The sequence below is a fragment of the Camellia sinensis genome, chromosome 2, assembly GCF_055761805.1.
Source record: "Camellia sinensis isolate YWXY chromosome 2, ASM5576180v1, whole genome shotgun sequence".
Classification (NCBI taxonomy): Eukaryota; Viridiplantae; Streptophyta; class Magnoliopsida; order Ericales; family Theaceae; genus Camellia; species Camellia sinensis.
This window is the reverse complement of record NC_138962.1, coordinates 71,068,693-71,140,781: the sequence shown is the minus strand read 5'-3', so window position 1 is coordinate 71,140,781 and position 72,089 is coordinate 71,068,693. Positions and strand designations below refer to the sequence as shown.

General features: G+C 38.4%; 2 long non-coding RNA genes across 3 annotated transcripts; one reads left to right on the top strand and one right to left on the bottom strand.

Annotated features, from left to right (window-relative positions):
• The first annotated feature begins 42,975 nt into the window (after nt 1-42,975).
• On the top strand, nt 42,976-43,454 carry LOC145820111 (uncharacterized). Its single transcript, XR_014361081.1, has 2 exons — nt 42,976-43,014; nt 43,102-43,454. It is a non-coding gene; the product is annotated as an uncharacterized LOC145820111 (long non-coding RNA).
• A 706-nt stretch (nt 43,455-44,160) lies between these two features.
• Nucleotides 44,161-52,224, bottom strand: LOC145820110 (uncharacterized). 2 transcript variants are annotated; one of them, XR_014361079.1, is made up of 4 exons: nt 51,944-52,224; nt 45,664-45,781; nt 44,852-44,906; nt 44,161-44,765 (listed from the first exon to the last, which is right to left on the bottom strand). It is a non-coding gene; the product is annotated as an uncharacterized LOC145820110 (long non-coding RNA). The 2 variants fall into 2 exon arrangements; XR_014361080.1 differs by lacking the exons at nt 45,664-45,781; nt 51,944-52,224 and adding an exon at nt 44,963-45,082.
• Between the last annotated feature and the right edge of the window lie 19,865 nt (nt 52,225-72,089).

The following is a 72,089-nucleotide window of genomic DNA, read 5'->3' as shown; positions in this document are numbered from 1 at the left end:
GAGTGCCCCCGGGTGGAAGAACCACCGCCGGAGCCTTCTCTTTCTGTGCAGGACAGTAAGGTGCCATCTATTCTGCCTGTGTTCAACAGCTGAATTACTAAGGAGGGCAGTGTGATCAGAAAATCACTCACACAGTTACGCTTTTCAAACGTTGACAGACTCTTAAACATCATCTCATGGAAACACGATAGAGAAAACACAAGAAATAAAAGAATTGGTTTTGTCAAGAAAGGAAGTTGCCAAAATATAAACTTATAGGTTCTGTACATAATTTCCCATACTCTATCTTTGATGTACTAAAAAAAATATTAATAATACAAATAGAATACAACCAAAGAAGTTAGGTCGGTTGGTCAGAACTCTCAGTAGTCCAGAAGTTCAAATCTCCCTATATGCGTGTGGAGATGGTTTGGCCAAATGAGGCCTTCCTTTTACATAGGCACTGTAGCTTTTAAGGATTATTCTAGATCGAGGCTTCCACATCCTTTTTAGAATTATCCTTCCCTTTATATAGGCACCCTTCTTAGAACTATCTAAAAAATATAGAACTATATATAACATTCTTGCGTTCTCTCAAACCTTCCGAGAGTTTCCGGAATCTTTTATTCTAGATAGAGACTTTGACATCATTCTTAGAACTATCCTCCACTTTATATAGGCACCCTCCTTAGAACTATCTAAAAAATATAAAATTATATATAATGTTCTTGCGTTCTCTCAAACCTTCTAGGAGTTTCTGGAATCTTTCACTAGCCTCTAATGTTTCAGCCATCCCCTAATGGAGATTTTGTGTAACCAACTCAGTGGGTCATGACATATGTGTAATTAATCCTTTATCTCTCTCCAGCCAAGCTCTATTAAGTGGGCTCAATCCCAAATCAATTATTATGGTTCAAATTATTCATCTTTTAGGACACATTGAGTTTATTATTAGCGTAAAAAATTAGATTGATCAAATATCGATAGTCACATGATCTAGTTATATTTGACTTTAAAAATTTCCAATTTATTTCCAAAATCACATTCATTTTGTTTAAATGAAAATATGATTGGATCATGTGGTTACTAATATTATGAATGATTTACTCAACCATTTCCAAAAAATGAACAATTTAATCATGATAATGGATCCGGGTCGGACCCAATTGATGGCACAACAACTCTTACTATGAGGCCCATCAACCACCCTTGTAGTATGTAAACCAAACACACTACTTGATTAGTTTAAGAGCAACATTTACTTTATGCTGCTTCTATTTCAGAACACTTTACCTTCTTATGATTTAAATATAAACAAAGAAACCTCTTGACTGAGGATTAAAAAGCAAAGTTATGATTTAAATATAAACAAAGAAACCTCTTGACTTAGGATTAAAAAGCAAAGTTAACTCTATTAACAGTTGGGTCGGGAGGGGGGGGGGAATTACTTGAATGTCATAATTTCCTATCTTAATCACATATATAACAAACTAAACCATAAATTGTACTAAACACCATATTTATTATTAACATAGAAATTAGCTCAATCTATTTTTTAATTTTTAACCCAATTTCTTATTCAATAATATTTTAAAGTAAACATATATATATATATATATATTACAAAAGAAATCAAAAATAGGGTTAGGGTTTGGTTAGGATTATGGTTTAATTTGAAGAAGAAGATGAAGATAATGGTAAGTAAATTTTAAAAGGTGTATTTGTAATTTATCCTAATTCACGACAACCATTAGTTTGATTGAGATATTAGTCTATTAGAAAAATATTATTCCATAATACAATTTTGTTCAATAAAATGATTAAGAGATTGATAACATATAAAATGGTTGTGTTTGGTTTAGTTTTGGAATTGTGATTCTTTTTTTGATGTTGTGATTTGAGTGTGAAATTGTGAATTGAGTTTTGAAAAGAGAAAATTTATTTGGTTATGAGTTTTGAAAGGAATTTTTGAATTTTAAATTTTGAAAAGAGCGGATTGGGTCTACCCGGTCGTCCTCCCGAACGTCCGGCTGATTGACCGGAACAGTGCAAATTATTATTATTTTTTATTTTTTATTTTTTGCAATTGCAACCTATTATTTGAAATATATATATATATATATATATATTTGTTTTAAATATTTTTAAATGTAGATTATTTTCAATTTTTTTATTAAAATTAATTTAATAATCACATCATTAGTCATCTTCAATATTATATCATCAAAAGAGTTTTTAAAAGAGTTTTGAATTGAATTTTAAATTGTATGTTTGGTTATGAGTTTTGAAATTAATTTTTGAATAGAATTTTGAATAATTTTGAGTTGTGTGTTTAGGTATAAATTTTAAAAAGTGATTTGAAAATTTTACTTTTAGAATCTTGATTCCAAAAACAAGCCAAATGCAGCCAAAGAATTATCCTGTAAGATTGAGGGGCATCAATTTCAAGATATAATTCCAGTGCTCAGAATCTTTCTCGTCCAGTGTTCACGTAAAAGTACATAAAATATACAAAGACAGCTACTTAAAAAATTCGCACTCTTTCACTTGGGTTGACATGTAAAATCTCTGTATCTTTCTTCTCGAACTCATATATTAGTGTGTGTCTATATAGGTGAGAAACTTATGGGAAATAATACATAACAATTATATATATTAATCACTAAATATTTAAAATAATAAAATTTGATAATAATTTTGTAACTGAAATGAATAATGGTCATGAACCGATTAAATATTGAATTAATTTTTAATATTTAAATACATTTATTTTAGTAATAAAATTTGTAACAACCAAAATATTGAAAGAATTAAATATGAGTTTTATTTTTATTTGTAGCAGCCACTGTTGTGCTGTGATATGGGCCCATTTCGGAATTCGTTTCAATAATCAAAACCATTCATATTTTAGAATATATCGAGTAAAATATACCTGCAAAAAATTAACTTGATTAGATATTGTTAACCATTTCATCTAATTGCATTTGTATCTAGAAAAATAAATAACAGTTGTGATTTGAAGTATAAAATTGAATACAAATGTGAGTGAATGAATAAGTTAACAAAATCCAATCAACTTGATTTTTACAAGTATATTTTACTCGATATATTCTAAAATGTAACGGTTTGAATTATCGAAACAGATCTAGAAATGGGCTCATATGACCACACAACAGTAGTTGCTGTGCCCCAGCCCATCTCCAAAATGTTATTACATAAACCTACAATACACATTAATTCACCATAATTGCACAACAAATTACACTATGAGGCTAGTCACTTGAATTTTGAATTTTGTATCAATTCACCGTAATTGATAATGATATCAAAGAACACTATCAAAAAACAAAAAATTGATAGGATCACCCATAAAAGTTTATGTTAAAAACTTTTGTAATGGATATTCAAGTTTTTATTCTTAATATTCCCTCAAAAATTATTATTATCTTATTTTAAGAAAATTCTCCAAGATTGAAAGGAGGCAGAGGGAGGAGGGGTGATCAAAATTACAAGTTGCTTAAAAGATACATAATTAGAGTTCAATTTGTTTGTTTCACTCATTGTCATCATTTCTCACATGTCTTCTCTTGTTGTACGTTGAAGTATTAAGATTTATAAGAGACATGTGACAAAAAATGAGACAAATAAGAGACAAGTAATACAAAATCGTGTGATTATTATAAATCACCTAACTTTTCTGTTGCAACCATTGACTTTTACTTTAAATTCATTGAAACATGATTATCACAAGAATTTGAGTAAATAAAAATTTCCCACCATCAAAAACTTCATATACTTTCATATAAAAAATGCATCATACAGTTAGTTCCTTGGGTGGTCCCTACAAGGAAAAGAAAAATTCTAGACGAATTTTTGATACATTTTATTCACTGCGGCCAAAATTTCCTTGCTTCATTGTAAAATCCATCATTTAGGGAATATGCATGATCCATGAGCTGCATCAACATTAAACACAAAGGGTGAATGAGTGAGTGAGATAGTGAGAGAAATTTGTTTATGGTACAAAATTCTCTATGTTAAAAATTATTGTTTTCTTGTCTCAATGCACTCTTAGGGCGTGTTTGGTTTGCCGGATTAGAGGGGGGCAATTCACTATTTGGATCGTAATCCATTGATAGCTCCTTATCCGCCGTTTTTTTTTTTTTTTTTTTCTTTCAAGATTTCGACCACATTGTATGATTGAAAATGCATTGAAGACAGAGATATAAAGATTTTAATAACCAACTTACAAGGATCAGTAAAGACGATGTTGCCAATACGTGACGGGCAGAGAGCGCCTGTCTTATAGTAGAGATTAAAGACTACTGATGCATGATCATGCACAGTGTTAGGCAAAAAACATGGGCCTCCAGGCTTTATCACACTACAATCAACCCCTGGTTTGGTGCAGAAAAAGTCTATGTTATTTTGCAACAGAAGATTTGACGCCGAAGGGTTTGCCACACACCAATTATCTGACTGCATCATCATCGTATTTATATGATACAATTGGGAGTAATTAGTGACAAGAATTTTCATGATCAATCAAAAACATTTTTTTGTTATAAAGTGAAAAATTTTAAGCTTACTATATCATTCTAAATAATTTTTTTATTTATATAACACTATACATACCAGCTGCTTGTTCTGCTCAGCCCATGTGTTGGAGTCCATAGAGCAAGTGCAAGCAACAATGCAGAGCAAGAAACTAATAAAACAAAATGGAAAATTTGCCTTGTCCATGATTTTCTGTTTAGTCTTTGCCAATGCACTACTTGTCAAGTATTGTAATCCTCATTGGAGCTTAAATAGTAATCAAGGGGTTGGCCTAGTGGGTGCAGTTTAGGGTCTGGCGTGTGCTTCTTTTTAAGTTTTAGGTTTAACTTTGATTAGGTGTTATTAATTTTTTGGGACCACACCTGTGAGATCTACTCTCAGATTTGCCAAATCCACTTGAAGCGGGCGTACGTTGACCAAGACATATAAAGGGAAAAAAAATTGTGCCTTAAAAAGTGTGTTCAATTCGAAATGAAGAGGCAGTTAATGTATTTAATTATTGCTTACCAAAATGCTTACTGTATTTAATTATTGCTTACCAAAATGTTTACTGGAATCATCATTATTTCATTTATTCCTATTTCATTCATTTTATCTTTCCATTAAATTGGGATGAATAAAGCTATATGTACTAATTTATATAGTTAAAACATGATTTGGATAAAAAAAAAATATTTATTTGGTCAACAAACTTTTAAAATACTAGGCAAAATTCAATTTTCTCTCTCCTCTCTCCTTCTCTTTTTTTATTATTAATAAATCAATCAATCGTTTTTGCTCTCTCCTCTCTCATCTCTCATTTTCTCACATTCTAAAATCATTTTTTTTTTCACACCTATCTATTTAACTATAAAAAAATAAAAAATAAAAATAATTACAAATCATTCCAAAACTATTTTTAAAACTCATAACCAAATAAATTTTTAACTTTTAAAACTCTTTTCGACAACTTATCATTCAAAATACAATTCAAAGCTAATTTCAAAAACTAAGCTAAACAGGGCTAATTTTTACAAATTAAAAAAGAAAGTACAATAATATATATTGTAAAATGGATTTTGTTTTCCTTCATAATTATATCCATAATGGCATGACAGATAAAAAATAAATTAGGAAAAATTATTAAAAAAAAATCCCAAGTTTGAGTCTTATAACAAAATGTTTTTTTATTTTTTATTTTATCAATTTAAATTCTAAACTTTTGATTTGTTTTCAATTTAAATCATTTTTTATTTCCATTAAGTAAAATCGATGGGAAAATATGTATTTTAATCATTAAACTCAATAAAAAGTATATTTTAGACATTTCATGAGTTTAATGACTAAAATACTATTTTTTATCAGTTTTATTTAATGAAAATAGATGAATGATTTGAATTGCAAAATAAATAAATAAAATTTAAATTTAAATTGATAAAATTAAAAACTCGTTACTTTTTTGTTACAAGGCTCATTTTTTTTTTAATTATCCCAATAAATTATAAACTCAATTTGGTAGATACTAATCAATACAAATAAACATTTTCTAACCCAAAAAAAAAAAAAATTCATAAAAAGTAGATGCTATTGATATCCGATCAATGTGATTTCTTATAGGAATAAAATAATCGACGAGTTCTCCACATTGAACGGTTCGGATTATCGAAACAGAACCCGTACTGAGCCTCCATGGGTCCAACAGCACATTCTGGTCCAATCTCGGACTGGAAAGAAGCCTAGGGCCCTTTTAGTTATACCTTGTGTGGTGTTTGGTTATGAACCTTCTTTTTTTTTTTTGGGTGGTAATTATGATCATAGTATTACCTCACAATTTCTTTATCACTATATATATATACAATAATATCAGGTTTCATGAAATAAATATTATGAAAAATTTCATAAAGATTCTTTACCTTACATTAGTTTGTAATATTTTATTGTATGTTATGCAATCATCTTTTGATTAGTTTGTAATATTTTATTGTACGTTATGCAATCGCCCTTTGATTAGTTTCATGAAACTTTTCATGATATTTATTTCAAAAAGTGTAGCACTACTCATATATATATATATATATATATTAGTTTAATGAACTCAATCACTCATCTTCGTTAAATGAAAGAGTTTGGTGAAGTGGGTTAAAAGTTTGGTAAGCAAAATATAATAGAAAAATATAGTCATCATAGTATTATTTTTCTAAAATTTGGTGAAGTGGGTTAAAAGTTTTTATACAAACAAATTGGATATGGGGTCACTATTGTGCAATGGGCACAATAGTTATTTTTGTATGCCCCGTGGGGCCCGTTGTGAATCTTATTTTGATAATCTGAATTATTCATTTAAAAAAATAGAGTACAATATATTTATAAAAAATAAATTCATCGGATATCAATAGCAACTTTATCAAGTCACATTTGTAAATAAAAAAATGAATTGTAAATATGATTACAAATATAATTAAATGAAAGAATTATCAATATCCAATCAGCTTATTTTTTATAAATGTGTTCTACTTAATATTTTCTAAAAAATAAATGGTTTGATTATCAAAATAAGACTCAAAACAAACCCCATGAGACTATATCGCCCCCAAATTAATACTTTAAACATTAACCAAGCATAATTAATAATCACACCAATCTGAGTAAATAATCCCTTTCATTACATGAAGTCAATGATACAAAAGATTTTAACAGAAATAAATGCCCTAATGACTTGCACATTTCCAAGCTTTAACTTGGTTACAAGTTACAACAAAAGTGAGCTTCGCTCATTACATCTTAAGCCCTAGGCTATACAAAATAAACAAAACATGAAGCTTTAGCTTCTCAAAGGTCCCTTCAATGCTACTGCTTTGGTGGAGGCATACCATCGTTACCTGAAAATATCATTCCCGAATAAGGTAAGCCACAGCTCAGTAGAAATCATCTAGCACAATATATGAAATTTAGCAAAAATATAAGTACAAGAAGTGTAAGCAATGCTTATGATAAAATATCCAAGATTATCATTCTCAAAAGATATCAAATCTCAAATTACAATCTAGTTTCCTCCAATTCATTTCCAATCCATTTCTGATTTGTTTACTTATCCCAATTCATAAATCAATTTCATAGTTTTCTTAACAATCCAAATGAGATTACAACTTGATAACTTTCAAATTATATAACACATATGCATGAGCACTTCAAGCTTTCATTTCACAGAAATTTCGTCCGCGGGCAACCGTCAAACGAGACCCATGTAAACGCGCCCACGCGCATACTTCCACCATTGAACTGCGTCTTCCTTCAGCTGGAAAGACGCCAAGGTCACTCTCAAACCTCCATCTTCGATACCAAGCATCTCAAATGTTTTCACCATTTGTTCAAGCGACTCGTCTGCCTTCAGTGGTTCCTTGGGATCACCAAAAATCCGGATTCAACCGAAAGAACTCCTTCTTCAGAAAAGAAGGCCCTGCCTTAGCTGTTTAGGCCTGGACTTAATTATCAGCCCTGAGAATGTCCATGGATTCCCTCAACGCTCTGACCATTTCGCTGGCTAAGGCGTCCTTGGCCTGCTGACCTATTGGCTCAATCACGTTGGCCTGACCAACTCCCTTTTCCTGCGCCGGAATGTCATCCGGTATAGGCACCTTGTGCCTCCTAAGCTTATCATGCCTGCCACCACGACCACGTCTTGACATCCTAATAAAGGTAACAAGGATAATTAGCACATTTACAATGTGCAGAAGCTAATTCACTCGCGTCCTAATACATTGGACAACAGTAATTCACTCCACATAAGCACATAACCACGTAAACACATACGAATTTCATCTCTGGATAATGACTGTCCCACGGTATTGCTGGAGTTCCAATTAGAAATAGAAAGTGATCAAGTGTCTTTCTAACAGGACTCCTACAAACCCGTAGACCTAATCAACATCCAAGAAATTCAATCCCAAACCCAAATAATCACATAAGCATGTTGTCGTATAAGCACATATTATTTGTACTTAAGTCTCTAGCAAGCAAGACAAACCCATTGTGGTACTAAATTATAACGCCCCCAAATTAATACTTAAACATTAACCAAGCATAATTAATAATCACACCAATCTGAGTAAATAATCCCTTTCATTACATGAAGTCAATGATACAAAAGATTTTAACAGAAATAGATGCCCTAATGACTTGCACCTTTCCAAGCTTTAACTTGGTTACAAGTTACAACAAAAGTGAGCTTCGCTCATTACATCTTAAGCCCTAGGCTATATAAAAAAGACAAAACATGAAACTTTAGCTTCTCAAAGGTTCCTTCAATGCTACTGCCTTGGTGGAGGCATACCATCGTTACCTGAAAATGTCATTCCCAAATAGGGTAAGCCACAGCTTAGTAGAAATCATCTAGCACAATATATGAAATTTAGCAAAAATATAAGTACAAGGAGTGTAAACAGTGCTTATGATAAAACATCCAAGATTATCATTCTCAAAAGATATCAAATCTCAAATTACAATCCGGTTTCCTCCAATTCATTTCCAATCCATTTCCGATTCGTTTACTTATCCCAATTCGTAAATCAATTTCATAGTTTCCTTAACAATCCAAATGAGATTACAACTCGATAACTTTCAAATTATATAACACATATGCATGAGCACTCCAAGATTTCATTTCACGGAAATTTCGTCCGCGGGCAACCGTCAAACGGGACCCATGTAAAAGTAGGCTATATAAGCACTACAACTGCCATTTTATAGATATTTCGTCCGCGGGCTAGGTACCATGTAAAATTCGGGACTTTCACCCAAGAACACTCCGGCCAACTTAATTATCATGGAATCCATCCCCCATCTCTCCTTCCAAACAACTATCCATACATATGCAATGTATTTAAATACGATCATATTCAATGACAAACATCAAAGGATTCGTTCCAATTTATCTAATCCATATGCAATTTCTACAATAATCAAAACTATCCTCCACCGATAGCCCAATACAGTTATCTCTAGACAGATATTCAATCTCAAACAAATAGTTTATTCAAAACTTTCAAAGGTGTGAAATAATACATATTCAATTTCACCATTTATATCAAGGATCATCCAATTTCATATTTTCAATGACAATTTCAATTATTTATACAAATAATAATTTGATCGAATTAGGGCAAACTTTTCCCTTTTTCTCAAACATTAACCAAGTGCCAAAATCATCAAATTAAATACATCACAACATCATTTTTAAACCCCACAATCATTTTTATTTTATTCACCAAAAGGCCCTCTTTTCCTTTATACCCAAACCCTAGGTTTGTTCCAAACTAACCCAAATAACACCATTGTTACACAAATGACAAATATCCAAGCTAAATAACATATGAAGGTATAGAAAAATCCCTACCTCAAAGGAAGAAGGTGAGCCAAGCAAGAGTGAGACTCCAAGAATGACGAAACCCACTTTTAATCGGATCAAAAGGAAGATCTTGATGCACTCTACCTTTTTCTTAAAGGCACTAGGGTAAGTAGATTGGCGGATCTAGACAAAATCTTAGAGAGAAGGTGAATTCTAGAGAGAGAGGCTCAAGAACTAGCTTTTTGGAAAGTTATAGAGAGAGAAAAAAGAAAAAATGATTCAAAATGTCATCTCCTCGGATTGAAATACACGCAGTCCGCTCGAGCGTGGAAAGCCCCACTCGAGCGTCAGACACAAGGTTCCGCTCGAGCGTGAAAAGCGTCGCTCGAGCATGGAATGCACATTTCCAGAAATTCTGTAGACGAAGATCCCCGCTCGAGCGTGGGACTGGACGCTCAAGCATTCGATGCACATTTCCAGTATTTCAGACCTGCAAAAAGAAATACTAAGACTTGACGATTCCCGCTCGAGCGCAAGAATGGCCGCTCAAGCGAAGGAGTGAAATTGAGAAGTCCGCTCGAGCGAGGAACGCTTGGTCGAGCGGAGAAGCCAAAATCTGGGTAACACAAGTTTTGAAAAGTAAGCAACCAACCTATCCCAAACGCACAATTACAACCCAATAACAAAAAATAGAGGGGAGACAAGGGAAAAAGATATGAACAACTACTCAAAACCATACTAACCCGAGTTCGGAATACAATAAGTAATGGGTCAAAACCGGAATCGCTATAATCTCCCCCCTTTAAAGAATTTTGTCCCCATGTAGACGTCCCCGAATGCCCCCGGGAGGAACGAGTCCCCCGTTCCGTTCGATATTGGGCTCACTACAGTTCAGGACTCTCAAATTGTCACGGTTCTTAATCCGAACCAAAGAGTCCAAATCCGGCAAATCGTTTTGAGAAAACAGATTTTTAGAAAAGAAGTGCCAAACATGGACTGCTTTGCCAGATACAGAGTCGCCACCTAAATATTTTATTTTGGGAAATTTAGGAAACCCTGACTCGTTGCCTAAGGCCACGTGTCCGTCATCACCAAAGTTGCCTCGGCTCGGGAACTTGGGTACGATTGGGGAAGGTCACTTCGTGAGCACCCCCGCTCGCCCGATCAAATATCGGCCTCTACTAACCATGATATCTATTTTTGAAAACATTATGCGTTCTTATTCCGGTTATTAGCCTAGATTTACTATGTGATGCGCACAACATACAAGTATAGACTGGGTTGTCTGAATTGGAACAAAACATTTCATGTTTGTTTATTTTGAAAATAGTTTGATGGTGCTACCCGCAAGTAGGCTAAGACGTGGATTTGCCACCCTCGGGTGGGCTTAGAAAACATGATTTTGCCACTATCTAGTGGGCTTTAAAACACATGGTGAATGAATTATTCCAATTTAAATAACCCAACCTTCACCAACAGGCATTCAGGCAGTTATATCACATAAGCACATAACCTCATGGTAAGCATGCTATTCATGGCAGTCACTCACACGCATGCAAGGATGCTAAAGCATAAAACTTACCGAGTACTTCAAGCCAAAACAGAAGCTAATTAGAAATCCATGCATGATCCTAATTATACAGAAATGCCTAATGCAACACATGCAAAAGTGCAACTATAGCAGGCTCGGCTATTCTAAACATGGCATATGAGGTGCAACAGCTAACAAGTATTCAATCTTGGAATTGAAATACAAATGCAGTTAGTATGATGCGCCGAGCCTGGTGCATGCAAAATAGATGAATGAATGCAACATGCTATCATACTGTATGCTAATTGAAACATGCCCTAATCTAACCATCATAAGCGGGTAAATAAAAGGGAGAAAGACGTGGGGTTGGAAGACATACATCACACACACGCACACTTATTACAACATTGCCCTCGCGCAGAGGGTCTGAAAGAATAATACAGTCCCGAATAAATATTACAGTCCAAATAATTGCAAAATCCTAATTAAATTAAAAATTTAACTAAGAAAGCTGTAAACTAGCATGCAAGCTAGGGACTGCCTCGACTCTGCTCCGGATGATGAATGATGCATGCTCGGGTTGCTTGGCGCGGAAATCCACTGCGGTGCCCCAATTAGCCTCTGTTTGCGATCGATGCCGGAATGCTGTGCAAAGCTTTTGAAAGGCTACTGATTCTTGATTTGCTGCAACAGAGAGCAGGAAAAGGGCATGGCAATGTATTTTCACAAATGTATGCATGCCTTGATCCTCGTGCCACCAATCACGCATATCGATGTATAATGGCCGAGGAGTCGATTTGCACGACTCAATATGAAATGAATGCACACATAAACACAACAGGGCCTAGACTCCATCATGGATAATCCGGAGTGTCGGCGACAGGGAATTGAGACACATTTTGTCACTCGAAGTACGAAATGTCCCTCGTTTCCCGTGCTCAGGCTAACTTCTATCCCAAGCACGATGCAATATGCATGAAATGCAACTAAGATACAACCTAACATACACAATGCTATGAAATTGCATACACAATGCACGAGATAACATGGCATACACAATGCGCTAACATACAACCTAGCATACGCAATGCTATGAAATGAAATGGCATACACAATGCATAATGGACTTACACCAACATGAGTGGACCTCAGCCACACTCACATAAGAGGCCATTAGATGAAAATGAGACACTCGAGATGCGTGCATGCATGCACGCAAACCGAGGACCGATCCTAAGGCACGAATGCCATTCTACCAAAGCATGGCAAGGCATGGAATATGGCATACTAGCATGCAAAATTTAGTGGCAAAACATGATGCGAAACAGCCCCGAAACATGGCAATATGGTACCCGATGCATGAAATGAGACCCGAAATGCAAAACTAGGCACCCGCAATGGCCTATAGCTATACAAATCATGCATTATTTGAACATGAAGTATGAAGACAGACTCAAGAAAGTCCCAAAATAAGCATATTTACAGTTTTAAGCAAGGCCAAACAGTGAACACAAATAGGGCTAAACCAATATGCAAAAATGGCCCTAAATGTGAGATAAAGAAGCAAGTCATGGTTTCTGGCCTCAAACAAGAGAGGGCCCTTCAAAAATGTTGAAGAGGGACCCAAAAAATGGCATTTTACAGTTTATGATCAAACCCAAAACAGTGCACATGAAAGCCTAAAATACTATGCAAAATAAGGCCTAAAAAGAGGTTTAAACACAAAGAGCAAGAAGGGAACCTCAAACAGCAAAAGACCCTTGATAAAAAATGAAGAGGGGGTCAAAATAAGGCTATTTACAGTTTGGACTAGAGCCCAAAAATATAATCACAAAGGGGTAACAAAACATGCAAATATGAGGCCAAAAGAGGGATATAAAGGCAAGTGGAAAATGGAAGCCTCAAACAGTGATGAGCCCTTCAAAAATGTTTAATAAGGGATGAAAATAAGCCACTTTACAGTTTATGACAGAGCTCAAAACAGTTTACACGTAGGCCAAAAATACTACACAAGAAATAGGCATACAAGAGAGGTAAAGAAGCAAGTGCAAAAAGCAAGCCTCAAACAGTGAGAGGCCCTTAAACAAACATGAAAAAGAGCTCAAAAAAATGCTATTTTCATTTAAGGTCGGAGCCCAAAAATGTAAGCAAGTATAGCTAATATATTGAGCAAAATAAAGCACAAAAGAGGGAGAATAGGGACTCACCCTTGTAGACTATGTCTTCAACAATTCTTGGACCAAGTTTTGTGGCTTTCAACCTCTGGAAGTGGCCTTGAAGCTGCTGGAATGGATGATGGAGGCCTTGTGCTAAGGGGTGTAGGGTAAATGGTGTAGGGTTTGGAGAGGTTTTGGTGTTTGGAAGAGAAGGAGAGGGAGATACAATATAGGAGGCTAAGGGTAATTTTTTGTAACCCTCAACACAGAGCTGGAGGGTCTGATATATAGGCCAAAGAAGGGAAGAAAAGGAGGGAAAAATGAGGGGGAAAGAATTCAAGTTTCCCCCCAAAAATGCAGCCCCCCGGATACAAATTCTAGGGGGAAACAGAATACACTTCTGTAAAGTGCCTGGAGAGAGGATCATGGCCGGCTGGTTATTGAGGTTACAGGTGGCCGGCCGGCCAAGGGTCAAAAGGGTCAATCATGATTAGTGGCCGGCCACCCCAGAAAGAGGGCCTCTCATGTGTGCACAATACAACCACGTAGTCAAAAACTGGAGAAAGTGAACCAGGAGAGAGAAAAGGCCACTTTTAAGAGGGGTTCAAAAGGGTCAGAAAGAATTACTGGCCGGCCATGTGATATTGGTGGCCTCCCAGGTGTGTACAACACAAATATGTGGTTTAGGACAAGAAAAAGTGACCTTAGGGTGGTCAATTTTGGCTTTCAAGTGAGGAAAACGGGCGACGGAGGGCGATGGAGGAATAAAACTGATTGTCAAAACAATTACTGGCCTCCCACCCTTCTACGACCTTCCTAACAATGAAACAGAGGTCCCTGCCAAAAATGAACTCAAACCGATGCAAAATGAAGGTTCGGGGGCTGAAACGCGCAGCCCGAGGCCCCGAAAACTGACTGTTAGGCACCAGAAGTGGTGTTCGACCACGAAGTTGGTCTCTCGAACCATAGTGTCCCTCGAAAGGGAGCAAACAAGATGTATGCCAAAAACCGGGGCAAACGGAGGTGGTTAAGCAGTCCCGAACCAAGGCACATGGCCAACGGCTCCGAAAAATCGGAAACTGGGCTCCAAACGGGTAAAATGGCCTACGACCACGAAACGTAGCCCACGGCCACTGAGAGATGATCTACAAGACCTCTCCCTCCCTTCATGAAGAAAAAAAAATAGAGAAAACAGAGCTTGGTTCGCAAATCGAGGCAAAGCATGAAAGAGTCCGGAAGTTTGGAGGCAAGGCTCGCAGCCGAGACTCTGAAACCTCAGAACGAGGACAATATGCAACATCACCAGGCGCTCAGTCGGTGACGTCCGAGTCTTAAGGTCGGTCAAAAATGGGGTGTCTACAGTTGCCCCTCTTTGACAGAACTCGAAAGTCATAAGTGACGGGAGTGAATGTCAAAGCCCAGAGATGACCCATTTTTGACAAGGCCGAAGACTTAGACAAACAGAAGAGATAAACAGAGATGCGCCCGCAGGCGTGCCCTCAGGCAAGGGCAAAATGCAACCGAAAATGCAAGAAGCCGAAGGTAACTTAATGATCATGCAAATGCAGCAAGCTGTAATGAAGCACATATTCACAATAGATGCAACAGTTTTAAGCAAGAATGCAAAGCAACAACTACATTTCATGCAGTTAGGAATGCAGAGAATTATTCAATTCTCGTCGCGTCTCACACGGAGAAGATACGATACTTGCGCGATTCATCTGGTCGCACCAGCTTCAAATGAACCGTACATACAATATCGTTCCTGCAAAAGAAAGAAACTTAACAAGCACAACACGTCTAACAACATATGTTCAACGTGATATCGAATGCAGACAATCGCGGTGTTGATGGAAAAGTGCATCGCAATACAGGAAGAAACGCGCGTGACAACACAGGTTCAAGCACGGAGGCTCAGTGATGTCAAAGAGACGTGCATAACAATGCAAGTATGTGCATGAGAATGCAAGTTATGTGCATGATAATGCAGAACAAGCGCAAACCAGGATGTATGTTTGTCACAAAACAACGAGCAAGGAAATGCGTGTTTCGGCGAGGGCGACCCGATCGCGACCTCCGGTTCACCTCCCGGAGAGGTTACAACATGTTCAAAAGGATATATCTCACTTTCAATTAGTAATGATGAGACACGCATCGGAAGTTGAAGCTGAGGTTCCGGCAGAGCGATTTCGCGACAGGAAGTGCACTTCTCTTGTACTTTTTCAGGTCCCGGGGACTCCAATCCTCCTCAAAATTTACAGGGACCTTGGGGGGCATGTGGGGAACACCACCGGCCAGTTTTATTGGGAGAGGGAGGCCACCGGCTAGTTTTTGAAAAGTGAATGGCCGGCCTGCCAGAAAAAGTGGCCGGCCGGCCACTTTGCCAAATCCGGGGGCAGTTTTGTTTTTTCAGCCTCTTTTCTTTAAATACACTTATCCAAACACTTTGTGCTCACAAGTGCAGCTCCAAAATCCTCTTCTCTAGCTTCCCAAACCATTTTCTCCCTCAGATCTGTGCTCTATACGCGTTTTCCAACGTCCCACGCAAGTTATTTTCGCGAAATCTTTCTGTTTTAAGCACTTTGAACCGATTAAATTTTGGTTTTGGGGCTTCTTTTCTCATTTTCGCCACTTGAGGTGAGTTTGTCTCAATATTTGGAAGATTTTCTCGGGAGTTGACTTTTGTTGACTTTTTCATTTCCCGAGAGTTGACTTTTGTTGACTTTTTCCAATTTTGGCTCATTTTTGCTCATTTTTGCCCCTTTTGCAGATTTCTTGAAATGGCGGGTCAATTTCCCCACGGCGGAGGTTCTCCAGGCGCCGGAGGCGAGCCTGACATCATGTCTTTGCCTCCGAGGGTTCGCCCCTTCATACCCGAAAGGTATGACCCACCAGTACACATTCTTCCGCGGGCTATTTTTCATCATTTCACCGATTTCGACGAGCGAGCACCCGGGGATCTCCTTTTGCGGGAGCCAGAGTATCATCTCTCCCATGAGGCACGAGAGGTATTTACTTCGTTTTTACCTTTTCTGTGACGTTTTATGAATTTTTCTTGCATTCTGTTTGCACTCTGAAGACACGGTCCAATCACTTGAATTCCTGAACACTCAGCCCATAAATTGATTGCGAACACACGGCACACATCGGTTGAGGTTTGAACACGCAGCCCACACACTGATTTTCTGAATACATAGTCCGATTTGAAGGTGAACACTCAGCACACACTGATTGAGAGTTGAACACGCAGCCCAAAACACTGATTTTCTGAACACACAGCCCGAATTGAAGGTGAACACGTAGCACACACTGATTGAGAGTTGAACACGCAGCCCAACACACTGATTTTCTGAACACACAGCCCAAATTGAAGGTGAACACACAGCACACACTGATTGAGAGTTGAACACGCAGCCCAAAACACTGATTTTCTGAACACACAGCCCAAATTGAAGGTGAACACGCAGTACACACTGATTAAGAGTTGAACACGCAGCCCAAAACACTGATTTTCTGAACACACAGCCCAAATTGATTTTCTAAACACACAGCCCAAAATACTAATTTTCTGAACACATGGCTCGAATTGAAGGTGAACACACAGCACACACTGATTGAGAGTTGAGCACGCAACCCAAAACACTGATTTTTTGAACACACAGCCCAAATTGAAGGTGAACACGCAGCACGCATTGATTGAGAATTGAACACGCAGCCCAAAACACTGATTTTCTAAACACACAGTCCAAATTGAAGGTGAACACGCAGTACACACTGATTGAGAGTTGAACACGCAGCCCAACACACTGATTTTTTGAACACACAGTCCAAATTGATTTTCTGAACACACAGCCCAAAATACTGATTTTCTGAACACACGGCTCGAATTGAAGGTGAACACACAGCACACACTTATTGAGAGTTGAACACGCAACCCAAAACACTAATTTTCTGAACACACAGCCCAAATTAAAGGTGAACACGCAGCACACACTGATTGAGCGTTGAACACGCAGCCCAAAACACTGATTTTCTGGTCACACAGCCCAATTTGAAGGTGAACCCTCAGCACACACTGATTGAGAGTTGAACACGCAGCCCAAAACACTGATTTTCTGAACACACAGCCCAAAATACTGATTTTTTGAACACACGGCTCACTTACTTTACTTTGCACGCAGCCTATTCATTTTATGCTGAAACATGTATTCATTCTGAATGTAGGTGACTTCTCGCACTGTGCGGGGATATGGCTCTACCGCGGCGAGAGATTGGTATGCTGAGCTCCCGGAGGCTGTTCGAGATTTGGTTGACTTGACGGGGTTTGGGCCCTTCTGTACTGGGCTATCTCGTTGTCTTGCCAGGAGGACGTTGATGGCTGCCTTGGTGGAGAGATGGTGGGACACCACCAACTCCTTCTATTTTTCCGCCACGGGGGACTTGACTATGACCCCCTTTGACTTTGCCGTACTGACTGGCCTTGACGTGGGAGGTTGGCCTATCCCTTACGACGAGGACATGGGCCAGTGGGAGGCTGCCTGGATATATTTGTTGGGGGCTCGCCCGCCTGTTGATAGAGCTTCGGGGAGAGTCCGATACACCTGGTTCTCTTCCCATTTTCGGCGGGTGGAGATGGAGCCCGGGACTCCTGATGAGGCAGCACAGTATGCCTGCGGCTTTTTGATGTTCCTCTTCAGGACCACTTTGCTTGCCGACGGGGGGAACACAGTTGGGCTTTATCTGTTGAGTGCTTTGGTGGACCTGTCACAGGTCAGACGGTATGACTGGGGTGGCGCTGGCTTGGCTACCCTTTATTGCTACAATAGCGCGACCTCCCGCGGACGAGGGGACTTACTTGGCGGCTATTAGAGAGCCTGGGAGGTACTTTCTGCCCTCTTGATTTACATTTCTGCTCCTCATTACTTGCACATTGCACACACGGCGCACTATATATTCTGTATCGTGCACTTTGCCCTCAGCACTTCGTATTCTGCTTTGTTTTCCACAATTGTGGGTCTATGTGTATTTCCCGACGTTGGCCCCGGAGTTGGTGGTAGAGGGACCTCTCATGACCCCGTACTCACTGGTATTTGAAGGCCAACACCAGCCAAGACCTCGAGAGTCTCTCCTTTATCTGCGGCAGTATTTCGACACGGTGCAGTCGACGGAGGTATTTCAGAACTCTCAGTTCTTTCTATTTTTATCTTTGATTTGTCCTGTACATTTTCGATTTCTGCTTGGTTTATGCATCTATTATCCGTAGATTACATGGCAGCCGTGGCCGCCTTTAGGTGAAGGTCTCTGATTCCAGTTTGCCGGAGGGTGGGGTGCATCCCGGTACAGGATTCTATTCGAAGGGTCAGTTGGTAGGGCCTGGTTTTTGGGAGACCGCTTCTTGCGTTAGGTCTGGGGGTACACTTCTCCGAACCCTCCCTCAGCACCCCCAGTTGATATGCGGATTGCTGATATGCTCTTTTCCCGGGATGTTGTTAGCGCTATGTTGGGTACTGTTGCTTTGCTACATCTCGAGGAGGGGGATTACGCTACATACCGTCACATATACCTGATGCCTCCATTGACGGGAGTTCGTACTCCGACGATAAGGCCTGCTAGCATGCCATCTTCGAGCCAGGCCCAGGCTCGGGCTGCAGACGCCCCTTCCACCAGCAGGGCTGGTACATCTAGAGGTGGGAGTGGATTGGTTCCCCCGATTCCTCCGACTTATCCTCATCCTGGATGGCCGGACATGCCGACCGCGTTGATGGGGTGGCAATATGGGACTACTTCTCCGATTCCGATCCCGATAGAGCCTCCGATGCCCGGTCATCGATATGTCAGAGACCCCGACTCACCGCCGGTATGCTTTACGGCTTTGATTCATTATTCAGATACTTGGACGTTCATTCCTTTACTGATACCCTTGCCTTTGCATCTGCAGCCCCCTGTTGAGTATATGGATCAGGTGCTCGAGATGGTAGCATCACTTGAGGGGATGGTCCTGCGAAGGGAGGCACAGTTGTCCATCATGGGCTTCCAGGTACCCTTTAGTTTTCTGGCGTTTATCATACTTCTGATGATATGCTGATTTCTACTGCATTGATAGGCCACTTGTGTAGAGCACATCTAACACACACCTCACTTATACACTGTGTTTACATGTACCCACTGCATGTAGTTTTCCTGCATCTGCATCTGATGTATATACTTGGACTGACGTATTTAAATTGAACTCTTTATTCACAGATGCCCCCGGTATATGCTCAGCCGCAGGCCGGGCCACCTGGGCCTTCTTGGGGAGGTGGACCATTTGGGCCTTTTCGAGGAGCTAGGCCATCTGTGCCTTTTCGAGGAGCTGGGCCATCTAGGCCTTTTCGAGGAGCTGGGCCATCCAGGCCTTTCCGAGGAGCTGGAGGGGGGCCGTCTCGTAGACGCAGAGCACACATTGTAGAAGAAGAGCCTGGTGAGGATGAGGAGGAGGAGGAGGAGGAGGCTGTAGATCGTCAGTCGAAGACATCTGCTGACAGAGAGGACGGCTCCGGTCTTGGTTCCGGGAGTGGAGGCGAGGCTGAGGGGGATCCCGAGGATGACGACTCCGATTCTGATGATGATGATGGCGGCGGTGGCGGAGAGTCCATTCCGCAGAAGAGGGCGAAGAGAACCTCTTATTCCTGCTCTTGAGAGCACAGATGCGGCTGTTTCCTGTTTTATTTATCTTTTTGCTAGTAGTTGTAGCACATTGTACATTATCGGGCAGTTTTATTCTTTGTAAAACTTGTGCCTTAGTCTGTAAAATGTTGTAACAAGCGAGGCATGATGGAATGAAACAGCTTTTGAAAAAAGTGTTGTATTTTAAACTTTTAGCATCATATCGCATCATTTTGCACCATAATGAGATTGAATGGAAACGTGCATTGTGCATTTTGCCCGGTCAGGTAGTGAACCGACGCAACAACTTAACTTTCTAAGATATAACAAAACCTTAGCAAGTTTACAACTCGATAAGCAAAACACAATAGTGTTGACAACTCAATAAACAAGACTCAAACAAAATTGCTTAAACAAAGAGTAACAACTCAAAAACACGAAACACGACAGCTCGACAAACAACTCGATAAGCAAAACGACAACTCGATAAACAAAACGACAACTCGATAAACAAAACAAAGTGTACTTCAGACGATCTGGGCAACGGAATGCATCCGAAATAGAGGGAAATAGAGGCCTCCGACACACCCGTTGCATGGAAATGCTTGAAACTTTCCCTTGGAGGGTAGAACAGGGCTAAAGACACACATTGGAGCATGATCGGCTACCTTTTGGAGCCGGCCGGCCAGATTTTTTGCAAAGGCGAGGCCACCGGCCAGTTTTTGAAAAAGAAAATGGCCGGCCTGCCAGAAAAGGTGGCCGACCGGTCACTTAGTCTAGCAACCGTCAAATTCTTGACACTTGTCCCCCGAATAGTGTTTCTTCCTCTTTAAAAGCCTTAGCTCCGTGGTTCATTCAACTCATCTTAGTTTTGCACAAAAATGGAGGCGTTTATCGTTGAAAATCTCACAGCTTGGATCGCTTCTCTAGATGGTTCGGAAAAGCTGAACTTCCGGGGTTTCGGCTTGAATGCACTGTTCACGCTGAGTCGCACTCCGCCGCACCTTCCTTTCCTCCATGCCGCGGCGAGGTTTTGGAATCCGGTGACGCGTGTCTTTAGCTTTGGCGGGCAAGAGGTATGTCCAACTTTTGAAGATTTTCAAGTTTTGATGGAATCTGAATGTCATGAAGAGATCTTGCCCCAGTTCCGCTTTGGCCACGCCCAAGCTTTAGGGCGGATGTGTGGACTCACCGCGCATGACGCTCGTTCTCTGATCTGTAATGGGGAACTGGATATCCTCGGTTTGATTCATCGCTTTTCTGACGCTAGTGACCGTAGCAACAATTATTGGCAAGGTTTCTGGCAATACGCCCTTTGCTTGTGCCTACTGTCTCACTTTCTGCTTTTTCCAGGCTTTGGCGGATCTAGCATTCGTCTGATTGAAGTTGCTCAAGGCTTGAGAGAAGGAAAGAGTTGCATCACCATAACCTTGGCTGAGACACTGATGGGCTTGGATGCTTTCCATCGCCGGGAGACAACTAGATTTGCTGGGAGTCCAATACTGCTGCAGGTAATGTTTCCCACCCATTCTCACATATGTATTTGCTCACATCACTCGGCCCTCAGGCTTGGTTTTTCTCACAAAAACCCTTTTCTCGCTTTTCCCTCACCGTACATCTCTCTATTCTTTATTCTCTCATTTTTCATCCCTCCCCAGGTATGGTTGATGGACAAATTGCAGGTTGTGGACTCTTGCCTAGCCTACTCAGCTCGAGGCTATTTCTTTCGACAGCGCCTAGTCGATGCCCCTGATGAAAGGTGGTGGTTTGACTGGATGTGCAATTTGTCTGCAGGTCGCATTGCTTGGCGTTGTCCTTGGCTCAATCTTCCGGTAATGAGCTATAGCATGTCCCGGCTAATTGGGATCCAGTTGATTGGTCTGACCCACTGTGTGTTCTACTTTCCGTTCCGGTTCCTGCGCCAGTTCGGTCATGATCAGATTTGCCCGCCAGAGGGGATTGAGTACCCGGCTGCTTTCCCGGTCTGAGGTGCACAGCTTGCCCGATATGCCACAGCATGGAGGACTAGAGAGCTCCTGACCCCTGCTCCCACTTTCAGTTGCACTTTGTCTGATGAGTGTTGGCACTGGCTCAATGAGGAGGCACAGGTCAGGCCCAGCTTGGCCTCAGAGGCTTCGACCAGCTCTGGAAGGGGGCGCAGGGATACTTGACTTGACTATGCCCCGAATTTATTGCTTTATTAGTATTTTCAAGTTTTCTTTATGAATGTAATAAAAAGCAACTTCGATTGTATGCAAGAGCAGGAGAACTTTGTTTTGAAATCAATAAAATTGAAGGTTGTGGTACTGGAAATTTTCCGCTTTGGTCCAAAAATGGTCTTAGTTGTAAAGAGATTAATTTGAACAAAGTCAACTTTTATTAAAACTTTTCAAAACCATTTTTGATATGGATCAGAACTGGACACGCCTAAGATCTGTCACTGAGATGCACAACCTCGGATCCTAGCAACTGGAAAGTTGCCCCTAGTCTGAATAGTACTGCGACAGCGTGTGGCAACAGAAAGTTGCCCCTAGTCTGAATAGCATTGCACCGGAGATTGCGATAAATGTTGATGGATAAAGATGACTGAGATGGTCAAAATGGACAAAGTTGATCGGGGAAAAAGTTTATGGCTGAACTTCAGGACGAAGTTGCCTACGTATCCCAAAGATGGGAATCAAGCCTTACGTAGTTCAGGCTCAGGTTCACTCGAGTATTTTCACTCTCCTTTTATGCTCTAACTTTTGCCAAGGTCGCCCTTTGCGGGTTTTCAACCTTGCGAGCTCAGTTTTTATATTTTCTAATTTTTTTGTGCTCTAACTTTTGCCTAGGTCGCCCTTTCGGGTTTTCGGCCTAGCGAGCCTCTCAGGGGTAATATTTCTTCAACTTGTCCATGTTGATCGGTTGGGAAAATTCCAGGCCATCTAGGTCCATCAGAGCCACAGCTCCACCTGACCAGATAGCTTTGATAATATAGGGACCAGTCCAATTAGGTCTGAACTTGCCCCTTGGGTCGTGGATGGGAGCTCGGTTGTCCTTGAGCACCAAATCTCCTTCCTTTAGATTCCTGGACTTAACTTTCTTATTGAACGCCCGGGTAATTCTGCGTTGATAACCTTGAACATGGTACAGTGCTTTCAGTCTTCTCTCATCAAAGAGCATGAGTTCCTCAAACCTGTTCTGCTGCCAATCTGCTTCGGCTATTTGACACTCAGCCAATACTCGTAATGACGGAACTTCAATCTCGATAGGTAAAACGGCCTCCATCCCATAAACCAATGAATACGGAGTCACTCTGGTAGAAGTTCTAATTGAAGTCTTGTAGCCCCACAGAGCAAATGGCAGCTTGTTTGGCCAATCCCGGTAGGTTTCCACCATCTTCTGCAGTATGTGTTTGATATTCTTGTTGGCGGCCTCGACCGCTCCGTTGCTCTGCGGCCGGTATGTGGATGACTTATGGAAAGCCACGTTGTATTTCTCCAACAAGTCAATCACTTCCTTCTTAAAGTGGGAACCATTATCTGAAATGACCTCGTTTGGGACCCCATAGCGACAGATGATGTTATTTCTGATAAACTTTGCGACGTGCGACGCCTTCAAAACGGCATATGATTGGGCCTCGACCCACTTCGTGAAATAATCTATCGCGACCAGGATGAACTCATGCCCATTCGACCCTTTCGGAGTGATAGCCCCGATCACATCGATTCCCCAAACTGAAAATGGCCATGGCGAAGTCATATTGTACAGCTTCGACGTCGGGATATTCATGCGGTTTGCATGAATCTGACACTTGTGGCATTGCCGAACAAAACCGATACAATCCTCCTCTATGGTGGACCAGTAGTAACCCTGCCTGAGGATCTTCCGTGCTAGCATTACTCTGTTCATATGTGCACCGCATTCTCCTCCATGGATGGCCTCCATCAGGCGCTTCGATTCCTCGGCTTCAACACACAGCTTATGCATTCCCAGATGACCTCTCTTATACAGCTTACCCCTACAGATGATGAACTGAACGGCCATTCTTTTGATTGCCCTTTTATCCTTGGCATTTACCCCTGGTGGGTATGATTCCTTCTCTAAGAAATTTCAAATGTCATAATACCAGGGGTTTTCGTCCTGAACCTCATCTATAGCAGTAATCGACTCGTAGGCTGGTGCAAATTTCTGGTCAATGACAACTGGACGCATCCGGATTCCAAACGGGATGTCTATCATGGAAGATAGAGTTGCTAAAGAATCTGCGAACCAGTTGTTCTCTCTTGGAAGATGAGCAAAGTTTAGCTTCTCGAACCTAGGAATTAACAAGTCCAAGGTCTGGTGATACATCATCATTTTTTCTTCTTTGACTTTCCAGTCTCCTTTTGCTTGAGACACGACAAGGTTCGAGTCACCGATGACGTCCAACCGTCTAGCCCCTAATTCCAGGGCTACTTCTAGACCGGCAATGCATGCCTCATATTCTGCTTCGTTGTTCGAGACTTTGAACCGGAGTTTGAAGGCCAGAGGGATACGGGAATTGTCGGGTGCTATCAACAACACTCCTATCCCATACCCGTATTGATTTGACGCTCCGTCAAAGTACATCGTCCAATATTGGTCGTCGATGTGCAAAATGGCTTCATCTGGGAATAAGTATTCAACTGCTTCACCTCCTTCCACTGGCTGATCGGCTAAGAACTCTGCCACTGCTCTTCCCTTGACTGACTTGCGTGTTACATATTTCAGATCGAATTCAGAGAGCAACAGCAGCCAACGGGCTAGCCTACCCGTAAGTGCTGGTTTCTCGAAAAGATATTTGATGGGATCCAGTCGTGAAACCAACATTACGGAGTGAGCTAACAAGTAGTGCCGCAGCTTCCTGGTAGCCCATACCAAAGCTAAGCAAGCCTTCTCCAGGGGAGTGTAGCGGGTCTCGTAATCCAACATCTTCTTGCTCAGATAGCAGATGGCCCTCTCCATCTTATCCTCTGATTCTTGTGCGAGCATGCAGCCCATTGTAGTCTCAGTCACTGAAAGGAACAATATCAACGGTTTCCCCGGCTCTGGCGGTGACAACACGGGTGGGTTCTGCAAGTATTTCTTGATCTGTTCAAAAGCAGCTTGGCATTGGCCGTCCCATTGGAATTCCTTGCCTTTCTTCAGGAGACCAAAAAGTGGTTCACAAGTCAAGGTTAATTTCAAGATAAACCGTCTTATGAATTGCACTTTACCTAGAAAGCCTCGCACCTCCTTTTCAGTCTTTGGTGGTGGCATTTCTAAGATGGCCTTGATTTTTGAAGGGTCGACCTCGATGCCCCTTTGTGTAATCAGAAATCCCAGTATTTTTCCCGCTGTAACACCGAACGTACACTTCTGAGGATTTAGCCGCAACCGGAATTCCTTGATCCTTTGGAAGAACTTCTGTAAGGCGGTGTAGTGGCCCTCTCTTTCTTTGGACTTGACAATCATGTCGTCCACGTACACCTCAACCTCTTTGTGGATCATATCATGCAATATTGTAGTCACGGCCTGTTGATAAGTAGCTCCGGCATTCTTCAACCCAAACGACATCACTCTGTAGCAGTAAGTCCCCCACGGGGTGGTGAAAGCAGTCTTTTCTCTGTCTTCTGGTGCCATTACTATCTGATTGTACCCTGAGAAGCCATCCATGAATGAGAGCAAAGCATGCCCTGCTGTGAAATCCACCAACTCATCAATATGCGACAAGGGAAAGTCGTCCTTCGGACTAGCTCTGTTTAAATCCCTGAAATCCACGCATACCCGGATCCTGCCATCCTTCTTCGGCACTGGAACGATGTTGGCCAACCATGTCGGGTATTCGGACACTAGCAGGAAGCCTGCGTCGATTTGCTTGGTGACCTCTTCTTTAACCTTGAGGGCCCAGTCCGGGTGGATCCTTCTGAGTTTCTGTTTGACAGGTCGGGCCTCGGGGTCAAGAGGGATCCGGTGCTGTACAATCTCAGGATCGATCCCAGGCATGTCTTCGTAGGACCACGCGAAAACATCTTTGAAATCTTTTAATAAAGCGACTAAGCGCTCTTGTTCCTCCGAAGACAACGTGGACCCGATCTGGACCAGCCGCGGGTCCTCCTCAGTACCAATATTCACGGTAATGATTTCATCCGTTAAGGGTTTGACAAATCTCTCCTGCTCCTACTCAATTAAGCGTTGCAAAACTGGAGGAACTTCGTCCTCGTCGTTTTCATCAAAATTTTGAAAGTCTGAGTTTATGCAATAAATTAAGGGCACAGAAAAGTACTCAGAAACCACAGCTACTTGATTCTCATTAAGCTCATCCAAATCGTCTGAATTCTCGGTTACAACAGACTCAAACGAAAACGAAAAGGACGACCTGGACATAACTGTGGCATCCGGGTTATCATCCCTAGGATTACCAGACTCAGACTCAGTCGACCTGGAACCTGATTCCGACTCACAAGATTCGGTGGAATCAGATTCCGGCTCACTACCTGACCCGGTGCTGTTGGACAAAAATCCTTCCTCGTACTGCCAAGTGAGAAAGGGTGCGATAGATGCATCCAAAATAGACTCGCCAACACTACCCCCAGCCGTTTCATCCCCGATCACGCATACCGAGAAGTCATCCCCCAAGCACTTATGGTCGATCTGAGGATCTGAGAGTAGACTCGCCAACACTACCCCCATTTCAAGTTCGGTACCTTCGGAATCCACTGCCTTACACTGCCCAATCTCAGCTGATGGGTTCGTCTGCTCTTTGGCAATATCATCCCCGGGTAGTTGCAGGTCGAAGAAGATCTCGAAACCTGGCATGCGCTTCTTCTCCGCGTTTAGCCATGGCTTTGGGAAGCCGCAAAACAGAAAGTCCTCCCCCTCCTGGATGAAGCGTCCGTTCAGGGTACCCTGAATGGGCCTATGCATTAATTCGAAAGGCTTCCCTGCCTTCTTTGCTCTGGCTCTTCCAGCTATCTCTTTACCCTTCCTCACCCAGTCCTCTTTGGTGGGCAGATAACCCAAGTCAAAGGTATGTGGATTGTGTGGCACTTCGGCCAATGCTGCGACGTCCTTCCGGCCGCTCCTTCCCAATCCCATCCTGGGGATGTGTTGTAACTTGTTCATGAGGTAGATGAATTGAGCACTGGCGTACACCCCCTCATTCACAGCCATAATATTCTGCACCACTCGAGCCTCTGCCAAAGTGAACCTTGATAAGAACACATCCTCAGTGCCATGCTCGATTTCCAAGACTGGTGTGGACACTTCCGGCGGCGGATGGATTGATGAATTCCTGAAGACAATAGCCACCCCCTTCCCGTGAGGGTACTTCAACATCTGATGTAAGGTGGAAGAGACTGCCTTGACCTGGTGTAACCACGGTCGCCCCAAAAGTAGGTTAAAAGTTACGGGAACGTCCAAGACATGGAATTCAATGTTGTGTTGTCCGGGACCAACTTGGGTCTGAATTTTGACAGTCCCCATCACTTCCCTGCTAGTATTATCATATGCTCTGATCACTTGAGTAGTCGGCACGAAGTCCGCGGGCTTCAACCCGATTGCATACGTTGTTCTGGCTGGGCAGACATTGATGGCGGACCCGGTATCAACAAGTACCACCGGTATCCACTTGTCTCTACATTCCACGGAAACGTAGAGGGGTTTGTAGTGATTTGCGCCCTCAGGCGGTAGTTATTTGTCTGAAAAGGTTAATGCCGGGGAACCTCCTCCCGGAAAAACCAGCCCAACCAGCTGTTCTGGTGTAGTATCTATAGAGAGTTTGGCCTTGTCCATGGCAGATAAGACAACCTGTATGTGTACTCGCGATGCCATAAGCAGTCCCCAGATGGAGATGTCTGCTTGTATCTTCTTCAGCTGTTTCAGTACAACTTCCTCTTCGATCTGCTTTTCTTTCTGTCTCTCGGCTTCTTTGTCCTTTCCAGATGCCTCGGGTTGGTCTAGATGCGGGGGTTTGAAGTACCGCCCACTTCTTGTCATGTGATTAACCTCATCGAGGTACCAGGTGTCGTCGGGTTGATTGCTTCCCCAGTCTTCGTCTGTGTGGGCAAGACATAAGTCATCGTCTTCCCACCACATTCCGTTGGCATTCAAAAGGCACCTGTCTGGCTCGGGCATGTTTGTACTCACAGCACTTTCAGCCTGCATGCTCACAGCATCCTCTATTCTTGTGCCCACAGTACTTCCGATTCCCTCATGGATTTTGGCTTTCCCGATTCTCTCAGAACCCTGTTGTTCTACCTGCGTCAGTGCAGTTTGTTGTTCAACTTTCCCTACATTCACAATGCTTCTGTTCGGAGCGAAATTCTTTGTACCGGCGCTCTCGGGCAATGTAATCTGACTTCCGGCCCTTCCGGCCACAGTTGATACTCTTGCCCCTACCGGGCCCTGTTCTGGTTGGGATTCTTCCACTACATCTGGCTGATCATCCAGCCATCCAGTGGCCTCTTCCGATTCCTCATAATCAAACCAGTTGACTGCCGCGCCCCCTGATTCTTGGTCATCGAAAAACTGTAGGTTGGCAAAGTCCTCCTCCACATCTGTCAAATCATTTGCCCCTTGCTCAAATCCATCCCCCTGGATCACACACAGCTCTTCCTTCTCTAGCAATTCTAAACCCAGCCCAATCCGGCCTGTTGACAAGATGTACTCACTTGGATCATAGACTTCCCCAGCAAAACTCTGTTCAATCCCAGACTCAACAATTCCATTCTTTCCTGAAGTCTGCCTTGCCCCATCTTCGATGGTCACCACCGTCGGCTCTGGTTGGATTGTGGAGATGTCCAACATGCACAAAGAGTCGGTGCAGTCGGGAATGAGCATCTCCGGCTTAGGTAGATGGGTAGGAGTAATATAGGTGCTAGGATCGTAAGACACGACCCCAGTCTGGATAAGATTGACTCTTTTGGGAGGTGGAGTTTGGTTGTGTGTAGGGAGTGGATTGGTTGTGACGTTAGGTTTCTCCGGGGATAGAATCACATTTTTGTCAACGAGGTCTTGAATCTTGTGACGCAGTCTGAAACATTGGTCAGTATCATGGCCGTGCTGTTGGTGATATGCACAGTACTTGGCTGGGTTGTGAGATGGTGGAAGTGGATTTGGTAATGGCCTCGGCTCTAGGGGTTTTAGATGCCCCTTTCTGATTAAGACCCCCAGAGCCTTAGACAAAGGCATATACAGTGGGGGAAGGTTCTTTGGCCTCTGGGTTGGTATTTAGTGGTTTGGGTATTACTTCCGGATGCACCGGAGAAGGGTGTGGCTGCCATGGGCCTTGGAAGGGGAGGGGGAATGGTGGTGACCATGCTGACCTCCGAAGCTCTTGCGGTTGCAGCGCCACTCGGGCCTGCATTGTTGTTACGGTTGAATGTTCTCCGGGGTTGCTCCCTGTCCTGGTCAATCAGACCTTGCTTCATTGCATCCTCGATTTGTACCCCCATCTCATGTAGATCCGAGAAGGTGGGAAAGGGGAGTACAATCATCTTCTGCATCAATTTTGGTTAGAGATTGCACACAATCATCCTGATTTGGTACTTATCAGTGGGCCTCAAAGTCATCATCGATGCCTTCGCCCTCCACCAAGTTACGAAATCGAAGAAAGTCTCTTTGGGCTCCTGCCTCGTTGTTTCAAGATCACGGGTCGTAATCTCGATCTGGGTATTGTACGAGTACTGTGCGACAAAGGCCTCAGCCATTTCATCCCAACTTCTTTTGACCTTATCTTCCAACTTTGCGTACCAGATAGCGGCCACACCCGACAGGATTCGGCCGAACAGCGAAAGCTTTTGTGGTCGGGTTAGGCCCATTGGCCGCAGTATATCTGAGAATAACCGGAGGTAGACCATGGGATCCTCGGATCCGTCGAAACGATCAATCTGCGGCATCTTGAATCTATCTGGCAATGTTACGGCCGCATCGGTATATCCGCCCTCGATATCCGGAATAGCCTTTACCCCTTGTGATTTCTTGAAAAGCTTCTCGAGCTTGCTCAGTTTCAGAGCTGTATGGTCTATTTCGAACTCGAAGGGAGAGTCTGGTTGGTTGATAGGCGTAGGTGCCTTGGACAGTTGAGGCAGAAGTGGGGGCAGGGCCGGCCCCGTTGGAAGGTCTGTGTCCTCATGGATGTTCTGGACATTTGGCAAGGTGTTCCGGGTGTTTGGCAGGACATTCTGGACAGTAGGTGCCTGCTCTAGTAACAGGATCCCTGGTGGGGGAGGAACTGGATGTGAGGCTGATGCTGCATTTTGCTGTTGCAGTCTAGTGATCAGCTCGGCCTGCTGAGCCATGACTGTGGCCTGCTGTTTAGAGAACTCTGCTTGGCGAGCAGCGTCCTCCTGCATTTGTTTCATGCTCTCTTGGAGCTGACGCATCATTTCCTCTATTCCGGCTACACTCTGCTGATCCTGCTGACTGACTGGTATGTGTATTTCTATGGCAGAAACTAAAACCTCAGCCCGACTGTTCACTGCTAGAGTAGACCACTGTTTTGGTAACCTCTGCTCAGACACACTGCGTCTTCTTGACCTTCTTTTGACAACTGGGGATAGAGAATGAAACACTGGCTGTCCGTCAACCAGATCCTCGGATCGATTGAGCTGGCGACCACTTGTCCAAAGTGCTTGGGGAATATCTATTAGGTCGGAAGCAATTGTGCTAAAACTGCCCTAGCAAAAAGATAAATAAAGCAATAAGGAAATAAATAAACAGATAAACGGACAGCATAACAGCTTAAAGTAAATGCATGACACACAGCCGGGCATAACAACACACGGTCGATAAGCTGAATACACACTGTCCTCAAACACTAATCATTATCCCTGAATTGCTGTCCTCGAAAACTGAATCTCTGATACCCGCAGATAACTGATTCTCAAACACTGACTGATGCCCGCAGGCCTGATGCCCAAACTCATAAACTGATACATGCATTTCCCCTGTAGAGACGCACTCTTACAACACATAACAGATAAGTGAGAGCCAAAAACACCCATATGTTGGGGTAGGGTTTCCCTGTCCTATTTTGTCAGGAGCTAGGGTTTCACTACGCACGCAGCGGTTTTCAAACAACTTATAAACGGGTAAGCAACCTGTCCTAGTTTGGAATGGTCACTATGGATTCCGAATATGCACTAGGTCGAATGGTCAAAAAGGGTGCCCCGGTAAAATCGGGGTTTGTGTTCCCATACTGGCAGAGCCCACAACCGGTCAGCCTTATGGTCATGCCTTGACAAGACAAGCCTCCGGCAAACCGTTCAGGAATAGCAGATGGCAAACACGATGTCCTAGGCGCACCAATGCAAATGCAATGCAAAGAAACACACAAGTGTAGTCAAAACCAGATATCATGAATTCGAGTCAAGTTCTCTAAATTCCCAGCGGAGTCGCCAGAAACTGTAGACGCCCCCAAATGCCCCCGGGAGGAACGAGTCCCCCGTTCCGTTCGATATTGGGCTCACTACAGTTCAGGACTCTCAAATTGTCACGGTTCTTAATCCGAACCAAAGAGTCCAAATCCGGCAAATCGTTTTGAGAAAACAGATTTTTAGAAAAGAAGTGCCAAACATGGACTGCTTTGCCAGATACAGAGTCGCCACCTAAATATTTTATTTTGGGAAATTTAGGAAACCCTGACTCGTTGCCTAAGGCCATGTGTCCGTCATCACCAAAGTTGCCTCGGCTCGGGAACTTGGGTACGATTGGGGAAGGTCACTTCGTGAGCACCCCCGCTCGCCCGATCAAAGATCGGCCTCTACTAACCATGATATCTATTTTTGAAAACATTATGCGTTCTTATTCCGGTTATTAGCCTAGATTTACTATGTGATGCGCACAGCATACAAGAATAGACTGGGTCGCCTGAATTGGAACAAAACATTTCATGTTTGTTTATTTTGAAAATGGTTTGATGGTGCTACCCGCAAGTAGGCTAAGACGTGGATTTGCCACCCTCGGGTTGGCTTAGAAAACATGATTTTGCCACTATCTAGTGGGCTTTAAAACACATGGTGAATGAATTGTTCCAATTTAAATAACCCAACCTTCACCCACAGGCATTCAGGCAGTTATATCACATAAGCACATAGCCTCATGGTAAGCATGCTATTCATGGCAGTCACTCACACGCATGCAAGGATGCTAAAGCATAAAACTTACTGAGTACTCCAAGCCAAAACAGAAGCTAATTAGAAATCCATGCATGATCCTAATTATACAGAAATGCCTAATGCAACACATGCAAAAGTGCAATTATAGCAGGCTCGGCTATTCTAAACATGGCATATGAGGTGTAACAGCTAACAAGTATTCAATCTTGGAATTGAAATACAAATGCAGTTAGTATGATGCGCCGAGCCCGGTGCATGCAAAACAAATGAATGAATGCAACATGCTATCATACTGTATGCTAATTGAAACATGCCCTAATCTAACCATCATAAGCGGGTAAATAAAAGGGAGAGAGACGTGGGGTTGGAAGACATACATCACACACACGCACACTTATTACAACATTGCCCTTCGCGCAGAGGGTCTGAAAGAATAATACAGTCCCGAATAAATATTACAGTCCAAATAATTGCAAAATCCTAATTAAATTACAAATTTAACTAAGAAAGCTGTAAACTAGCATGCAAGCTAGGGACTGCCTCGACTCCGCTCCAGATGATGAATGATGCATACTCGGGTTGCTTGGCGCGAAAATCCACTGCGATGCCCCAATTAGCCTCTGTTTGCGATCGATGCCGGAATGCTGTGCAAAGCTTTTGAAAGGCTACTGATTCTTGATTTGCTGCAACAGAGAGCAGGAAAAGGGCATGACAATGTATTTTCACAAATGTATGCTTGCCTCGATTCTCGTGCCACCAATCACGCATATCGATGCATAATGGCCGAGGAGTCGATTTGCACTACTCAATATGAAATGAAAGCACACATAAACACAACAGGACCTAGACTCCATCATGGATAATCCGGAGTGTCGGCGATAGGGAATTGAGACACGTTCCGTCACTCGAAGTACGAAACGTCCCTCGTTTCCCGTGCTCGGGCTAACTCCTATCCCAAGCACAATGCAATATGCATGATATGCATGAAATGCAACTAAGATACAACCTAACATACACAATGCTATGAAATGGCATACACGATGCACGAGATAACATGGCATACACAATGCGCTAACATACAACCTAGCATACGCAATGCTATGAAATGAAATGGCATACACAATGCATAATGGACTTACACCAACATGAGTGGACCTCAGCCACACTCACATAAGAGGCCATTAGATGAAAATGAGACACTCGAGATGCGTGCACGCAAACCGAGGATCGATCCTAAGGCACGAATGCCATTCTACCAAAGCATGGCAAGGCGTGGAATATGGCATACTAGCATGAAAATTTCAGTGGCAAAACATGATGCGAAACAGCCCCGAAACATGGCAATATGGTACCCGATGCATGAAATGAGACCCGAAATGCAAAACTAGGCACCCGCAATGGCCTATAGCTATACAAAGCATGCATTATTTGAACATTAAGTATGAAGACAGACTCAAGACAGTCCCAAAACAAGCATATTTACAGTTTTAATCAAGGCCAAACAGTGAACAAAAATAGGGCTAAACCAATATGCAAAAATGGCCCTAAATGTGAGATAAAGAAGCAAGTCATGGTTTCTGGCCTCAAACAAGAGAGGGCCCTTCAACAATGTTGAAGAGGGACCAAAAAAATGGCATTTTACAGTTTATGATCAAACCCAAAACAGTGCACATGAAAGCCTAAAATACTATGCAAAATAAGGCCTAAAAAGAGGTTTAAACACAAAGAGAAAGAAGGGAACCTCAAAAATAAAAAGACCCTTGATCAAACATGAAGAGGGGGTCAAAATAAGGATATTTACAGTTTGGACCAGAGCCCAAAAATATAAGCACAAAGGGCTAACAAAACATGCAAATATGAGGCCAAAAGAGGGATATAAAGGCAAGTGGCAAATGGAAGCCTCAAAAAGTGATGATCCCTTCAACAATGTTGAATAAGGGCTTAAAATAAGCCACTTTACAGTTTATGACAGAGCTCAAAACAGTTTACACGTAGGCCAAAAATACTACATAAGAAATAGGCATACAAGAGAGGTAAAGAAGCAAGTGAAAAAAGGAAGCCTCAAACAGTGAGAGGCCCTTAAACAAACATTAAAAAGAGCTCAAAAAAATGCTATTTTCAGTTAAGGTCGGAGCCCAAAAATGTAAGCAAGTATAGCTAATATATTGAGCAAAATAAAGCACAAAAGAGGGAGAATAGGGACTCACCCTTGTAGACTATGTCTTCAACAATTCTTGGACCAAGTTTTGTGGCTCTCAACCTCTGGAAGTGGCCTTGAAGCTGCTGGAATGGATGATGGAGGCCTTGTGCTAAGGGGTGTAGGGTAAATGGTGTAGGGTTTGGAGAGGTTTTGGTGTTTGGAAGAGAAGGAAAGGGAGATACAATATAGGAGGCTAAGGGTAATTTTTTGTAACCCTCAACACAGAGCTGGAGGGTCTGATATATAGGCCAAAGAAGGGGAGAAAAGGGGGGGAAAATGGAGGGAAAGAATTCAAGTTTCCCCCCAAAAATGCAGCCCCCCGGATACAAATTCTGGAGGGAAACAGAATACACTTCTGTAAAGTGCCTGGAGAGAGGATCATGGCCGGCTGGTTATTGAGGTTGCAGGTGGCCGGCCGGCTCTCCCCATGGCCGGCCGACCAAGGGTCAAAAGGGTCAATCATGATTAGTGGCCGGCCACCCCAGAAAGAGGGCCTCCCATGTGTGCACAACACAACCACGTAGTCAAAAACTGGAAAAAGTGAACCAGGAGAGAGAAAAGGCCACTTTTAGGAGGGGTTCAAAAGGGTCAAAAAGAATTACTGGCCGGCCATGTGATATTGGTGGCCTCCCAGGTGTGTACAACACAAATATGTGGTTTGGGACAAGAAAAAGTGGCCTTAGGGTGGTCAATTTTGGCTTTCAAGTGAGGAAAACGGGCGACGGAGGGCGATGGAGGAATAAAACTGGTTGTCAGAACAATTAATAGCCTCCCACCCTTCTACGACCTTCCTGACAATGAAACAGAGGTCCCTGCCAAAAATGAACTCAAACCGATGCAAAATGAAGGTTCGGGGGCCGAAACGCGCAGCCCGAGGCCCTGAAAACTGACTGTTAGGCACCGGAAGTGGTGTTCGACCACGAAGTTGGTCTTTCAAACCACAGTGTCCCTCGAAAGGGAGCAAACAAGATGTATGCCAAAAACCGGGACAAACGGAGGTGGTTAAGCGGTCCCGAACCGAGGCACACGGCCAACGGCTCCGAAAAACCGGAAATCGGGCTCCAAACGGGCAAAATGGCCTACGACCACGAAACGTAGCCCACGGCCACTGAGAGATGATCTACGAGACCTCTCCCTCCCTTCGGGAAGAAAAAAAAACAGAGAAAACAGAGCCTGGTTTGCAAACCGAGGCAAAGCATGAAAGAGTCCGGAAGTCCGGAAGTCCGGAGGCAAGGCTCGCAGCCGAGACTCTGAAACCTCAAAACGAGCACAATATGCAACATCACCAGGCGCTCAGTCGGTGACGTCTGAGTCTTAAGGTCGGTCAAAAATGGAGTGTCTACACCCCAAAATTACAAATTAAGTTCAACGTCAAAATTAAACCATCCACAATAATGTTACTTTCACACATTCAATACTATGACCCATTCTCCGGTCATCCATCCTCATTGACTCGATGCACAAGTCCCACAAAAAAAAAAATGAAATTTACAATTTCCCAAAATATATACAATGTTTAAACTAGGGCCCAAGTTCTCAAAATTTCACATAGCATATACAATGCTTTCCAAGTAACATAACATTATCAATATTTCGCATTCTCAAAACATGTACGATGTTTACATAAAAACTCATGTTTGGTAAGGAAAGGATGGGCCTGCATCTTTCTTTTGAAATTTGGGGCCTGAATTGATACGATTTTAAAAACTTTGAGGGTACACTTGAAAATAAGAGTAGTCTAGGGGGTTATTGAAAATCATGTAGGGGTATAAATGGAATTTGCTCAGATTTGTGTAGTTTGGTAAAATTACCTAAATCCACGGTGATTGAGAAGCAATCCACTTAAAATAGAAAATTACAATGGTGAGACAAATACAACTCCTTGGTATTTTCCCACACTTCCACAATCTATGAAGCACGGACACCTTTTCGGAGATCACGTACAAGTGTCGGACACGCTAGAACACTTGAGACACGTTGCGAACACGCTAGGGACACACTGAGGACACGAGAACTATTTTTTTAAATAAGAAACTTAATTTTTTTTACTAAAATAGGATACCTAATGTTGATAAATTTAATAAAATTAAATATTTGACACAAAATACATAGTAAATATTTAAAAATATGACATAATAAATATATAAATTATAAGCTTTGTACATGTTTGCAAGTGTCCCTAACGTGTCGTGTCATATATTTTTTAAAAATTTGCATGTCCACATATTTGTATTGTGTCACTTATCCGTATCAATATTCATATCCGGATCCGTACCGGTACTTCTTAACCCACAATGTTATTACTCTTAACCTCACACCCGCACAAAGACAAAATGCACAGATACATACACAATGTTGCCTTCCGTTTTGCACACAACTGACAGTGAACGTGGAGGCAATGAGTTAGTTGGGAATGATTTGGCAAGAAAGAACATCAAGAACATCCATGGTGTTATAGTCAGCATTTTGGGGTGGACAGAAGTGGGTTATGGTTTCAAATTCCAATGCCCTGTTCTTTTCCAGGGAATGGGTTGGTAGCAGGGTTCTAAATTAGTTGGAATTTCGAAATTCCAATATCAATATTTTGATTTTCCGATGTACCTAAAAAAAAAATATCAATATTTTGTACACTGTTTTGCTTCCACTGTGTGTATCACTCACACTATTTGCCCCCTTTTATCCGTTGGACACTTACATTGTATTTAGTTGGGAGATTTGAAAAGAGATTTAAAAAATAAAAGGAAAAATGTGTGTGAAACTAGATGAAATACAAGTATATTTTATTCACATTTTACTTATTTTTTTCTATTTTTTCTTTATAAATTCCTTCTTAAATCTCTCGACCAAACACAGTATTAGTGTGTTACACAATACATCACATCACAGTACATATAAATATATATATATAAGTCTATAGTACATTTTGTTTAAAAAATGTATGGTACATAGAAAATCAATGGTTCAGATTGAGCCACATCATTAAAAGTGACCTGGTAAGCAGGTCACTTTTTATAGTTATGAGCCAAAATCATATTTGTTCATAACTAGAATCAAATTAATCATAACTTAGTTATGAGCTCTCATCACATATCTCATAACCACATCTCATAACCAGCACCATTTTGTTGATAACTAATATCATATATTTCATAACTACAATCACATATCTCATAACCAATATCCTTTAGCTCATAATCACACCATTTTGATCATAACCAATATCACATATCTCATAACATTAATCACATATCTCATAACTACTACCCATATAACGCATAACCACATCTTATAACTAATCCCCCCTTTGACTCATAACCAACATTACATATCTCATAATCAACACCCTTTTGCTCATAACCACATCACTTTGATCATAACCAATATCATATATCTTATAACTAATAATCACACATCTCATAACCCAACACTCTTTTGACTCATAACTATACCACTTTGCTCATAACCAAAATCACATATCTCATAATGAACAATCATATATCTCATAACCATTACCCACATATCTCATAACCAACACTCTTTGGCTCATAACTAACATCACATATATCATAACCACTAATCACATATCTCATAACACTCTTTGGCTCATAGTCACACCACTTTGATCATAATTAACATCACATATCTCATAACCACATCTCATAACCAGCACCATTTTGTTGATAACCAATATCATATATTTTATAACTACAATCACATATCTCATAACTACATCTCATAACCAATATCTTTTAGCTCATAATCACACCACTTTGATCATAACCAATATCACATATCTCATAACATTAATCACATATCTCATAACTACTACCCATATAACTCATAACCACATCTTGTAACCAATCCCCCCTTTGACTCATAATCAACATTACATATCTCATAATCAACACCCTTTTGCTCATAACCACATCACTTTGATCATAACCAATATCACATATCTTATAACTAATAATCACATATCTCATAACCAAACACTCTTTTGACTCATAACTACACCACTTTGCTCATAACCAAAATCACATTTCTCATAAACAACTCATAACCATTACCCACATATCTCATAACCAACATTTTTTGGTTCATAACTAACATCACATATATCATAATCACTAATCACATATCTCATAACACCCTTTGGCTCATAGTCACACCACTTTGATCATAATTAACATCATATATCTCATAACCACATCTCATAACCAGCACCATTTTGTTGATAACCAATATCATATATTTCATAACTACAATTACATATCTCATAACTACATCTCATAACCAATATCCTTTAGCTCATAATCACACCACTTTGATCATAACCAATATCACATATCTCATAACATTAATCCCAGCTGCAGTCCAAAAAAAAAAAAGAAAAAATTTTTTGCGATCGTAATACGTACCGTTACAAAAAAAAAGTTTAAAAAATATATATATATATTGTGGCTTTGAGACGGCTTCATATATATATAGTCATAAAATGGTTTAAATAAATGCAACGGTATTTTTCTGTTACCAAAAATAAAATAAAAATAAAATAAAAACGACGTCGTCTTACTCTTTTGAACATTTCTCCTTTCACCTATTTTTTCATCTTTCTATCTCTCTGTCTCTGTCTCTCTTCTCTTTCTCTCTCTCACTCATAACTCTTCTCTATCTATCTGTCTGTCTGTCTGTCTATCTGTCTCTCTCTTTCTCTATGTGTCTCTGTCTCTCTTATCTCTCTTTCTCTTTCTCTCACTTATCACTCTTCTTTGTCTGTCTGTCTCTTTCTTTCTCTCTATGTCTCTGTCTCTCTTCTCTTTCTCTCTCTCACTCATCATTCATCACTCTTCTCTGTCTGTCTGTCTGTCTTCTCTTTCTCTCTCTTACTCATCATTCATCACTCTTCTCTATCTGTCTGTCTGTCTGTCTGTCTCTTTTTCTCTCTGTGTCTCTCGTCCATCTTTCTTCTCTTTATCTCTCTCATCTCTCTTTTCTCTCTGTCTCTCTTCTCTTTATCTCTCTCGCTCTCTCGCTCATCTCTCTCTGTCTCTCTCTCTCTCTCGTTTATCTCTTTTCGCTCTTTCTCTCTCTCTCTTTGTCTATATCTTTTCATCTATTTTTTTATCTTCCTTCCTTTCTCTCTCTCACTCATCACTCTTCTCTGTCTGTCTGTCTGTCTATCTGTCTCTCTGTGTGTCTCTTACTCATCTATCTCTTCTCTCATCTTTTTTCTCTCTCTGTTTCTTTCGCTCATCTCTCTTCTCTTTATCTCTCTCGCTCATCTCTCTTCTCTCTATCTTTCTCTCTGTCTCTCTCGTTCATCTCTCTTCTCTTTATGTCTCTCTCGCTCATCTCTCTTCTCTCTATCTCTCTCTATCTCTCTCGTTCATCTCTCTTCTCTCTATGTCTCTTTTTTGTCTCTTACTCTCTATCTCTTTTTCTTTCTCTCTCTCTCTCTCTTTCTCTCCCACTGTGTTTGCGTTGTTCAGTCTCTCACTCCCGTTTTCCCTGTTTGCGTTGTTCTCTCTCTCTCTCCCACTGTGTTTGCGTTCTTTCTCTCTCTCTCTCTCTCACTCTCTCTCGCTCATCACTTTATCTCTCTCTCTTCTCTATCTGTCTTTCACTCATTTATCTCTCTCACCACCCATCTCCTCTACCACCTTCACCACTACTACAAATGCTATTCCACCACCACCACTACTTCCACTGTCGCCACTTCACCTCTACGACTACCATTACTACTGTCATCGCCACCACTTCATTACCACCACTACCATTACTGCCACTACTACTACCATTACCTCTTCTTCACCCCTGTCACTCCATTTACACTACCACTACCACAACTTCACTACTAATCTCTTTCACCATCACCATCACCATCATTTCTTATCCACCATCTTCACCACTATTGCCGCTCACTTTCCTCTACCACAAAAAATTAGTTCATGATTTTTAGTAACAAAAAAAAAAAAAAAAAAAAAATTTCATTGACTACAAAAAATTAACTTTTATTTTAGTGAAAAATATTTTTCACTAAAATATTACCCCTACTTCTACCAAATAAATAATAATAATATTTTTTAAAAAAAATTCATTAACTACAAAAAAATATATTTTTTAACAAAAAATAAATTTTTTTGATGACGACAACCCCCGCCGCAAAAAAAAAAAAAAAATTTAAACGACGTTATTTTATTATTTAAATTTCATTTGTGACTAAAAAAAAATATATATTTTTATTTTTTATTCCTGCCCCCTTTTTTTTTTCCATTCCCGCTCCTCCCTTTTTTTTCCATCCCTCCCACCCCCCGCAAAAAAACAAAAAAATCCCCAATCTCAAACCCAAAAATCCCTAATCTCTTCTTACCCCTCTCTCTCTCTCTCGATCGACGTCGAGCGGCGGAGGAGCAGCGTCGGAGCAGCAGCAGCGTCGGCCTCCTTAACTTTACACCTACATTTTTAATTCATAATAGGCAGTTACAACATGCCCATGCAACTTCTGTGAGGGGATTCTTGAATCCAGTGAGTATTCTAACAGTTGTAGTATTCAAAAATTCATTACTCATATGCTTAGTTACACTGTTTTCACTATAACAAAAGTAACCTATGGTGATGAAAAGTAGTGAAGAAAATAAATTTCGTCACTAAATAAGAACAATTTGTGACGAATTATAAAATTTTGTCACATATAATAAAAAAATAAAAATAATAGGTGACGAAATTTATTTGCGTCAATAAATACTTCTTTTTAGGTGAGAAAAAATTAAGTTTCGTCATTGAAGGCTTTTCCGCCAAATTTTTTTGGTGGCGCCAAAATTTTGAGACTTTTGGTGAGAAAAAAATTTGTCACTAATTATAAAATTATTAGTGAGGAATATATTTTCGTCACCAATAATTTTACATTTTGTTTTTAAAAAAAACTTGATTGTAAATATTTTAAGATTATTTGGTGAGAAATATATTTTCGTTACTAATAATTTTTAATATTTTGAGACCTTTTACTGAGGAAATTATTTTGTCACTAATTTTGGATGGAAAATTTTAACAAATTGGGCAGTAATGAAAAAAAAAATACTCTACTAATTTTTTTTTTTTTTTTTTTTTTGTGTGTGTTTATCAGTTTCCTCTCATATCTCTTTCTCACTATAACAAATTATAATTTTAACGATTAAAAAAATTCATAAAACACACATTTATTTTTTAGCAGGAATACTTTCACATTAACCGTTCAATTTATGAATTATGATTTATTTTTATTTTTTTTCATATTTTTCCATGTCTTTACATAAACCTAAAATTAAAGCACCAAAAAAATTCTGATTTACCCGTCCAATTTATGAATTATGAATTATTTTTATTTTTTCTGATATTTTTCCATGTCTTTACATAAACCCAAAATTAAAGCACTAAAAAAATTCTGATTTGGGTTAGCGCCTAAATTGTTTACAACTCCTTGGTTAGAACTCTGTGCCCTAATAATCTATCCATAGTTCTTTCACAAAGCTGTAGCAGAGAACAACGTGAGCTCATCCTCCACCGTGAGGACGGTTCATCCTCCACACCGTGAGTTCATCCTGTACCGACATCAAGCTACAGCACCACCGTGAGTTCTAGGTCAGTTTGTTGTCTCTGTTTCTCTTTCTCTACCCCTCTCTCTCTTCTGGTCTCTGGGTTTCTCATTCTCTACCCTCACTCTGTTTTCGGACGTGTTTCTGTAAATGGAATTCATTGTTAAGATGAGATTAAAGTCATTCCATTCGTTAGTTCTAACATCTCCAAAGCTTCTCTACGTTAAAGGGTTCCATGAACAACTTGAATGATTTTAATTTGGGAAAAAAAATATAGAAAACAGAATGATTAACATGTTATGTATTTTGATTATGATATTCATATTCTACCCAATATAATCATTGAAGTGAATGAATTGTTGGTGATTCTACACACACACAGAGTAAAGTCTCATGCTTCTGATTTTGGGTCTGCTAGGTGTTTGATAAAATGCCACAATGGCTAGTTTTTTCTTTATTGTTTTGTTCGTGTTTTTTTTTTTTTTTTTAAAGGAGCAGTATGATTGGATAATTATAAAATCATATTAATCTTCCCCCCCCCCTTTCTCCAATCACAAAGTTATTGTAAGGATAATGACTAATAAATGACAATGATGCCCTTATTTTGCATTTCACATCCTTGGTTCTTGTAATGAATGATAAATGAGAATGATGTCCCTGCTAGACATGGTCTAAATTCATGCCAGAATTGCTCATTTGCTAAGTAATAGAAATTCCCTTTCTTTTCTTAGATGTCCTGTATTTTAATGCATTATCTTGTGTTGATTCCATATATATATATATATATATACACTTGAAATTTGGCTTGTGTGAAATTTGATGTGTTGGTAATTGAATTTTGTAACCATGTAACTGATATGAGACTAATTTTTTATTTGCTTATTGAAATCTGTTTATTTTTCTAACAATTACTCTAATAAAGGGCATGTGTACTTTGTGTGTCCATCAAAATATGTAAGTACTATGGAAATTTGTTTGGAAATTTGTTTGCAAATTTATTAGCCTGATTTGATTAACTGATTGTCATGCATTGTAAATTAGTGAGGAACACTGCAATTACTTCAAGTTCGTAGATGATGATGACTACGACGTGATCTCCAATGCTGCACCTCGTACATTTATAAGAAGCGAAGAATTTAACGATCCAAGCACAAGGGTTTATGAGATGGATAATGAATTTCAGGAGCATGGTCGAAGGCTTCGAAAGATGGAGAAGAAATTGAATGTCGTGCTTTATGTCATTGTATTTTGTATTGTTTTATATTTTGTAATGTAAACTACTGAGTTCATAGCTTTTGGGGAATTTGATGGATGTACTTATGGATTGAATGGACTTGATGTATGTACTTATGGATTGAATGAACTTTATAACTTCAATGGACTTCTATTTTCAATTACTGTTGATAGGTTGAAATTATTGTTGAATTTGTTATTGAATTATGATGTCAGACATGTATGGATTGAATTATGAATTTCTTGTATAGATTGAATGGACTTGTTGAATTATGATGTCAGACATGTTGAATTTCTTGAATTTCTATAATGGACATGTTGAATTATGAAATAATTATTCACCATTGTAATTGAATGGTCATCCTATAAGGAGACTAAAGAAACTTTTACTTTAGTAAATCAAACATGGCATTAAAGAAATCTACTTATATGTGCATAGATAACATAGCACAACTGATAGTTCCTTCACTGGGCTTCTTTTAAGGTTTTGTTTCAGGTGTCATTATTAGAGCTTGTTGGCTGCTTTCTAACATTACTTTTTTAAGGAAAAGTGGTGTGGTGACAAGGTTTGGCAGTAAAGTGGAAAGGTGAGGAGGTTCATGAGTGTTATGTTTGTCATATCCTATAAAAGAATTTATTAGGAAAAAGGCACGAGAATCACCATGTTAGTACCCAAACTGTCATTTTTCCCCCAAGAATGTCCATATTATTAATTGATCTAATAAATAACTGCTAACGATTGTTAAATTCAACTCACCATCATCTTCATTCATGAAATCATTAAAACATTTAAACAGAAAACAGAAGGATATAGGTACTTGAAACCCAAAATAAAATTTATTTCTTAAGCTTCAGCTTCCATGGACAACACTGCAAAACTCAATTCCATTAAATTTATTTCTATAACCTCTATTCAACAATCATCATATTGACCTCAATTTAACTCTTATCATGCTACTTAGACATTCATAATCTATGCTACTTACAGCCAAATGTTACTAATAATATGTAATCTCTTACCATGCTACTTAGACATTCATAATCTATAACTCCAAAAAACTACATATTATCCAGCAAAAGATTACATATAATCCGGCAACAGATTACATATTATTGCCAAATGCTTCATTTTGGACTGCTCAATGCTGCTTCAATAGTGCATAGCCATGCTGCTTCATTCTGGACTGCATCATTCTTAACTTCATGTAATTCTGGACTGCATCATTCTTAAATTCTGGACTGCGTCATTCTGAGCTTTTATTCTGGAGTGCTTCATTCTGGACTGCATCATTCTGAGCTTTAATTCTGGAGTGCTTCATTCTGGACTGCATCATTCTGAGCTTTAATTCTGGAGTGCTTCATTATGGACTGCATCATTCTGAACTTCATTCTGCTGAACCTGTCATTCTGCTTCAAACAATCAACCTGTGATTCTGCTTCTGAACCTGTCATTCTACACAAATTAACTGAATCTGAAATTCAGATTAACCTCTTCAGAATCTGAATTTGAAAATCAGATTAACCTGTTCACAATCAAAATTCAAAATCTGAAATTAACCTGTTCAGAATCTGTTCAAAATCTGAAATTAACCTCTTCAGAACCTGTTCAAAACCTGTTCAAAACAAGATTAACATGTTCAGAATCTGAAATACAAAATCTGAAATTAACCTGTTCAGAATCTGTTCAAAATCTGAAATTAACCTCTTCAGAACCTGTTCAAAACCACATTAACTGACTCCACTAAAGGGTTAGTGCACTCTAATGGGATGTCATATAGACATAGGTTTGGGACACTATGTTGTGGTTCACTTTCTCATATTTTATCTTGCTAATTTTTTTTTTTTATTCTCTGCATGGGTGTGGGGATGGCTTGAACCACATAAAGCACTTGAAAATTATAAATGTTTAGGGAAGCAATTTGTTTTTTAGAATACAAAATACAAGAAATTAGAAAATGAGAGAATGATTTGATACAGTTGTATTCAGTAATATACATACACTAACTAAAGATTTGATGCACTAAGGACCCTTGCATACTGCTATACCGACTGCCACTCACAATTGAATCTTGGGTTGTGAATAGAGCTTCTCTTGTATTAATGCTATGCTTATTATTTGATTTTATTATTTACATTTATTCTATCATTGATACTTTAGATTCATAATAAATAATACTAATATATGAGCACTACTACAAAATTGGTTAAAGGTCACAATTTTTAACTTTGACCTTATACTTTTAGTCTTAGTTTTTTTTAATACAAAAACTGTAATATCATAAATATTTTGCTTTTTAATTTGGCCATAACTCATATCATATAATTTAAATATATTGAAGCATAGAGGACCTTGTAGGAAAAAATATGTACCTGTCCAAGAAGTAGTTCAGCAACAACACAACCAGCAAACCAGAAGTCAATAGCTGTAGTGTACTCCGTCGATCGAAATATAAGCACAGATGTAAGAGGTATTGGGCTCTCCTTTTACCTGCCACAAAATAAGGAATGAAGCATTTCAACCAAAACACAAAACTAAGGGAGAGGGGAAAAAATTAAAAGACATAAAACCAACATGCAAAACTTTAAAAATTCCAAAATGAAGTTGTTATTTGTAAAAGAGTTAATGAGGTGGTGGGAAAATAGCATATATGAAAGGGCATCATTAGTGATGGAAAAATGTAAAATAATTACAATTACACATGAGGGTTTATAGAACTCTAATAAGTATATAGCATATTAATTAGGATACATGTTAGAGTGTAAATCCTTTGGAAATTAGGCCAAATGTTATAATTTGCATATGGTACACATCTCAAAAGGGGTGTAGTAGCATGACCATACATATCACACATAAACCCATATAAACTCTAGTTTGGAATGAATCAATAAATCAAAGACCCCAAAGACCCTACAATGGTGTATTCCTAAGTCTGTAGATGGCCTGCTTTATTGGTGGATGAGCTGGAAATTCTATAATTTTGACAAACTAATATGGAGAGCAACCCCCTTAATCGTACTTTGGTCTATTTGGAAACTCAGAAATGATTGTGTATTTTCTAATGCACAACCCTCTTCTTCAGGACTGCTAGATCTTATAAAATTCAGATCTGCCATTTGGCTCAAAGCTTCCATTAAGGAATTCCCATACTCAGTTGATGATCTTGTCTGCAATTGGAGACAGATCAGGGGCGGAGTTTAGTGCTCTGGATTCAGTTTAGTACTATCTGGGTTGATGCTGTCTGCTGCATTGTGTTAATACCCCTTGCTATCAGTGTGTTAATATCCCTTGCCTGCTGTTTTGCTCTGTCTGCGGTCTGCTGGTGTGTTCTATCTGTGCATCTGTGCTCTATCTGTGTTCTGGTCAAAGCACATGCACTGCCTGTTGTTCAATTCTGGTCTGTGGATTGGGGATTGCTTCTACTGACAGTTCTGTTTTGGTAAAATCACTTTGGTCTGTGGATATGCCATGTCTGGTTTGATCTATCTGCAGTGTTGGTGTTATATTCACACTGTTGTTGTAGTGTGAATATGCCATGTCTGCTGGTTTGATCTATCTGCATAATTTACAAGCAGTTCCATTTTGGCCCTGCCTGTTGATCTATTTTGGTCTGTGGGTTGGTCTGGTTTGATCTAGCTGCATAATTTACAAACTGCTACTACTACCAGTTGATCTATCTGCTGTTCTGTTTTGGTCTGTGGGTTGGTATGGTTTGATCTATCTACAAGCAGTTCTATTTTGGCCCTGCCTGCTGTTCTGTTCTGTTTTGCTTGCAGTGTTGCTGATCTGAGCTTGGAGGTTTGAGAAACTTACTTAAGATATGTGTGTGTATGTATATTACACCTTAATCCACCACTCTTTATCTATTACTCTAGTAAATTGTACACCTTAGTCAAGCACTCCACTTAAATGTTAAATTATACACCAATTCTCTAATGCTCAACAAAGTTAAAGGGTCAAACTGAACCGAATTCAACAGAAGACCAACGTAGTAAGTAGTTCTCGCCATTGCACACTAAAGATGCAGTTAAAAGTGCCTTTCAATGAAGCGGGCTCTACTCCCCACATGTTCAAAATAACTTGGGGCATCTCCAATCATTTATCAATTCACAATTAATGAAAAAATGGTTTTAAAACGTAGAAGTTAGTGGGTGTGGATGGTGCCACCAGGTTCAACCAATCACAAATGACTATTCCCATGTTGTCTCCCACATATGATAGACCCTAGTGGTGTCTTAACCAATCACAATTAAGGAAGCATCAAGTGCCAATATCCTCTCAGGTATGCAACAATGAGCTCCGATACTTACATCAAACTTCTACAAATCAAGGATGAAGCAAATCCTTTATCATATAATTTTTTTTTTAATTGGTTAACTATGTTTTTGGGGATAAGTTGAGAATTTTTTATAAATATTTTATGAAAAAAATCATGAGTAACAGATTATAGTGCTCCCTACCAAATCAAGGTTTCAACTAAATTTTCACTCAAAACAATGGAAAAAAAATACAATTACAAGGATTAGTGATAGCCTTACAAAGGCTGCACTGTGAAGATAACAGCAAACCGCATGGGTCTTCATATATATATATATATACACATAAAACTATGGTTGGGATTTGATCATAAATTACTGTATCATATAATTTCTTTTATAGACCAACTAAAATTTCCTTTGATTAATGGAACACTTGCCCCGACAAGTCTATACAATTGATATGTTAATGATTATTTTGTTATTCATATGCAAAAATGCATATAATTTTAACTGACCTTGTCACATAGCAGTGGTCAAACTTATGATTAATGGGTTGGACAATGAGTGCACCATATCCAGCCCAATTCAGCAAACAAAGAAAAACTAAGAACCAAGCCTACACCCACATCAAAGCTATACAAGCACTCCACAATAAGAATGCTTCCATTCAAGATGCCATAACCCAGCACAATCCTTAATAGATTTCAGTTTATACACCAAGTCCATAACAGAGTAATCAACTTGCTTCATATTATACTTGAACAACAAAGCCAATCTCTCTTTGATCAACTCACTCAACTCCAATTAATTAAGCTGAGCCTTCCAAGCTCTACAAGTATGATGGATATTGGATGGACAAACACTTGAAAAGCAAATGTTCAACTGATTAATTTAGTAGCAATTGAAGAAATTCTTCAAAGACCATATAAAACACAAATAATTAAATACATAAATATATGTACTACTTCATGAAATCAAGCACATATAATGCTGATTAAAAAAATAATGAAAACATAAAACAATTACAAAACTTTGAAAATGAAAACAATACTATGATATGCAAAATTTTAGGTTATATGGAAGTTACTCTATAAAACTCTAGTCTGAAGTTTGAGGGTTTTGAATGAAAATAGGTTTTTCTCGAATCAAGTAATTTTGATATATTTTTTATTATTTAATGGAAAATCAAGATGTGTGTGTTTGCTAGTTCGATATGCGGTCAGATGTGTTATTTGATGTGAATGTTGGAGGTAATCCTATTATCACTCTATTTCAATCCAGATGATTTTTTATAATTTCTGGGTTTGGCTTATGTTTTCTGAATATCATGTTACTATCTCCCATTCTCGGGAGGCGAAGCTTTGTGCATCATGGGATCAATCTATCATATAATTAGAGGATTTTCCCCTATTTATGTTCTTTGCATATGAGCGACTTGTTTGCAAAATTTTTTTTGTCTTGTTGATTTTTTCATGTGTAATTAAAGTTTGATTGAGTTAATATTTTTAATGATCCTTTTCATTAGTAAAAAATAAGCATAATAATATTAAAATTCTGGTCTAATTGAAAATTTCTAGATCACAGCATCTTTGGATTATCCTCCGGTGGCTTTGATCCAACCAAATGGAAAAGGTATAGGTTGTGTGTAACTGTGTTATGCTTATGTAGTTCAATATCATCATCATCGATTAATTTTGTGTTGTCAATAAATCTAGCTCGTGAATTGGCAGTATGAGATGGGTGAGGTTATTGGATCCGGTGCCTTTAGTGTTGTTAACAAAGGTCTTCTTCTCGAGACTAAACAGACTGTAGCTATAAAGAAGGTGTATGCTTCGAACGACTTGCACAACGGTGTCCCAAGTACAATAATGCAAGAAATCTCTCTGCTGAAAGAGATGGAACATGCCAACATTGTCAAGTAAGTCATCTCCTTGGAATTCTGATTACGAAAAATCCATTAAAAATCTGATCAATGTTTCCATGCTTTTGTGTGTGAGCACGTTGGCACATAGACACACAGGTTTTTTGGATTATTAACACTACCTTTGCGATGATTGTGCGTGACAAACAATTAAATAGGTACTTTAACTTGTGATATCACCAATTAGATAATGTTTTCATATCACGTCTGACAAGAAAAAAGGTCCTAATTTGCTTGTATTTTTATTGAAACTTGAAAGAGGGGACTATTTGGCATCCTTTAATTCTGAAAAAATCTAAGAGACTGAACACACCCTTTGATAAATAGGTCTCATTTACATATTTTTATTGTTTTTGTTTTATTATTATTATTATTATAGATAGATAGATTGAATCATTAGTACTTTATATATTTCACTTATATACTTAACAGGACCTCGGTTAACAGGTTGCTGGAAGCACTACCCAATACTGACAAAGAAGGCTACATGATTTTTGAATATCTGGACTATGATCTAGACAAATTCATGAAGAAATTTCCCGAAATATCTAAGAATAAACAAAGAACACATGTTTTCAGCACTCTGGTGCACCTCTGCTGGCATCATTCATAGCTCAAATGTAAGATTTAGGAATACAAATGTCAAAAAAAAACAGTGACTTCTTTCTTTCACTGAGCAAAGTCTTAATATAATCTAAACTATATCTGGACTATAGCTTGGGGTTTTGCCTTAACTGATTCAAAGATTAGAGGAGTGAGATATGCAGACATTCTGTGATGTTCAGGATTTTATTAAAATGAAGTTAGGCATGAATCTATTTCCAAAAAGTTTAAACTAGGGAAATTGAAGAAGGGGAGGGGTCTTGGCTGTGACAAGGAGATGGGAGAGTTGTAGGTAGGTATGGGTTTGACATGTACAGAGTGGCGGAGATGCAGAGAAAGTCAAAGGGGAAACTCAGAATGGGGAAGGAGTTCCATTAATATCCAAGCACCACAATAAATTCAACCCCCTACACAGATAAATGAGATTTTACAAAAATAAGCATTAATTAAAAAGACACGGGCATCTGAAACATACAACCATAAATTCAAAATCCTTGCATGTATATCTATTCATCTAAAGCCAAGCTAAAATGATAGAGATTATCCATCCGAAACAACTACACAAACTGATTGTTACATCTTATAAAATGTCTAAACATATGATATCATCTGTATTTTGATTTGCATCAAGCAACTACAAAGATATTGAATCTAATATATTCCACTCTAAGTTCTTCTAAATCACATTTCCAACATACACGGAGTTACTTCCTAAAAGGGATGCAATTGATTAGACATCAACTGTACAATACTTGGCTCACTAAATTTCATTATAAAATGATTTTAACAAATGGATGTAGTTGTAGAGAATTTCAATAAAACAAAAATCATCACTGCCAAACTGAAAGATTGTCTAATACAGCTACAAAAAGGAACGTAAATTCTGTTACATAGATACTGAAAAAATTTGAGTTTTGGGGCCAAATGCAACATCAACCACACAATCAAGCAAATATGAGTCTAGCATTTAACAAATTTCATTTCTAGTAAATTGTTCAATGTCAATAATGAGTTTTGGGTTTTGTCAACTATAATTGTCTATAAATCTACCCATAATTTAAAATGTAATTGTATCCACCTTACATCAATGATAACCAGAAATATTTGCACTTTAATTACAACATTTGCTCTTAAGATAACAGTAAAAAAAACAATTTACCACAGTTACAGTCTCCCCCTTATGCCAACAATCACAATATGAAATAAACAATCCAGAAAATTTTACCTTGTGCATTGGACAACTGAGATGATGAATGCCAAAACCAAGAATCACAAGAAGAAAAAAAAAAACTGTGAACTGCTACCAGAAACAAAAAAGAATGTCTTACCACACAACAAAAAACAAAATCAATTACAAAGCCATTAAATTATGAAATACAAAATTTTACTGCACATAAATTCTACTATAAGAATAAAAAGCATGCTTCAAAAGGACCTCGCCAACATCAAGTTCGATACAATCATAATGGGAAAAAATAGCATATGATATATATATATATATATATATATAAGGAAATGCAAACATATTAGTGTGGCTCCCAAACTCTAAAGCAACGTCTGAAATTACCATCCCAAAAATCTGCACCCATTAATTAACAGCAGAAAAGCTATGAAAAGTAAACAGAAGTTTGTATGTAGACACATGGGAGAAGAGCTAAGTTTAAGTGTTTGTCCTTCATAGACGAACAAACAATAAGAGAGATTCAAAGCAAAAGGCTGATAAAATAAAAATTAATATTCACAGTTACAGTTCTGAAATCAAAGTGGCACGGCTGTTGGATACAGATGTTAATATCAGATATTCAATATGGGTTATGTTTTTCAAATCAAAAACCCTAATGTAAATGAAGTTTAGAGTTAGAAACAAACCTGAGCTATTAGAATGGAAGCAACTACTTCTTGATGTCGAGAGAGTGAGAGGTTATGAAGAAAGATGTCAACACTGAGAGAACGGTGGCCCCGACGCCGACGGGGCTGGCGGTCTTCGACAATGGCTGAAGCTTTGGCTATGGTGGAAGAGAGGAGGGAGGAGAGGAGAACAGAGGAGCAACAACGGGATCCAGAGCAAGAGAGGAAGGCCAACTGAGTTGAGACCGTTGGACTACCCTGATTGATTTACTTTGCTCAGTGTTTGGCAACCGGTTACACTGGTTGCCAATTCAAAATTAATTTATTAAAATGATTTAGTTATATGATAGTTATGAGATAATATGGTATATATAAATAACTAAATATAACTAAGTTATGAGTTAATATGATAATGATTATGATTTATATGATATTAGTTAGGATATCAACTCACATAACCTCATAACTGATGTATGGTACATCCAAATGTACCATAGCATCACCCATATATGTATACATAAATACATGAGAACATAAACACAGCTTTTGCATGTCTACCAAAAGCTAGCTGCTGTGACCTTTCAAGTTTCCAAGACCATCAACAACTCATGTCCATGCATGAGTCTATTCCAAGGCAACTGCCCCATTATTACTGGTAGAATTCGGCTATCACATCACCAAAGAGTAAACAATTCTATGCCAACAAGACACACATACACACAAACCACTTTAAATCCTTGAGAAATACATATATAGTAATATAAAAATGAATGTGTCTCATCAGAACCTATAACTAAACTATTCAGCTTCCCAAAAAAATCCTTCTAATAATTATTTGTTTATTTTTCTATGCACAAAAAACTCAACAATTACCCCCTTCTGTCCATGAGAAAAATTCCCATATTTGCACCCCTCATTGGGTGCCCATTGAAAAATAGTAACTAAATTTCTGCAAAAGAAACCCTTTTTCTTAATAGACACTTCCTCAAAATTTGTTGTCTCTTTACCCAAAGTTACCTTGTCAATTGTTGGTTGGTGTCGTTTCTCCCAGCCAGACTTTTGCGCATTTTTGATCACATCACTATGGTTCTTTGCATGCCACACATAGTACCCATTCACTTTTGTTCACCTTTCTTCACTTGGCATTGCTTGCATGGTGTTTGACAGTAGCACCCACTGTCACAACACTACCTTCAAGACAGTCAAGATTTCCAACCCTGTTTCCTCTTAACACAACTTTGTCACCCTTAAATACGTCAAGTGCCCTGTAGACACTAAAATTTTAAGATGATTCAATTACCGTCTGATTATTTATCACGACAAATTAAATTATTTTGATTGATCAAAGTCAAGATAGTCAAAATATTCAAAGCAATGTGGATCTTACCAAAATCATGAAGTTAACCCATTTAAATAATGGGTCATGCCTAAATCAAATGGTCAATCCATTTTGACAATTGGATCGAGTGGCTGGTCAACCCGAAGGTGTTGGTCCCACAATGACACTTGTCAAAATCTCGCAATAAATGAATAATTACGGAGTAATTAAATTAAAATTCAAAAACAAATTATTTTCATAAAATAAGAGACAAATTTCTCTCTTTTTGAAAAATTAAAATCAAGTAAATATTGATTCAAGGGGGTTTCCAAAATAAGTGCCCCATCCTTTGAACCTATAAATAGAGGCTCTCATTCATGGAGAAAGGGACTTTTGGTTGAAGACTCTGCGGAAACTCTAGAGATTCAAGCACAGGCTCTCAAGCATTCTCGAAACTCTGCCAAAACTTGAAGAAACTCATCCAGCTATTCAATAGTCGTTTTGATTTTGCTCTTCGTTAGTTTTATACAAACATCATAAATATGATCAAATTAAATTTCAAGAATGTAAATAGAATTGCTAATGAAATAAGATATTTGACTTTTTAAAAAAAAGAAGGCACACCAACATAAAATTAATGTGTAAACAGATGAGCGAAAACTCATTGATCATATGTATATCCAGAGTTATGAATCTCCAAAATATAGTAGATAAAATATAAAAGAAAAAAAATAATAAAAAAGGAAGGAGGATTAAAACAGTAACCAATTTTAAAAGAATTCATTATCATGGTGAGGATATAATGTATCAAATTCTACCAAATAATTTCACCCAATATATCTTATAATCAAGTTGTGCTAGATACACTTTGATTCATGGAATTGCCTATTTAGGCTTTAGGAATTTCAAGCCACACCTCGAGAACTCTTTCGAACCAATAAGCTACGAGAGAATGTCTAATTTGAAAACTTGGTTAAAAGTTAAATTTTGACTTTTAATATATTTTAGATCATATTATTTTTCTATTTTTTTATATTTATTTTTCACAAAAAACTAAAAAATTAACTTTTTAACGAACTTTCCAAAACAACCCAAGATTTTCAAGAAGCCTTCGAAAGAGAACGGACAGAGAAATCAGAGAAGAAGAGAGAGGGGGTGTCCTGTTTAGCCAAAAGCAAACGAGAGGGAGAGACTGATGAGAGAGAGAGAATGACTGGGAAAAGTTTCAACCGGTTTAGCAAGTAAATTGAAAAAAATGTGTAAAATATTGAACGGTTTAGATTAATTCAATCAAATCCAATGGCTGAAAATTAATATGCAACTTTTAACCCTTGCACACTACAACAGGTCCCCAGTTTCTTTAGAGTTCTAAACCTTTTAGGTTTGTCTTTTTATTTTTCTTATAAATAGATAGGTAAACACCTGCAAGTTAAATTATTAGAGTTTTATTTTATGTATAGTTATTTTTCTCTTTATATTTTTGGGGAGTATTCCAATTATCGGAGGAGGAGAAGAATATTTATTATTTAGTGCTGAATTCAAGTAAGTATCTTTCAATTATTGTTTTTAATTTTATTAGTTAGGCTAGAGTTGTTGTTAAGGTTAGGATGAAATCACATATTTGTTTATTTATATTTGTTTATTTAACTTAATTCATTCAATAAATAAATGCCTTAATTGAATAAATATTTTTCTTGTTCACTCGATTATTTTTAACTAAAAATAACTAAGATTAAATTTTCATTATGTTTTGTTGGATTCAATTTATTATTTGTTAAAAGCATACATAAATTGTGTTTTGATGGATTCAATGAATATTTTGATTTTAAACTTTTGTTTGACGAAAGAAAAATTTATTTTAGAAAATAAATAAAAAGTATTTTCATGATTATATCATCCGCAATAAAATAGTTTGCTTACCAATTTATTGTGAATAAAAATTGAAGAATTAATTAATATGAATATTATAAATACGATGCATGTGATGGATTCTACTGCCCTAGTATTTCATTTATTTGATTAAATCCTTTTCAATATTTGAAATTTTATTATTTTTTGTTCTTTTAAAATTCAACAATTTGTTTAACTAGATTAAGTCATTTATTTTAAGATTAATTTTTTATTTTTAACCATCAAATCCCTGTGAACCGAAAGTAAGGTGAAATTGATCATATGAACTACTGTTATTCAATAGTCCCTTATATGAGCATACTCTGAACCTCAATTTTCTTAGCCAACGGTGAAATTGTTTGATTATTTATTTAATTCAAGACTGTGTTCCCCTAAACAAACATGTACTATTAATTAGGCTACCATTCACTCAACTACCCCATGAATATTTCACCATTGAATCAACTAGTACACTTCAAGGTTGTTAAGATCGCGATCCAGATCGTAGGATTGTAAGATTCAATCAGCACAGGATCATTACAGGACACAGTCTCTGTTCTGTGTTTTTCCTCCTCTTATCTCTGTTAGACTGTGTTCTGTGTGGGTTTTTTTGTGTGTGTGTGTGTGTGTTCTTTACTTTTCCTGCTTTTTCTTCATCATTCTTTTCTGCTTCTTCCTCCTCTTCTTCACTTTTTCTGCTTGCTCTTATGTGATTGACTGTGTATTTCTTCTTCTTTTTTTTCTTCTCTACTGCTTTGGTTCTTTTTTTGGTTGAAAAAAATAATTCTTTTAACCCAAAAAAAAAAGAAAAAAAAAAAAAAAAAAAGAGTTGGATGACACCGTGGGTGATGATGATGATTGTGGTAATGACATTAATTTTGATTGTGGCAATGATGATAATTTCCGCGAGAATGATAATTTATTTTAGTCTTTTATTTGCTCTTCCCTTGTTTAGTTTGTCTTCTTTTCATTAAGAAACAATGAGAATGTTGTGCAAGTATTGGTATTTTCTTTTATTATGCTTTTTATTTCTTTTTTTGGGAAAAAATTATTTGAATGATACCTTGAATTGTTATATCTCTCTATTAAGTTTTCTTTGTTAAGAAAAGATCTAAAATGATAATTTAAATTCCTTACAAGTGGAATGCAAGAATTTGAACCTCGATTTGCTCATACTAGACTTTATAATTCAGTAATTATGAAGCAAGTATGAGAGCTCTACCATTTGAGCTACATTCCCATGTTTTTTTCAATCATTCTATATACATTTTGATAGTATTACTTAGTCATATAAAAATTATTTCTTTTTTTTTTTATTTATCATTTTAGCATCATCGATCTGATCCTACGATATGTAGGATCTCAATCTTAACAACCTTACACTTCTCTTATTGGAACTATTTCATCTTTTGATGTCTTGCTCTATTGTCAAACTATGGATAGCTATGCTTAATCGGATATGAGATTCTTTTATTAGATCTATTTCATCTTCTGGTGCCTTGTTCATGTTGTCAACCATGAAAATGTGTGCTTAATCACATGATTATCTAAATCCAGTGATATTTATCACCAAATAAAAAAAAAAGGATTATCTAAATCCAGTGATTCAAATTCACATACAGGTAATTAGTACAATTTTGTCATTTGCATTTTCACATTAGACACATTATTTTGTCAGTGTTTTGTGTATATATATGCATTCATATATGTCACATGGCTTTCCCCCCCCCCCCCCCAAAAAAAAAAACTACATATATAAGAACTCTATAACAACATAAAAATAAAAATCAAGGTGAAAAAATCTAAGGCTCCCAAGTTAAAGATGCTATACGGGATAAGCGAATTGTTATAGATGGTCAAATTTATTTTAGTACGTTGCTGCAACATAATGAAAAAGAAGCTTTAATGTGAGCATCATGTATAGAGCTCTACGTCCAAGTTCTATTTGAAGAACATGACATTATGTTACTTTGCTGAAGTGACTTGTAAATGTTTCATAAATCTTATTGTGATGCCTTTTTAACTTTGATTCTTTCCATCTTGCTACTATGAAATTAGTATGTTTTATTTGGTGAGCTTGATTGGTATTTCTGCTTCTTCAGATACGATGGTCGTTCAATGGTTGACATGGATTCCACGTCTTTGGGGTCAACTAGTCTGTTCAGATACTCTTCATAAGAAGGTTCTTCCTGATGAAATCATCATCGACATCCTTAGTAGACTCCCAACTGATTGTCTTTTAGAATGTCGAAAGGTGTGTAAGAAGTGGTTGGCATTAACTTCGACACCATATTTTGCTTTTAAAAGAGTTGCAAAACAAGATAAAGTATGTGGGTTCTATCATTCACTGACAATGGAAACCCGAATTATTTATGTACACCAGGAAGCCAATTCTTTTCAATATTACATATTTACCCTTGGGGACAAGTTATATAGAAAACTTGATTCAGTCTCTTACCGGCCAAAGTGTTTTGCAACCCCAACAATTGTAAAAAGATATTTGTACTGGATGATTATACACACATATGAAAATGAATACAACGTTCCTCCTTGCAGCAACTCCATCATGAGGTTTAACATGGGCACTGAAGAATTCTGTTCTATGCCTCATCCAGGTAAGAAATGTCACTCACGGCCAATGCACGAAAAGATGCGTCTCTTAAAGATGGGAGGGAAATTATCTTTTGGTTATTTGGATGCAAGATTAATTGATATATGGGTATTGGAGGATATTAAAAATAGGTTATGGGTGAAAACATACAAGGTTAACCTTGATTGGGATGTGAGGTGTTACCCTTTTGTGTTTAGTGTTATTGATCCATATTATTTGAACTTTGAAGTAAAGCTTTTGAAAATCCAAAATAGTGAGTTGTTGATGGATTGGTATTCAAGAGGATTGTTTGCATATCATCTAGATCTGGGTACTATCAGAAAAATTGATAAAGCAAGAATGAAGAGGCCTGGGTGGCTGCAATGCAATTGATACTGTCAAATATTGTCGTGGAGTAAGTCATTACTTTATCATTCTAAAAGAGTAAGAAAGTAAGAGAAAGTCATGTATTGTGATATTTCAAGTTCAGTGCTAGTTTGTTTATGTCATTTTTATATATAAACAAGTAAATTAGTGGAATTTCTTTTTCTTCCTTTGCATTTTAAATATTTTAGTCAATCTTAGTATTATATTCTTATAAATATTTTACAACCAATGAACTTGTTTCTCACTAAATCTCACCACTTTTAGTAAGAAATGAAATAGACTTGGTAATAGAATGTTCAATCTCTTTCTATCTTCAACTGCTGTTTTTAGTTCTACTCCCGTCCAAATTAAAGAAATGTAAAACAAGAATAATTTCCTCTAAAATTATTCTACCTCTTCATTTAGGCTGTCTTTGGTTAGAAAATTTGATGAGAGAAATGAAAAGGGAAAAAGGAAATGTAATCCCATTTTTTATTTGGTTAAAATGAAAAACAAATACAATCTCGCTTTTTGTCTTTTAAATTTACTAAGGCTCTTTTGTTTCTCCATTTTTCAACTCAATCAAACATAGTTTGGAATTCAAATCCTATCAATTATTTCTCATTTTCTTTCATCAAATCCTCCAACCAAGGAATGCCGCCTCCGTCAGCTCAATGGAAAGGGAAGTGTGAATTCAATTTGACACGCTGAACAACAAAATTAAAAGTCCTTTTTATTAAGAGGAAATATCATTTTACCCCCCAAACTTTCACACATTTTTTAATTTGACTCTTAGACTTCGATTAATATCAATTTTACACCTACATTTTTGAAATTTTGATCAATTTGGCCCCTACCGTCACATTCCGTCTACAATTGGACAGAATGTGTTGATGTGGCACCAAAATTCATTTAGAATTTTATTTTACTCCCCAAACTATACCTTAAAATCAATTTTCCCCCCAAATAAAAAATTAAGTATTTAATAAATAATATTTTATCTCAATAATGAAAAAATTAAATTTTAAATAATATATACTTTGCAAAAAAAATATATATAAAATATAAAAATCCTCATTTAGAATTATCTTGAAACTATGAAGTATAGATAATTCGACAAACATGTCGTACCCGTACCGAGTACTTACCGACGTATGATATTTCTACATACATACTGGATACAAAAACATGACTCAAATTTTTCCTTCTTAATTTTTTGGCGTACCCAGACATATTTAGTATATACACAAGCTGTGTCGTACCTCAGTCGAAACAATATTTTCTTCTACTACAAAGATAAAATTCTTTTTACCAGACTTCTTTTTCATTTTTAATTTTGTGCTTAGCATGGTTTTAAAATTAAGCTATGGTTTGTAAGTTATTTAATGTAATGATATTTAATTTTGGTTTATCTTATACCTGTACTTGTGGCATTAAATGTCAATGGTATGTTGGATTTAACAAATTAAACCATTTAATCAATTTTTGTATTATTTCAAATTATAAAAAAAATTTTTTAAAAACAATGTTTTGAAAACCGGACCGTTGAGCGAACCAGAAAAGGGACTGGATGGACGGGTCACCGGTTCAATCGGCGGGTCAAAGCGGTCGAACCGTGATGTCATAATTAATATTATATAATTAAAAAATATAATTATAAATTATAAATAAATAAATATATATATAAATACTCAAATAAAAATAATAATTGTTGCATAGTATTTATTAATAATATTTAATAAAGTCATAATTGATAAGAAAAGGTCACTTGTTTTAAAAAACTTAATTTTTAAAAATATTTTTAACATTCCCTCCAAACAAATTGATTGAATGCTAGATTTAATTTTGGAGAGAAATGAAATTTTCAACTCTCCCTCCAATCAATATGATTCAAATAATTTGATTGAATCCGATATAAAATTTTGTAGGTTTTCTTTGAAAAATCTTTTCCTATAAATAGCAATAGACTTTCATAATCTCCTCAAGCTTCAATGAGACTCCTCCTCATGAGAGGAGACTCTTGAAGTAAGATTTTTTAATCAAAATTTTGAAATATATATATATATATATATATAATATAAGAAAGAAAGAAAAGAAAAGAAAAGAAGAAAAAAAAAATATATATATATATATATAATATTTTCTAATCACCTAGTCAATTCAACAATAGTACTAGGTCACCGGTTTTCCCGGTTGAACCGGCGATTCTACCAATTTTGACAATCTAGGCCTGTTTTTAGCCTAGTCCGGTTTTGAGGGTTCTTCCGGACCGAAACTAGGCCCGGGTCCCGGTCCGACCGGCCTATCCGGTCTGAGTTTTAAGTCATTGTTTACAAACATATTATGTCATACCCGTACCTTACTTTTTTTTGGATTTTACCATATCAACATACCCATATCGTATCAATACCAATACTCATACCCGTACTTATGTTTCATAGGTCTCAAATTATCTCGAGCCGATCCTAGAGAAACTTATTGAGCTAAAAATTTCCTGGCTACTCTATGTGTGTGCACAGACGCAATTGTAACTAGTTTGCTACCCAAATTAATTTCAATAGAATTGATGTACTAATAGCAATTTCAAAATTGAGTGGGAAGAAAATTCAAAATTTAGTAAATACCCGGTACGAGTACAACATGTTTGTCGAAGTACCCATGCTTTATATTCTCAAGATAATTCTGAATGAGAATTTTTATTATTTTTTTACAAAGTATATATTATTTAAAATCTAATTTTTTCATTATTTAGATAAAAAATTATTTATTAAATATTTAAATTTAATTTTTTTTTTATATTTGGGGGGCAAATTGATTTTTAAGGTATAGTTTGGGGGGTAAAATGAAATTTCAAATAAACTTTGGTGTCACGTCAGCACATTCCGTCTAATTGTAGACGAAATGTGACGGCAGATGCCAAATTGATCAAAATTTCAGAAGTTTGGATATAAAATTGATATTAATTGAAGTATGGGTCAAATTGAAAAATACATAAAAGTTCGGAGGACAAAATGATATTTTCTCTTTTATTAAATGTGTCATTCCTTCTATTTGTATAATGTCAAAAGTGTATAATTTCAAACTTTCCATATTTACATTTTTTATGGTTTTTTTGTCTTTTTTGTCAATTATTCAGGACACTATGTATGTCATTCAGACTCTCGGCAACTTGCTTGCTTGAGCATCTGCACCATTTTCCTCACATCGACTTAACATATATTGAACTTATAAAGAATCGTTTCCTGTTATTAGATAAACAAGCATGCCAAGTTTTTGGGATCTATGAACACAGTTTCAAATTTAAAAAGATATTACTAAATATTCCTAATAAAACTATGGAAAAATGACTGATCCACCTAATTTGGGCTCGCTCAGATTGTTTGAATTACATAAATCAGATGATTGGCTAGATGATCGGCGCCACCTTTGTCATGGATGATCGGCGTCACCCTTGTCAACCACGACTGTTACCCATGTCAGCTGGTATCTGTCCGAATGACTGACGAGCCCAAATTCGGTAGATATAACGTTACTTAACAATATGTGAATGATATACATATATGTCCTAAAAGCCCACACTAATGGCAGATTTTTATGAGTAATATAAAACCCTTAGTTTATGCTGTAACATGTAAAACTAAATTACTTATTTAGTCATTATATTGACCTACATGATATGGTAATATGAATTAGAGATTTGGCAGGATTATGATTCCATATTTTTTGCTACAATTAATTGGTAAATAAATAAGAGTATTTTCCAAGTATCCTACTTTGATGGGAAAGTGAAATCATTGTTGAATAAGAAAACTGGTCCTCTTTCTACCTATAAAGGGACATTCAGACTACCTATCAAAATAATTCTGAATTCAATGTATTCTAAAGAGGGTCAAGAGAGAGAAACTTTTTTCCACTAATATTATTATTAGGTTTATGTTCAATCACATTTGAGTCACTTGAAGGTTTCGCATAACTGATCTGCGTATGTTATTTATTTTCCACATTATGCTATTATTTGTGAAAGTCATGATAGTTGTAACGCCCTCAAAATAAACCCATTGATCATACAATATTGACATGCTTAGACAAAAGAGAATAAAGCATAATTACATTTCATTAGAGTATTCCTTACAAATGTATTACATATTGACATCAAAAGTAAATGCCCTATGAGCTTACAACTTTCCAAGTCAACACTTGGGTACAAAAGAAGAGAGTACTAACTCTACACAAAAGAAGCCCTTGGCTTGATATACATGTAATACAACAAAAATAAACAAAAGAGTCTTTAACTCCCACAACAATCCATGCTAAGATCTCGGAGGCGGCATAGTACCTGAACTTGAAAATGATGTCCCATATAGGGTGAGCCAACGCCCAGTAGAGATATGCTAAATATAATATGAGCAATAACTAAAACATGAGCATTTGATAAATGTTTAACTCACGTAAATCATTTCATAACCCATTTCAACTACATGACAAATGTGTCCATGTTTCATTCCATTTTCCGTTTCTTATCCAATTTCTCAATTCATAACTATGGCTCAGAACCTGGCCAAACAATTTAAATAAGACTACATCTCATATCAAAACACTTGCATAATTCACAATAGATACACCTATTTGTTGTATCAATAACCAATTAAAACACATTCATACTTCACAAATGATACACAGATTCGCTGTATCAATACTTCAATAGATACACAGATTTGCTGTATCAATGGAGTACATCCCCTATCTTCTCCCAAATAACATCCGGTTTAGGAGTCCATCCCCTATCTTCCCCTAAACCGTGGAGTACATCCCCTATCTCCTCCCACGCAATACAATGTATATAAACAATTATCATATACATAATCAACCAATACACATATTTGATGTATTAATCCAACCGTCATAATTCGATGACATACTCAATTGATTAGTTTCAATTTGCCTAATCATCATGCATTGTCTACAACAATCAAGACTATCCTCCACCGATAGCCCAAAGTAATTATTTCTAAACAGATAATAATTACGTTCAACAGATAAATATCAACAATTTCCAAAGGTGAGTGATTGATAATTTCAAATCCACCATTCTATCTCATAATGAGCCAATTTCATTATTTCTAGCTCAATTTCATAATTTCATAATAATTGTCATTAATTACCCTAATGACCCGAATATACCCAAACATGGCATTTTTTCCTTCTTTCCCAATATTGACCCAACGGCCCAAATATTATCAACAACATCAATAACCTCCTTCTTAGACCCAAAACACATATGTTTGAATCAAAAGAACAAAACCCCTCTTTTCAATATAACACATCTCAAACCCTACCTTCCCAAATCAAACCATCTATACAAGTGACTCAACATTTAGGTTAAAGCACATAAGAATGAGTAGGAATCCCTACCTCAAGAGATGAAACCAAAGGGAGATGATGAAGAAATCCCGAAGTGCTCCAAATCAAGAAATTTTCAGATTGATAGGAAGCCCTCACCAAGCTCTACACTTTTTGTAAAGGCTCAAGGGTAGGAGATCACTCTAACTAGATCAAACCCTAGAGAGAAGTTGAAATGTAGTGAGAGAAGCTCTCAAAAATGGGTTTTGAGAAGTAAGAGAGAGAAAGGAAATGTGAAAAGTGATTCAAAATCACCCAGCTGTCATCTGATATACGACTAGTCCGCTCGAGCGGAGAATAGGACGCTCAAGCGTCAAGCACAAAAAACTGAACACGCTCAAGCGCAAAGATGCCCGCTCGACCGCCAAGACACAACTGCAAAACACACCAGCTCAAGCGTAAAAGAAAAGCTGCTCGAGCGTAGATTACACTCCTCCAGTACTTTTACAGACATTGAACACCCGCTCGAGCGCCAAGAGGCCCGCTCGAGCGCGACCCGCTTGAGCGTAAGGAAACCCGCTCGAGCGTGAAAAACACATCGCAGAAGTTTTGCAGATGCACCAGATACTGAAAGTGTGCAAAATCCGCTCGAGCGCAAAGGGACCCGCTCGAGTGGACCACCAAAAACCTGGGCGACAAGAATGGGAACCAAAGCTCAACCAACCTGTAACAAACCTGCCCAACACATCCTAAAACCCAAATACAAAGAATTGAAGGATAACAACAAGACGAACACAACAACCAACTCCACGGAACTTAAGTCCAGAATACTGTTATACAATGAAGGGAAAATCGGGATCGCTATAATAGTTCACGATTTTGGATTATGAAGGTTGTTATATGCATAACATCATAAATTTTTTACATATGGTATCAGAGCTCATGTTTCAGAACATTATGGTTTTCCTATTAAGTAAATATCAATTAATTTTGATTACAATTATGATTGCCTCGATAAAAAATTTCAACTTGCTAAACATGATATAAAATTTAATAAGCAACTCTTATGTTCCTACTTTAGATTGGATTGCATATTATATAAATAATATTTATTTAATGAGTGCTAACTCTTTAATGATAAATCGAATATTTTAATATTTTGATAAACGAATACTATGAATGATTTAATTATTTTTATTATGAGAAAGGTTTAGTGGATAATGACCATTGTATTGTTTGATTTAGTAATGCCTAAAGATATTCGTATTACATAATGAATCATTATTATTCATGTTTTGCTGAATTTTATATTATCAAATTTTATTGTGAGGCATATTAAAGTGTTATTGTGATCTTTATAGTACTAAGCATATTGCTCTTTATGGATCTAACTGTAACCTCTAGAAAATTATTTCAGTATGATGTTATTACGACCATTATATATAAACTTGATTTTTATAGGTGGTTTGATGAGGTACAAAAGTATATATTCTTATGTGACATAGAATATGAATTGTGTTAATATTTATTGTCTTAATATTATTCTTATGATTTAGTAATATGCATTATGATGATGATGATGAATAATTGTGAATAAATTATTATTTATTCAATAATGTCCATGCAAAGTTTTTATTGTGATTTGAAATTTAAATTATGATACTATTGGTAGTTGCCAAAGTGATCCAATCGGAATGACACGTAGATATCAAATCAAATAATTGAAATTTAATACCCTTCCCAAGTATTTATAAAACATATATATATATATATATATAATGACTTTGCAAATCGCAATTCTTTAATTACAAAGATATTAGGTTGGCCCAAAGGTGCACCACCTCTAAGTAATTGTTGAATTGGAATAGGATAGTTGATGGGAATACCCAAAGGTAACAAGCCTACTTAATTATGAATATTTTATCAACTAGTCCTATTGGTGAAAGGAAATCACCATAATTGTTAAATAGTATGACATTAGATTATTCCAAACGTAGATCACGGTGATACTATTTGTGATTGTTTTAAATATGTGTTTATCTTGATTAATTGTCAATTATTGATTACTCTTAGCATTAATGTAGTGAGAATGAATTATTGATTAAAGTTTTATTTCGTTATATTTTTATATCTTGTTTGTTTCGATTTTAAATGAAAAAGATTTCTCAAAATGGATAGAACAAGTTCAGTTTTATCTCGATGTTCTAAATTTTGACTTAGTGTTAAAAGACTTTTCATAAAGTATAAAAGGATCGAACAAATAAAATTTATGTTTTTATGCGAATGAGTATAGCAAACATTAAGTTTTAACTTCCTTAAATTGATAATGCTAAATAATGTGAAAGAATGTTTCCGAACTGTTAATAAGTTTTTTTGCTGGGATACTTATGGTTAAGCTTACCAACATAAAGTTTGATGGTATGAATGAGATGTATGAGCATGTCATTGAATTATCTAACCTGACTGCTCAATTAAATAATTTAAGAATATTTGTGAATGAGTTTGTTTTCGGTGCAAGATTATTTTCAAACCAATTATGTTAAAATCTCAATTGAAATTATTGGGACTTATTGTTTATTTTTGGACATTGATCATTATTTAGACTTTATTTCAAAAATTTATATTGATTCTTGTACGGGAAAGAAATAAACCTTCTCGTATAATCCTGTTGATCAAGTCTGCGCTCTTCCGTACGTCGTCGCTTTATCACCTGAAAACACAAACGTGAGCTAGCTGGCAGATGTGTGCCGGAAACCTCTCCGATGCCTAAGTCAGTAAGCTTGACAAATAGACAAAAGCTCTGTGTATTCAGAAAACAAAGTTGTGTTACCTCTCCAAAGGTGATGTTTGTGAGCTTTTATAGGTTTCGTATGGCACAATCCTAATAGGACTTCTACTCCTCCATGCAGAGTCCTCCTAGGATTCATACTCCTGAAGGATAATGCTTATCCTTCAACACCCCCCTCACTGCTTAAACCAAGTGAGATGGTTTTACTATGGCCGAACTACCATACGACCGAAGTAAGCATGGCCCTACTTAGCCGAACTATAATTAGTTTGGTTCTGTCCTTTGTTCCTCTTCCACTTACCAGGGTATGCCCAAAACCGAACTATCTTTTTACCAAGGTATAGACCGATCTAGTTTAGCTGCGCCATGACCGATATACGTTCAAAGCATCCTTCAACCGAGCTAATCACCAAGAGACCTTCGGACCGGTCTAACTTCTGGCCTTGATACCGGACTAAATTTAAGCCTCTTCAAGACCGGAGTAACTTTTTGGCCTTTTTACTCACCCTTCACACCGAGGCCCATAACAACCCAGCTCGGCCCAATTCGCATATAAATTACCCTCTCAATTGCCCCTTAATTCCATCTGCATAGCATGATAGGGATTACCTGTTTATCAGCCGCGCTAAACTATCTTTTAGCCTCTCCAGCCGAGCTAAAACCTTTTAGCTTTTCCAATCGAGCAAAAAAAACCCCCTTAAGCATATCTAGCCGAGCTAAAACCTTCCAGCCTATCCAGCCGCGCTAATTACACACCGGGCTCCGCTTGGCCGGTCAAAATGTCTCTTCAATCACAGCATCTGAATCGATTCCCATTCTAACGACACGTGGCAAGTTTCTATTGGCCATCCACAGCTGTAACGCCGCCCTCGTACTTCGCAATATTCGAACAGTTCCCGCCTCCAGCTCTTTCACCAATACAAACTCTTTTGCATTTCAAAATCACTCACCATATTATTCAACTTCTCTCTCTGAACCTCCATTGCTCTTCAACCTCTGAGCTCGTGTTATCCATTGCTGCTGCTCTCATCTCCAGTTCTTGCCTCTTCATCTGGTAAGCACTGCACCTCTATCTTGCTTTCCTTGTTTTCGTACTTTGTTTTGTGTGTTTTTGCAAAACACATTTTTTTTCATTTTCTTTGCTTCTTCTAAAAACACTATGTTAGTATAATCCTCAAGTATTTATGAAATAACCTGTAGAACACTGCTTTTGATCCAAAATTACACATAACCGAACTAGTAAACTGTTTGTAGTTTGATGCCAGTGAGACCAGACTATACAACCGAACTAACACTCGTACCAGTAGTTTCAATAAGTCAAACCTTTTGTTTTATCATAGCCGAGATAAGAAACCAAACTAATTCTGCAATCAGTGTACTGGGAAAACCTCAATTCCGACCGAACTACGGCTTCGGGGCTAAACCAGCTTTCTAAGTTTTTAGACCGAACTCAGAAAGCTGCCCCTAGGAGCTCAACCGGTCTAACAGAACCTCCCCTCAACCGAGATATCAATCACCTTGTTGGAACCGAGATAGATCCTGTAACATCCTACATAGCCGAAGTAGGTCTTTTATTTTCTTTGCTCCCTTTTTTTTTTTTTTTTTATTTGTAGCATGGTCCAACGATCTGTGCTTAACACCTTTGTTTTCCACTTTGCAGACTTAGGTTGCCCAGGCACTCTGAGCGCTCAGTTGAGCTACTGAGCACAATTTTGCCACCGATCTAATTTATTCATAACTTATAAAATAAATGGGGAAGTATAGATTTTTAGTAAATACTCCGGGCGGTCTAGCCGAATTCCGAAAAGATTACAATATACCCGACGACGTCCAACTCACTTTAGCCGAACAAGATGTTGTACCATGGGGCAAAGAAGGCTTTGTACCCTTTACCCTTCTTTCAATAATAGAAACTGGGCTAAGATTTCCAGTCCAACCCCTAATTTGTGAATTCCTTAGGCAGACCAGACTATGCCCAACCCAGCTTTCCACCAACTCCTACCGTATAATAATGGGTATAGCCGAACTAAACCGCCAAGCAGGCATTAACCTCGGTGTAGCCAAAATCTTCCACCAGTATTCCATAGGTTCGAAGGAAGACAGCTGGGTGTACTATCTTAGAATATGCCGTCGACGTGAGAAAATAATAAAAAAACACACCGAATAAAGACTTGAATGATGACGATTTTTTCTAGGTGTCTAGGAACTTTAAGGATCACCAAGCCCAGATTCCTGGTCGAAGTATTAATTGGAAAAAAGGAACACCTGGTATAATTACTTCGGTTTCCTTGTCTGCTTCGTTTTATTTCGGTTTCCTATTCTGTAGCCGAGCTAACAGTGTCTTTTTTCGCAGATTCAGCCCATCTTCAATCACTTTACAGCTACCCCAATCTAGGCACTCTCCGCGCCGCACTACGGTATCCAGAACGGAGTTGGGCCAAGCTGTTAAGTTTTGAACCGACATACAGATACAGCGGCCGCCGAAAAGCGAGAGTGACCGACTTTCTGCTAGAGGAGGCCCCCGAACCAGACCCAACCTTGCCACAAATTAGACTAATCCCACTGACCGCTGAAAAAGAAATGGCCAAGAGAAACAGAGTCAGGGCCCTCTTGACCGAGACAAACAGGGCCGAGGTACCACCACCAAACCAAACACAAGAAGCCGTGGTGGCCCTACCATCCCAACACCCTTCATCATCTCGGGCGAACAAGCGTGCCCGGACTAGTCAAACCGAGCAGCGCCTTGTGGACGAAGATGAGACTATTCTTCCGCCACCAAGCCTTCCACCGAGCCCTCAGCCGGAGCGATCCGACCGATCTAGCTCTTCCAAGTGGGCACCCAAGCTCACTCTCCAGAACCGAGATATCCAGGACACCGACTCGGTGGTCGCAGAGAAGGATCACGTACTGGCCTTCAATCTGGCCAAGAGTGTGTGTCTTCCAAAAGACATGGAGCACCACCACAATTAACTGAACACCGAACTGAAGTCCATCAGGTCTTCAACGAAATCAATGATTCTGGTAAGTAGCTTTTTTCGATCTTTCTAATTCTTTCAAGTTTCAGTTTGGCTAAAAAAGAAACAATTTTTTTGCAGGACATTCAGAAAAAACAATATCACTCACAGGCGAGTGTTGGAGCTAAGGAAAACAACTAGGCAAGCCATGGCAGAAGCCGAAGCCAGGACTACCGAACTAAATCAATCCCAACAGAGGACGACCGAGCTGGAGGCCGAGATAACTCGTCTAACCGGACTAGTTACCTCGGCTAACACCGACAAACAAAGAGCGCTAACCGAGATGAAAGACAAGTATTTACGGGAACTGGCGAAACTCGAGGGTGTTAAGGACACTGAAATAAAAGTTTTGAAGAAGAAAGCTGAAGACGCCAAGCTGAAGGGCTTTAAGGAAGGCGAAGCTGCATACATCCAGCAGTGTGAAGCTGCGAAGGACTTGTTCTTCAAGTGCGGCTGGAGGGGTGCCGTGGAGCAGCTCGGTTGTGGTCCCAACACCGAGGTCTACAATGCTCCGCAGTATTTTATTCCGGTCTCACTGGCGGAGTATGCAGCCGATCTTCAGAAGCAATTCCTTGAAGCGTCTGACGACGATGAAGAGAATGAGCCAACTAATACTCCGGTTGACAATGTTCCAATTAACCAATCAGTTCGGGCAGAGCCTGTGGTAAAAGATCTGACCATTGAGCAACCAGCTGAAACCGAGCTCCAGGCCAAGACCGAGCTCTCAACTCAGATTGTAATTCCGTCTGAAATCGGACTTTGGATTGATGCCGAGCTGGATGCCGAAATAGATTACCTTTTTAGCTGATTTTGTATTTTTTCTTTTTCTTCTTTTTGCTTCGACTTGTAACCGGGCTGGGAGCCCTTCCCTTGTAATTGCTCTGAACTTGATCAATGAAAATCATCTTTTCTGTTGCTCTGAACTTGATCAATGAAAATCATCTTTTCTGTTACAACACTTTTTTCGGTTTGAACTGTATGCTTATACTTGTAATGACTTTTCCATGATCTTTTCACTTCCAACTGTTATCTCGGTTTAAATTCCTGTTTGAGCTTGTTTTCTAATAGTAGTGTGGCCGAGATACTTTATTCCAGTCCTAGCTGATCAATCTGGCTAAGCATACTCGCCAACCACTCTTTAGCCGATATACTTATTCCGGCTGAAGAGTATCAAGAGTTGGTTTAATCCCGCCAACCACTCTTTTTCCGATATACTTACTTCGGCTTTAGAGTAATGAGAGTTGGTTTAATCCAGCCAACCACTCTTCAGCCTATGTCCTTACTTCGGTTGAAGAGTATAAAAGGTCAGTTTAATCCAGCCAACCACTCTTCAGCCTATGTCCTTACTTCGGCTGAAGAGTATAAAGAGTTGGTTTAATCCAGCCAACCTCTAAGTTGGTTTTTTCTGCCAACTTAAAATAAAATGTTTGGTTATTCCGACCAAACGTCCTGCAGCCTGGATCCTTATCCTGGGCTTAGGAAGTGGTGTTGGTTTAATCCAGCCAACCTCTAAGTTGACTTTTTTCCTGCCAACTTAGAATAAAATGTTTGGTTATTCCGACCAAACGTCCTGCAGCCTGGATCCTTATCCTGGGCTTAGGAGGGGTGTTGGTTTAATCCAGCCAACCTCTAAGTTGGTTTTTTTCCTGCCAACTAAGAATAAAATGTTTTGTCATTCCGACCAAACGTCCTGCAGCCTGGATCCCTATCCTGGGCTTAGGAGGGGTGTTGGTTTAATCCAGCCAACCTCTAAGTTGGTTTTTCCTGTCAACTTAGAATAAAATGTTTGGTTATTCCGACCAAACGTCCTGCAGCATGGATCCTTATCCTGGGCTTAGGAGGGGTGTTGGTTTAATCTAGCCAACCTCTAAGTTGGTTTTTCCTGCCAACTTAGAATAAAGCGCTTACAATGTTTCGAACTTGCTAAAACTATCTTGTACAGAAATAACTATGCTGAAAAGAATTGACTTTGTCTTATTGATGAGGAGAAAAAATTACACCAAATTTTAAAAGAAAAAACTAAAAATAAAATAACTTGAGATTGGCAGTATTCCATGGCCTGGGAATCGCTTTGCCATCCGTATCTTCCAAGTGGTATGCCCCTTTACCTGCTAATCCAACCACTTTGTAAGGTCCTTCCCAGTTGGGTCCTAACTTGCCATCTCCCGGTACCAAGGTGTTTCCCATCACTCTGCGCAGTACCCAATCGCCGATCTTAAATTGCCTTGGATGTACTGTCTTATTGTATTTTCTGGATAACTCTTGCTGATATGAGACAATGTGAACTAGTGCTCTTTCTCTTCTTTCTTCTGCAAGGTCGAGTTCCAATGTTATGGCTTCGCCGTTTAAGTCTGGATCAAAATTTTCGCTAGGAATTGTGGGGAGGCCAACTTCTAGTGGGATTACTGCTTCCATACCGTAGGCTAAGGAGAATGGTGTTTCTCCTGTTGACCGCCGAAGTGTGGTGCGGTAAGCCCATAAAACATGAGGAAGCTCTTCCGCTCATTTGCCTTTGGCTTTCTCCAACCTTTTCTTCAACCCATCCAAGACTACCTTGTTTGAAGCTTCTGCCTGTCCATTGGTTGGGGATATGCCGGTGTAGAATTATAGAACTCTATCTTGTACTCTTCACAAAAGCCTCTGAAGATTCTGCCGTCGAACTGAGTGCCGTTGTCTGAGATTAGGGCTTTTGGTATGCCAAACCGAGTGATGATATTCTGCCAGACGAACTTCTTTACATCTTTTTCCTTGATTGATGCCAATGCTTCTGCTTCCACCCACTTTGTGAAGTAGTCTGTTGCTGCGAGAAAGAACTTCCTGTTGCCGGGTGCTGTTGGAAGTGGTCCTACTATGTCCAAGCC